This window comes from Ctenopharyngodon idella, chromosome 20 (genome assembly GCF_019924925.1).
Source record: "Ctenopharyngodon idella isolate HZGC_01 chromosome 20, HZGC01, whole genome shotgun sequence".
NCBI lineage: Eukaryota > Metazoa > Chordata > Actinopteri > Cypriniformes > Xenocyprididae > Ctenopharyngodon > Ctenopharyngodon idella.
The window spans coordinates 27,803,440-27,864,387 of NC_067239.1; the positions used below are offsets into that span (position 1 = coordinate 27,803,440).

At 36.4% G+C, this 60,948-nt stretch overlaps 2 protein-coding genes and 1 long non-coding RNA gene across 3 annotated transcripts; 2 read left to right on the forward strand and 1 right to left on the reverse strand.

The window, feature by feature from the left end:
- Positions 1–1,446: 1,446 nt before the first annotated feature.
- On the reverse strand, positions 1,447–27,057 carry LOC127502976 (uncharacterized). The gene is made up of 4 exons (XR_007926976.1): positions 27,013–27,057; positions 26,749–26,834; positions 2,207–2,333; positions 1,447–1,478 (listed from the first exon to the last, which is right to left on the reverse strand). It is a non-coding gene; the product is annotated as an uncharacterized LOC127502976 (long non-coding RNA).
- opn8a (opsin 8, group member a) lies at positions 25,924–32,291 on the forward strand. The gene is made up of 4 exons (XM_051876476.1): positions 25,924–25,991; positions 27,677–27,970; positions 28,953–29,284; positions 31,374–32,291. Exons 1-4 carry the CDS (start codon positions 25,976–25,978, stop codon positions 31,683–31,685), a joined length of 954 nt encoding a protein of 317 aa, XP_051732436.1. The 5' UTR covers positions 25,924–25,975; the 3' UTR covers positions 31,686–32,291.
- A 12,117-nt stretch (positions 32,292–44,408) lies between these two features.
- opn8b (opsin 8, group member b) lies at positions 44,409–60,100 on the forward strand. The gene is made up of 4 exons (XM_051875095.1): positions 44,409–45,073; positions 47,965–48,258; positions 52,054–52,379; positions 56,644–60,100. Exons 1-4 carry the CDS (start codon positions 45,004–45,006, stop codon positions 57,022–57,024), a joined length of 1,071 nt encoding a protein of 356 aa, XP_051731055.1. The 5' UTR covers positions 44,409–45,003; the 3' UTR covers positions 57,025–60,100.
- The last annotated feature ends 848 nt before the right edge of the window (positions 60,101–60,948 follow it).

The window sequence follows — 60,948 nt, forward strand, 5'->3', positions numbered from 1 at the left end:
CCTCGCTCGACTGTTCACTCTTTTCCTGTCTATCTTGGGCTGGGATGAAGTCTGTGTTTTTAGGAAAATTCCTCTGGCGCGACCCCGTAGGCCCAGCGTCTTCCCTGCGATCATTAGAAGCAGACCCCCGTCTTGTGTTTGTCCTATGCAAACAGCTCAGCTACCACTTCATCCATCTCGTTTAGCCTGCCCTGAAACTTCATGCTGCTCCTAAATGACGTTTTTTTCCTATTTTTCCGACACAATCGCATGGGTTTTCCTCCCTGTGGTCTCGGACCTGTCTGCTGCACCTCCTTTAGCTCCCACTGACTGCTGCCACTGCATCAAATATTTATCAAGGAGTTTCAAACATATCCGTAAATCAGCAGTGCATGTCCGTGTACCCTACGGCCGCACAAACGCGCAGACATCCTTCCTTGTCACATAATTCATCTCCAATGCTATTGAAACAGCGGGAAGAGTGAAGACAGGACATTTAAAAGAGGAAATATTGAGTAAGACGGTCGCACACGTGTATGTTTGTGCAATGTCGCCATCTTTTGGTGATTTATAGGGAAGCGTTTTGTTCTAAGTCTACTAAAGTTCTGGAGCCAAAACCAAATACACTAAAATAACTCAGATAGGAAAAGGGTTTAAAAAAAAAAATGTGGCATAACTGACTAGTGAATTCGCCTCTAATCTCTTTCTGGCATTCAAGACAAGTATTCACCTTATATAAATAGGCCTAAGAATAATTTCCTCTGACAGATGCAAATGTCAGCGTAATAGCACAGAAAGCATCACCATGTTCTCATCATTCTGCTCACACTTAGATGTTCCCAGAGGCCGTGTTAAGAGGTAATGATGATGAGGGCAATCAAATGAACTGGTCACCAGTGGGCCAGGCAGCTGAAATTTCATTATTGATGAAAAGACGCATAGAGCGTTGATGGCGACTGATTCAGAATGTAAAACACCATCTACTGAGCCGTCACATCAGACGCTCTCTATCCAGCACAAGACTGTTACACAAAAAGGGTGAAAGGAAAGGGACATGACAAATTCATATCTACAAAAATATAATACATGATATATTAAACTGATATAATTTAGTTTTTAAATATGTTTATCCAAAGAAATTATAATAATAATTAATTGTAATTAATATAATATTTTATATTTCTGGTATTTTATATATATATATATATATATATAAAAATAGGTTTAGATAGACACTGATAAATATCTAATGCAAGGCCCTATATACCTTTAGAGACATACAAATGTTTATGAATCCTAAGTAGAGGTTCATAATACTGAATAAATGCACTGATTTTAGTGCACTTATAATTAATGAGATTAATTAAATGTTTAATGCCAGTAACTTTATTAAAACATTTAACCTGACTGACACCTTAAAGCGATAGTTCACCCAAAAATTAAAATGTTATCATTTACTCACCCTCACATCGTTCCAAACCCGTAAGACTTTCGTTCATCTTTGAAACACAAATGAAGATATTTTCAATGAAATCTGAGATTTCTGTCCCTTCATTGACAGTCTACGGCAACTACCACTTTGACACTTAAAAAGGTCATAAAGATATCATAAAACTTATCCATATGAATCTAGAGGTTTAGTCCAAGTTTTCTCAAGTTACCCGATCGCTTTATATGATGAACAGATTGAATTTAGGCTTTTATTCGCATATAAACATTTATCAACGAACATGGTAAACAGAAGCTCAAGCATGCTTTCTTGATGTGCGAGAACCAATGAGGTTCATTCTCGTGTGTTACGCAGCACGTTTGAGCTTCCAGGAGAACCAATGAGGTTTGTTCTCACGTGTCAAGCAAGTACGGTTGAGCTTCTGTTTATGTTCTATGGGAGTTCAATATAAGTCTATGGGAGGTTTGCAAATCTGTTTTTCTGACTGTTGCTGGTGTCACCGGAAAGTCCCAGCTCTCCATTGAAGTGAATGAGATCATGTCACTTTGTAGCTGTAGTTGTGAACGGGGCTTTAGTATCTAAACATAAATGTACATGTATAAATACTACTAAGATAACATTCTGTAGGATAGGATAACAAGATACACACAAAATGTGTTTTGCCGTAACAGTTTGACCATAGATCTTAAACATTCCTTGCAAATGCATAAAACGTGGTAGATCGGTGCAAGGGAGAGCAGAGAAACGTGCAGCATTTGGATTCCATAACTCATTTACCTTTCACACCATCACACCTCAGTAGACGAGAGGAACTGGCAGCCTCAGCACTCTTGATATTGGCGACACAAGAGAGCTCTACCATCTCTCAGCTGCAGCCGATTTGGTTGCCTTGGAAGAACAGCGGCTAGAAAAAAAAATGAAAAGGAGAGGATTGGGTGCGTTAAATCAGTTCCACTCTCTTGTAAATTACAACCCTGCATTTTTAATTTCCTCTCCACATACAATGTTATTCACTGGCGTCCAAGGCAAACACGGGCCGGCAGCCTTTGCTGCGCGCGAGAACAAACCGTCCTCTTTTGCGCTGTCAAAAACATGATGAAATGCACACATTCCTTATGTCAAGCTGAAAAGTTTAGAGCCTGTAGATCAACAGTAAAACAAAAGGGGCTGTTGGAAATGAAAGTGACTGCGGGATGTGACTGACGGGGTCCTGCCTCAGAATCAACCTCATTCCTGCAAGAACAAAACTGTGTGAGGAGTTTCTTCTATTACACGCAGTGAGTTTCTTGTAGGTATATTGTATATACACTTATTTCATGCCAATGATGCAGCAATTAGAGACCAGTGTGTTCGTAATGTGCCTGAAGATATTGTCTTGGCAGTACAAACCACAAGATCAAATGCTGGGAAAAGCTGTCATAATATTGTGTTTTATATCGCAGGCTTTATCTTAATTCCATCTGAAAACCGTGAACCCTTCAATCATATAATCATTTAACGTGCTAGAGGAGACTCCTTCAGTTATTTAGGGGTTTTTTTCCCAAATGGTTGCCATTTATAGATTTTATGGATTACACACACACTGAAAAAAAATTGGTGTAGGATTTACTCATTACTCATTTAATAACTGCAAAGAAACAGCAAGTAACACATTAAATTAAATGAGAAAATTTGAAGTAGAAAGACTGAAATAGTATTTTCTAGTAAAACATACTCCAATATTTCTTGTTTTATCTTAAAATCAATTTACAGTGTACATTTTTATGACTATTATTTATTAAAAAAAAATATATTTTCAGTCAAATGGAAGCCGATATGCTGATTTGTAGCTACTAGCTGCCATCTGAACAGTTTCAATGAATGCAGAACAGATAGACACTTGGAGTCAAGAGTCACTTGGCTGTCCTCCCTTTGCCTTGTATAAATACATCACCACAGGTTGGCAAACCTTCACATCACACCAAGAGTGATCAAGCAGAAGTGCAATTGAGATTTGAGAGCTACTGTGGAGGGAAAGATTTCAATGAAACTACAGTGGAAAAACATCATACAACATGAGGGTGAATGAACAACGACATGGCAGGCCACAGTTGTACACAAGGAATTGTATCTGAGGTAAAGTCGTATTGCTGATGGACATGTTATGTTCTAGTATCATAAATAATCTTTCTTTATTTCCCTCATTTAAAGTTATATCTTTAAAAAAAAAAAAAAAAAAAAAAAAAAAAGTAAAAGCTAAAATCTAATAGAACGTAGCAGGTCTAGCACTAGAGATTTAAATGTTCTTGTCCTAAATGAGATGTTCCATTCCAAAATCTTTCCTTTGGATCACAGGGTACCAGTTTGACCTGGAAAAATCTGCTCTTACAGCGGCAAACTACAGCAGCTCAGTCATCACAATCAGCAACCACCATCTGAACATTATACACACTTTCCTGCAACACTTTATTCAATTAATTAGTTATGGGGAAAAATAACCCGTTAAAATTATTAATGCATTTAACGCACCCGCCCCACCCCAGACATATCACAAGTGTGATAATTGATTTTATACAACAGTTCGAAAAATAAGAAGTTAATATTGTGTTATATTTTAGACACAATATTGTCTGCTTTTGCTCAGTTTTGCCAAAGAAAATATTACCTGTAAAGCCAGAGCAGAACTGTGTTGTGCATCTCTGAACACACAACGTTTCGCTTCTGAATGAATCTGCGTTTTAAGCGAATCAATCGAGTGAACCAATGATTCAACGGCCCATTCATTAAAAGAGCCATTTACTTAATTCCTGAATGAATCAGCCGTTTGAACAAATCGAATGAATGAATGAATCGAATGAATGAACGACTCAATGAAATGACTTACTTATTTAGACATTTACCACCACCTACTGGCAGTTCCGGTTTCTTATCTAGAGCATCATATCATTAAAAAAAAAAAAAATGATTTCATATTTACACATGAATAAAAAACCCATGTTAAATCAAATAAAAAAAAAAAAATTCTAAAGCTTTTTTTGTAATGTCTATTTGATGCTTTTCTCATTTAACACAATAATGACTTTAAATTGTCTTTTGAGGGTACTTTCTCAGCCAAATTAGATGTGCGATTAATTTGTGATTAACTTATTGCCACTTCGTGTAATTAGATTACAAATTTTAATTGCTTCACAGCCCTATTTTCAAAATGTATTCCTGTAATGGCAAAACTAAAATTTTCTTCATCATTACTCCAGCCTTCAGTGTCACATGATGATTTGATTTGCTGCTCAAGAAACATTTCTTTTATCATTTATCAATTTTTTTATACATTGATAGATAGTTCAGAAGATTTATCTGAAATAGATTTTTTGTAACATTATAAAATATATCACTGTTGATCAATTAAATTAATCCTTGCTGAATAAAAGTATTTCTTTAAAAAAAAAAAAAAATAGTAGCTATATATATAAAACAGATACACATATAGCCTATATATGGCACATTAAACCATAATATAATGGACTCATTATGCAAAAATATGACCCTTGAGCCTGATTTTTGAATCTGATATGGCAATGAATACAAGTTAGCTGTGTTTTTCCTAGATCACATTGTAGATCTGAGGGGTACTGAGGGTCTGTGGCTGTGTGGATGAGGAGGTTGGCGGTAACCATAACTAAAATTCACTGTTCGGAAGGAAACCCAGACATTTAACAAACACATTTTATGGTTGGACTCCTTTCTGAGGCCCTCCATTGTCATTTTCACTTGGGACCAGCTCTTGTCAGAAGAAACCTCAATGCTTTGGATGTCTTAGCCGAGGCGGGAGAGCTCAAATGTCCCGTACTTTGTGTTTACACATTATTATGCTTTGGTTTGATTTCACGACAAGCCCAGTCTAAACCTGTGAATGAGAGGCGTAATAGTTCTGCTTATTTCATCCAATCGTGGACAGAAAAAAAGCACACAGCACAAGCGCTCCAGTACGGAGACCAGATGTTTTCACTTGGGCATGTGTTTTGTTTTGCTTTCACAATGTTAGCGCCACTGCACTGGCAGCTCCAAAACACTTCAGCTGCCCGAACCGCTGCTTCAGTCCAACATGCTAATCAGATCAATGGATCCGAATGTGCCAAAACATCCCAGTAAGAGCAATAAACTGCAACACATTAAACAACCGACTACCACGTTGCATATTTCAAACAGATTTTGATAGTGAATCTGAACATTTTACATATGAAAATATTATGAATGTCAATTACAATAACATTAATTTCGGTACTATTCTCAGTTACATGACCTCCTAAGTAAACCAACCTTAAAAGAATTAGCCGTTCATGCATATCACAGCGAGGTATGTAATTCCAGGCCTTACGATTATGTCTTGGCTACTTCGCAACCATCACAGTTTAGTCAGGTATGCACCATTGGACTCATAAATAATTTTGCCTTCCTCAGAAGAATGACAAGTGACGCCAGACAGGCGCGTTCGCTATAGCAGTCGGGCGAAAGAAACCCTTAATTATCCATTGGCTTGTGGGTCAAACAAAGTCTTAATGATTTGGAATGACAACAGAAGAATAAAAGTTTCCTCCAACCACTTCCGTCCCCCCATCGATAACCAGCAGACCTCAAGCTCTTGATGGCTTCTCCAGAAGGATACAAAGTCCATTCAACTGTGGTTGCTGTATGAAATAAAGTGACAACTTTTTATGAGCTCTGAAACCTCAGAAACTTTTAGCGTCATGCCAAAACTGATCCTGGCAGATCTCTTTCACGGCGGCCTCTTATAAAATAAGGGATGCCTAAACGGAAATAATTCCCTGTAATTGCTGCCATCATAGGCGACGGATGCTTCAGAGTAATGGTTCATTTAGCTAACTTAACAGAGCCTACGCTAATCTGGATTTCTCCCTTTCAATCAATTATATATGTATAAAAAAAACATTTAAATACTTTTTTTCTTAATATATAATCTTACCAATGATTGATTGACTAACATACAGTATATACACCAATCAGGCATAACATTATGACCACCTTCCTAATATTCCCCTGAAGGTGTGCTGTGGTATCTGGCACCAAGATGTTAGCAGCAGATCCTTTAAATCCTGTAAGTTGCGAGGTGGGGCCTCCATGGATCGGACTTGTTTGTTCAGCACATCCCACAGATGCTCGATTGGATTGAGATCTGGAGAATTTGGAGGCCAAGCCAACACCACAAACTCGTTGTTGTGCTCCTCAAACCATTCCTGAACTATTTTTGCTTTGTGGCAGGGCACATTATCCTGCTGAAAGAGGCCACAGCCACCAGGGAATACCGTTTCCATGAAAGGGTGTACATGGTCTACAACAATGCTTAGGTAGGTGGTATGTGTCAAAGTAACATCCACATGGATGGCAGGACCCAAGGTTTCCCAGCAGAACATTGCCCAAAGCATCACGCTACCTCCGCCAGCTTGCCTTCTTCCCATAGTGCATTCTGGTTCCACGTGTTCCCCAGGTAAGCGACGCACACGCACCCGGCCATCCACGTGATGTAAAAGAGAATGTGATTCATCAGACCAGGCCACCTTCTTCCATTGCTCCGTGGTCCAGTTCTGATGCTCACGTGCCCACTGTTGGCTCTTTCGGCAGTGGACAGGGGTCAGCATGGGCACCCTGACCTGTTTGCAGCTGTGCAGCCCCATACGCAACAAACTGCGATGCACTGTGTATTCTGACACCTTTCTATCAGAACCAGCATTAACTAGCAATTTGAGCTTCAGTAGCTTCATCTGTTGGATCGACCCACACAGGCCAGCCTTCGCTCCCCATGTGCATCATTGAGCCTTGGCCGCCCATGTCCCATATCACTTCGCCAAATGATTTCAGTTATTTCAAAAGGTCCTTACAGCAAAGTTACATTTTATTATGCACAGAAAGCATACTCTCTTTTTCCTGCTCTCTCCCACTCAAACACACACACACATACAGTACAGACACACACTGCTTCTCTGATGATTATATCAGTAAAATTGTTTAGCAACTTAAAAGCTACATGACATTTCTGTCTAGCGCGGTAATAATGGCACTGTTCTTGAAGCAGATAAACTTACAGTTTCGCTATCAGTAGAGACACTACTGACGAACACACACACTTCATCTCTCTCTCTCTCTCTCTCTAATAACTGCATTAATAACTTAAAATTAGGTTGGTTCAAGCCACCGTTACTAGCTCTAAAATGACATTTTGGAATTAGCAATGGAGGCGTGGGATGAGATGCGTAAGAAATTAGTCCTACAAACAAGAGCGTTTTAAGGACCTGACAAATGTCTTGAAATACAACATCTGAACAGTGTCTTGAGGTGTGGTAACCATAGTACTGTAAATATACACAGTGAAAATAATGATATGTCTATCACTTTAAGCTACAACTTCCCTCACCAACAATTACATGAGACATTATTATATATTAGATTATATATATTATTAAATTATTACATACAATCTTAATAGTCATTATTAAGTTTGATGTGGTTTTGAATTGGTAAAATGTGTTTAGAAAAAATATATGATCAGAAAATTAAAATTGACTAATTATCACTGAACATGCTTTTTTTGTTTTGTAAATTTTCTGAATATTTTAACAAATATTTCAGCCATTGAAAGAAAATGTGTTACACAGATTCCTCAGAATCTCCACTACGAGTTCTAGATGTTGATTTTGGGATGCCAGTTGAGTGACTCCTGAAGCCAGCATTTGCTGAAAACATGTTTAGAAATTGGGTGTAGGTTGACATTTTCTCCATTTTCTGTCACACTCGATGTCCAACTCTACTGGACTTTCCTCTGAATGGGGCGGAGAGAAGGAAATCTCTATTTGGTTTGTAAGTGTGTCAGGATTCAAAGGCAAACAGGAAATGCAATTACTGTTCATTTGGTCTTGCGACCAGGCCCAATTTCACAGCAATTTCTGCGAGACACCATCTAGTAAGTAGCCCTAATTAGGACTTTCATCTCTTGTACAGTGTAAAGCACCCATTTGTGGTTTCATTCCAATGGAATTCAATACTCCTAATTTTCTACAAGCTGTTTATACTGTACACTCTCAGTGTGGACACATACGAGGACCTGGAACAAGCCGAGGCCTGTGTTTGTGGAACGCCACCATTAATAAACGGCCAACAAGGATTCAGTTACTATTTGACATTTTTGGGGCCAAAGGTTTCCTATTAGTCCAGGCTGGAGCTAAAATATACACTATTTTCATAACCTGGGTGGCAAATTAAAGATTATGTGTAGCTGGTTATACATACAGTATAAATTCAACATGTCTAAGGTCCTTGCAGTGAAACACACAAGGTTATGTTGCAGCAAAGACACCAAATTTAAAAACAAGTCATGAAATGTAAATACTGTAATCTTAATAAAGCTGTTTTTAGGATTACAAATTTTAAACATTTTTTAAAAAAAGGTAACTGGCAATAAATATATCCTATATATTTTTTTCTTTCTTTTGCATTTGTGACTATTAAAAGGAATCTCACCTCAACTTTCTTCCATGGGACACAAAATATCCATGCTACTTTTCACACAACAAAGGACAAAAAAAGCATAAACGCATCAAACGCATCACTACAGTTTTATATATCACAATATGCTTTTATTCTATAGAAACGAGCAGCTCAGGGATTCTTAAAAACATCTTATTTTGTGTTCCACAGAAGGAAAGTCAAACCGGATTGGCGAAAGGATGACAGAATTTTGGGGTAAATTATTCCTTATCCAACTTTAAATCATCTATGACATGAAGCATGATATGACTGGAAATATATACATTAAACACACTAAATACATTTGGAAAAATAAGACCTCGTCAGCTTGTGATTTAAATTTTTCCTCCTGCTTTAAACTTTTTACCAGTCATGATTATCCCTGGCAAGAGCTTATAAAAAACATATCATCTGTAATTTAATTGCTGAAACACCCACAATTAGTGGGGTAAGTTGTATTACATAGTCGTGGAGAATGTTTTTGGTCATCCAAGCCCTTTGCTACCTGTGCCAAGACACTGAGCCCAGCGGCACTTTTGCTGGACCACCCAAACTCCATGGAGGAAAAACCAACAAGGGTTTCTGCCACAGACTTAGCATAATCTCAGCCTCCTCTTAAAAACCTTTGACAAAGGACTGTTCCCCCTTCATTAACTCACAGGCACATACTGATTGAAGGTTTCAGTTTTCCATGACTGGACAGTTTTGCAATAGGCTTCGTAAGTGAAGCAGGCTGCCCAGAGCTGCCACTAGACTGAGTAGTAGCCTTTGGCATTCACTTCAAACATGGACATGGTCTTCAGGAACATATTACTAAAACTAAATCCACTGTGCCAAAGAATGATGTTTTAAACCATTCATCCTCACAGAGAATCATTATATTATGTTTCATTCTGATATGTTTTAATCAGAATGACCAATCATTTTATTGGTCATTCTGGTTTATGTAGCCTTGAAGAAACTTGAATGCAGGGTTTTTGTAAAGTAGCTAAATCATGAAATCTTTCTCCATCTGGTTGTGCAATACTGCTCTCTCTTGGTAGAGACTTCAAAAGTAATTTGCCTTAGCCTGAAGCTGAAAAAAATATATGTAAAAAGTAAAAATCAAGTTAAACATCATTATATTTAACCAATTTTATTTCATATACATTTAATTTATATACACTACCGTTCAAAAGTTTGGGATTGGTAAGATTTTTTAATGTTTTTAAAAGAATCTCTTATGCTCACCAAGGCTGCACTTATTTGATTTAAAATTCAGTAAAACAGTAATACTGTGAAATATTATTATAATTTAAAATAACTGTTTTCTATTTCAATATATTTTAAAATGTAATTTATTTCTGTGATGCAAAGCTGAATTTTCAGCATCATCACCCCAGTCTTCAGTGTCACATGATGCTTCAGAGATCATTCTAATATACTGATTGGGTCCTCAAGAAACATTTCTGATTATTATCAATGTTGAAAATAGAAATAGAATAGAAAGGTCAAAAGAACAGCATAAAATTCAACATCTTCAGTGGTGCAGCAGTAGTGAGAAAGGCTTGTAGAACAAGCATTTAAAGTGATTGACGCAGGTTCGAATCAATCTTTTGCCAAGCTCGCTCTTCTCCATTTTCCCATCACATATCATCAGAAAGGCATTTTTTTTTTTTTTTTTATAAAAAGTGGAAATAAACTGCCTAACGAGTGTTTAACAGTATTAAAAGTGTTGACAGGGTTAGGGGTAGGTAGGGAGGGGTTTTATCCTCCCAATAATTCAATCCATTTAATAATTTTAACAAATATAATTATTTTACACTATGATATTATTGCATCCTGTTGTACAAAAATACTGAGGTGCAAATAGTATCTGCCAATACAAGTAGCCTACAGTCAGATAGCATCTAAATACTATTTTCACTTATTGCAAAGAACTGCTACTTCTACATGGTGTAAATAGAATCTATCGCTATTTTCACCTAGTGTAAATAGCATATTGCTAAGAAAAATAGCGTCTAATTGCAACTAGCATCTACAGCTATTTGCAATTAGTATAAACAGCATCTACAGTAATTGCTATTTACACAGTGTAAATAGCATCTATTGCCACTGCCTTTATAAAAAAAAAAAAAAAAAAAAGTTAAACAGAGGGCAGCCACTTACATAACAAGAATGCTGTCTGTCTTCAACATGTGATGTAGAGCTCTTGATTTAATATTGTGTTTGATAAAACACTTTAACGTAACCACATAACAAACACCGATGAAACACACACCACAGTAACATGAACAATAGATGCAGATGGAGAATTTCTCTTTTTAGTATATATTTAAAGAACTAATATTTACCTCAGTGGGAAAAAATACCTTGAAAAATAAATGCTAATAATTTGCACAAAATGCATTTGTTATTCAGGGCAAATCCCTGGCTTGAATATTAATCTTGTTGTGTAAGAGCATGACTGTGAATTGCTGCATTATTAACAGGAAGATTTTTATTAAATGAATAATGTTCTCCTTTAATGTTTCCTCCTGATTAAAACATGAACACAATTAAAAGCTTTCAAGCAAATTAAAAGTCCCCATTAAATATGCAGCAAAAGGAATGCTCTAATTGGAAAAAGAAGGCATAATTTATGAAACTGGTAAACTTTATACTATATTATAATGAAATTTTAGTGTAATATACAAGTTCAGACAAAAAAGAAAAAGATTGTGTAGTTACAGCTTCCACCAGCAGGGGCCATTCTAACCTTCCGAACCCTGACCCCATGTTCATTCACTACCATGGCAGTTGTTTGCTGTTGTTTAGCCACTAGGTGTTTACTCTATTTATTATAGGTGCTTGTACCCTAGCTAATCTGTTTGTGACTCTCTTTTGTCTTCTATCTCACCATCTCAGTGCATGTGAAGCTAACAGGAGACCTGTCTCCCCTGACAGCCTGTAAATCCTGTGCTCGATAGCGCAGCAATTGGACTGACAGCATAAGACTCTTACAGCTGCGCTCTGCCCGACCTCATTCATAATATGAAAGACATATAAAACACACAGACAGATCTGGCATATTAAAAAAAAAAAAAAAAAAAAAAATAGAAGCAGCAGCTTTTCAGGTTTCCCAGGTAAGCCACACAACTTGATGTCACTTTATACGCTGCTTCTGTGCAGTTTGTCTAAATGATTCTCAGCAGGCTGGATATGATGAGTCTAAGGTGCTCTTTTTGGGTCTTGTTAAATTAATTAGATGTTTTAGTTTAAAATTAATGTAGGCTGATTTGTTTATGGGACTGCAAGGAAAAGGTTTTAAATCATTTAAGAAACATCTGGGGAGCTTATGGTCTGAATTTAAAGAAAAACGGCGGAAAATATCCTTGAGGGATTCGATAGAGGGAGACTGCATTTCTGCAAGTCAACCTCCTCTATTTAATCATAAATACACTAAAAAGCTTAAAATAATTAAGATTTTTTAAATGTTTTTGAAAGAAGTCAAACATTCAGTAAAAACAGTAATATTGTGAAATATTATTATGATTTAAAATAACTATTTTCTATTTGAATGTATTTTAAAATGTAATTTTTTCCTGTTACCCAAAGCTGAATTTTCAGCATCAGCCTTCAGTGTCACATGATTCTTCAGAAATCATTCTAATAGGCTGATTTGCTGCTCAAGAACATTTATTATTATTATCAACGTTGAAAGTAAAAGCTGCTTAATATTTGTGAAAACTGTGATACACTATTATTCAAATTTTTAATATTTTTATTAAGCAAGGATGCATTACATTGATCAAAAGTAACAGTAAAGACATTTATAATGTTTCAAAATATTTACATTTCAAATAAATGCTGTTCTGAAGGATTATGTGACACTGAAATTTAAAATATATTCAAATAGAAAATAGTTCTTTTAAATTGTAATAATATTTCACAATATTACTGTTTTTACTGGATTTTTTATCAAATAAATGCAGCCTTGATGAACATAAGACTCATAAGAGAGAAATATATATTATATATATATATATATATATATATATATATATATATATATATATATATATATATATATATATTATTATTCAAATTAAAATGGTGCTTAAAGAAACTAAAGGTTGTAAGGTGACAGCAAGTTCCAAATGACCACAGCTGCCATTGATCCCTCTGTAATTACATACATTTCCTAGAATCTGTTTAGCATCGGTTAATTTATTTCAACACCGTGCTGGACTAAGTCACTAATGCATCTACAAATGAAGCCCAAAAGCCTCTGGAAAGTCCCGGCACTCATCTCTATTGATCACAGGCGATGGTTCAAAGACCACTCTCACAATCAATTGACTGGAACTATTGAGAAAAGACTTTATGCTGAAGAACAATAAAGGTAAATACTTGATTAACTGAGGTTTGTGCGTTTACAGTTGTGCATGCTGGTCAAGAGAAGGGTTTCTTGAGAACCACAAGAAACTGAAGACATGACTTTTGTTGCAGTTTGGCGGCGTGTGTCCCCTGAAACAGAGTGTTTTTTCATTCCTATGGAAGTTGAAAATGCTCGCTCTTCTCTGCTTGCTCCGTGCCAGTTTTTTTTTACCTGAGGGAGGGGTTCTAGCAGACCAATCACAGCATTTGCGGTCCGCGTAGAACTGACGTGTTGTTATATTTTTGAAGAGGTGCACGTCAGGCTACGCCGTAGGCTACTGTACTCTACCAACTAGGGGACTAAATGCTGCTAAGTGGAAAAAAACTGTAATTTGCACTGTTTAAAACAAATGAAAAGAAACCTAGCATTGGGGATTTGTTGCTTTTTCAGGTAACACTTTAGTTTAGGGTCCAGTTCTGACTATTAAGTAGTTGCTTATTAGTATGCGTATTAGAGCTGGGTAAAAAAAAATATATAATTGATTTCTCGATTTTAATCGATTCTCATTTTTACAAACCAATATCGATTCTTAAATCCCAAGAATCGATTAGTGTAGTCTGTTTTCAGTTGATGAATGAACAGAACATGTAGCGCCCCTCCCATCCAATAAATCGCAATAATCTTTGTGCTTTGTTATTTTTGATATGAAGCAAAGTCTCAGATTTCAAATGACGTCCATCTTACTATGAGATTCAAAAAATAAATACCGTTTTGGTGCTGTTTAATGTGGCGTGATAGACCGCTGTAGCGAGAAAAAGAGAAGCGGCAGAACGGAGCACATGTGAACATCCTCTCCTTCACTTTAATACCAGTTAAAGCATGAAATAAACATCTGAAGGTATGTTAAAAGATACAGTACAACTTACCGATATCTGTATCATGTCTCGTGTAATCACTCGATCAGTGTTTCAACCTCGAAAAGACGTCAATAAAACAGCTTGTAAACAATGTCATGTAATGTCACATTTACCTCAGAAAAACCATATTCAGTGACCATAAACTCATTAGTCAGCTAGAAAAATAAACTCTAGAGAGCAGCATTCTGATATATGCACCATTACATATTCATTATAATTTTTAATATTCTTCAATATTTAATGCATGTTTAAATAAATCAGTTATGACAGCAACGATTTAAATGTTTATATTTCAAAAAAACGAATTAGAGTAGAAATATGTAACGTAATTCTAAACTTTATTTATTATAAAAAACATCACTGAGTGTAATTTAAGTGTTTGTATATAAAGTTAATTATAACCTTTAATATTATAGTAATGTAGTAAAAAACTGACTCCCATGTGTAGTTCACAGCATTAGTTGAGAGATTTTTTTCCTCTAGAAGATTTGCCATGTAGTGTATCTGATATACTACATCCAAAATAATCAATATCGAATCAAATTGAATCGAAATCGAATCACAAGCGTGTGAATAGAAATTGAATCGAATCGTAAAAATTGTGTCAATACCCAGCCCTAATGTGTATTACTAGGATATTGGCTGTTTATTAGTCCTTATAAAACACAAATCAATTCCTTATTCTACATCCCTTAATCCAACCCAAAACCTAAACTTAACCTTACTAACTAATAAGCAGTTATTAGGGGTTTGAGGCAGAAGTTAATATAGTTAGTTAATAGTGAGAATTGGACCCTAAAACTAAAGTGTGACCATTTTTCCTATTGTACCGAAATCATACCAAACCGTGACCCCAAAACCGAGGTATGAAGCATGACTTCTGTGTACCGTTACACCCCTAATACACACACAAATATACCTTTTCAGCAACATAAATAACCTAATGTTAAATAACCTGATATAAACACTGTAGGTTTTGACCAACCAGGGCGTGACCTAGAAAGTAAAGTGTTACTCAGTCTTTATGTGGTGTAAAGGATCACATGCCTGTTCCCAATTTGTATCGTCACGTTGTTTGAGAAGAGTTTTCTAAATCACTAGTAGCCTAGCCAACCATTAATCAAAAGCAAACTGCAGTACATTTTACAACAGCTGCACTTTCATCCATTTTGACACACTGAAAGGACTTCCTGCAAGAAACGAACAATGAAAAAGCACAGTGAGGGCTGAAAACCTATATTCACTGGTTCAGTAATTTGCTTTCAATGCCAGTGCTAGATGACGCACGGTCTGACAGCCTCAGAATATTCAAGTTTGTCGGTAAAATGCACATAAAAGATAAAAAAATATATATATTTTTGCCACATTAGAACTCGAAAATTGCCAATGAACAAAACAAAGATTTCATCCCACTGACAGCTATCAGGAACCACATCCAAAAAGGACAAAATGTCCTTTGAAATTATGAACAGCAAATGATGACATGAATAATGGAAGCGAATGATAGTGAACAAACTTTATGAAAAATGTCTGAGCAAGCCACTCTTTTGAATCTTTTACATGAATGCATCTTTTGTGTGCATCAGTGGAATTATGATAAGAACTCGCATACATGAATATGAATCAGGCAGATTTGATTCCTGTTGGCTTAAAGGTCAGGTATGAAGCTAACTAAGTCCTTCAGTGAGAGCTGAAGAACTCTTGAGTTAAAATAGCAGTCGGTGGTGTTGACTGTGTTGAATACTGCATCAAAACCTCTAGAAATTACTGCTGGATAATGAAGAAAAGCAGTGACTTTTGCTTGGATTAGAGAATGTGAAAGATCAATGGTGAGGTAAAAAAAAAAAAAATGTAGGTGCTATAAAATTCAGTGTGTGATTCTTATGGCAGGGAGCAATAACCCATGAAATACTCATGCCTATAGCCCAATGACCCTACATTGTGAATATGTCATCTTCAAATAGTTTAGCTTAATACAGTCACACAAATGTTCTACCTCAGAGTGCTGCAGGAAATGAGTCCTTAAACCTGGAAACAAATTAGCAGAACTTACAGTCCCATCATCCCAAAGACAATGGTTTTTTTGAATGGGTTTTTGATTAAATGTCTGAAATAAGGTCTGTGGTTAACACAATCTCAAGATATTTGCATGTTTTATTCTATAACAAAAATACATCAGTAATACCCTACGAGTTATACGGTCTTATTGTCATTATTGATATTATTGTTATTTTTGTATGCTATTTCTGAAGCATTTACTGTTTCAGATTGAAGTCACTGAACAAAATGAAAACCTGGTACAAAGTAATTTATAAGAACAGGGAGATACACAAAACGATATGGTTACATTATGACATTATGCTCAGGATTTTATGTTTTTATGCATCTTGAAAAAGACACTTAATTGCTAAAAAGAGGTAAAATGGGACTAAATGGGAGAGGTTGTTGGGGACATTAAATGTCAATAACACTGAACAGGTAAACTAGTGTACTTACTAGTGTTCTTTTAAAGCCTTGTTGTGTTTATACTTGCACTCTTGCAAATTATTATAACTCAAATCTTGTAACTTGTAAATTTAATTAAAAAAGGTTTAGTTATTGGACGTCACACGGCCTAATTTTAGCTTTTTACTTCTGGCAAATATTTATTTAGGCTTCAAAATTCATAATAGTGTTTATTTGTGTGAAGATTATTTTGACGAGCAAAATGTATAAGAATCATAAACTTGTCAGTAGCTAACCCAACACTGCTTGTCAGTCACAAAGCTTATTTTCTGCAATAATCCAAAAGCCAATGAAAAAAATCATATTGATATCAAAAACCTAGCTTTTTTTTTTTAAACAGCTTATAGCTTTTAAAAAACAATATAGCTTTAAATACCAAGACAATGCTTCAAAAGAACAGTTCACAGAAAACTACAGGAGTCTGAAATAAAACTACTTGACTGTTGCGCGATCCATTGATGTTACTGTAGGTTTGTAGACTATTTCTGTCTTTAAAAATGAAATAATATCTTGCAGTAGCATATAAATTCACCATCTGATGTTAAATTTAAAGAGAAATTCTGGAATTTAATAATGCAAAATGCAAATGGTGGTGATTGAATATGAAATATGCACACCGAATATACAAAATTTCATCAAATAGACTGAGAGAACAGCTTTCTGTTAATACAAAATAGTATACTTTATTTTTGTCAAGCAGTAGCCAACATTTGCTTCTTAGCATCCTAATGCAATACTGTTTAATATACCCACATAACATTGAGTTTTATGCTCATCTTCTGCATATATAAAAGGGTGTGAACAGATGCCCCTTTGTGATAAGTTTGCAATATTGTGACATCCCTGAAATCGATCCTGACTCATTTTCTTGTCATTATTTTCCTACACTGAAGCTCCAGAAAGCAAGAGAATTTGTATAAAATGAGGTGGACGGTTTAGACGCTACGGACTGTCACGTTGTCACACCAGTGACAGTTGCAATCCTAATCAACAGGATGGGTCTCTATGATTCCTATGCAAGCTCACACGGGTGAATGAGTTATTGGAGGTTGTCTATGTACGAAGAGGGATTACTCTGAATGAAAAGGTGGGGGAAAAAATTATGTGCATGGTGATAATGATTATGATTACAGGATGTCAAATTGGAGTGTTTTTCCTTGCGAAGTAGAGGTGAAATTGAAAATCGCAGGATGATGTTCACAGACAATTCAGACTGAGAAGCTGGAATGGATCAATACACCTCTAAACTGTCTCCTGCTGTTGATTATGGTGCGGGGACGTTCTTGCTGGTGGTTGGTAAGCGCTGCTTTTTCATAATACTATTGAAATATAAGTGAGGTTTTACATTTTTAATATTAATGACAACCCTCTGAATTATACCTATGTATGTTTAATGTATGAAGAAAGTGAGTGACAAAAAGTCCAGGTTCTTTTTAAAATATTAATGATTGTCACTGGTTAAAAATATATTCTTGAGGTATCCGAATAATATGCATTTATTTTAAATGAGACTTGAATGAGAAATCATTCACACAAAGCATATGCATTTTATCCTTGCAGTTGTTTGATCTATAATATCTATAGTCAAACCAAAAATTATTCTGATATTTTTGATAGATTTTTACTAGTGGTTGCAGGACACTTTAGTTAATTTATGTAAATGAGGATAGCAAAATAAAGTAAACTGTGACATATTATACCCAAAAATTCTTCATACAGTGGACTACCAGTAAAATTGATTAAATTTGGAACCAAAAATTATTCAGACAGTTTGACCTGACCATGTTTTGCTAAAGTGTTATCTGACATAATTAAGATTATTTTTTTCTGACACAGTTTAACTCTGAGATCTTGTCATATTTTATTACTATTTTTTTTTTAAATAGTGAATAAACTGTATTAATGAATGAAATGTGTCTGAATAAATTTTGGTTTGACTGTATATACTTTTTTTTTTTTATCTTACATTAGACTGTGTACTGAATTTCTGTCTGGTATGGTGATTTTTATACGCAAGGAATTGGCACAAATATCACGTTTCATTTTTCTTTACCCCAGAGCCACAGTGTGATACCACTGTTATCACTAGAAACTAGTAATTTCCTTCTCCATGATTTAGTCACAACATTGAGGGCGCATGCCAGCAAATCACAGCCTACTGTATGACTGTCTGGCTTGAAATACAGCAATCATAACACAAATTTATTACAGCTCTTTAGTCTAAGATGGAACAAACATTGATCACCTCATGGCAACAAAATTTACTTTCATACCCGACACTGTGTGCTATGTAAAGGTCCTTGCACACAGTCCAAAATTTTCATATTCGTCATTCAAAAAATTTGTCACGCACAGAAACCTTGCACACTGAGTAAGATGCTTATTAATTAATCCGTTATACAAAACAATACAAAATGGAGTCTTCAAGCAGATGATTTTGTTGTCCTCTCTCTTCTTAAAAAGAGAAAAAGAAAGAGGAAATATTGGGTCAATCCAATCCTGGGATTGCATAAAGAGGAGGGAGAGTTCCACCTATTTATCAAGGAGCTGTGGGATTATCCCGTGCAATTAAAAGTTTACTTCAAGATGTCAGTGGCAGAGTTTGATGCTTTGCTAGCTCACTTTGTTTGTCATACAGTGCTTTGTGCTGCGAGACAAAGTGTGAATGTCAGACGCCATTCTGGATTTTGCCGTTCACTTGTACGGTGGCTCTGAATTGTTAAAACACCTCTCAAAATGCTTGCTACGGATGCGAAAATGACGGACGAAAGTTTCAGAGGCAGTGTGTAAATGTGCTCATATTTATCTTTTTAACATGCAAAAATGACGCCTCTGCCGTAGGTTGCATTCAGATAATTTTTTATTCGTTAAATCTAGATGGAGGTTGTGTCATTGGTATATTATGTCATTCACCATTATTATCAGCAATGTACAGAGAGAAATGTCAGAGAGCCATGGAAACCAAAGTCTATTTTTATAGATCCATGAATTATTGTGGACAAGTTACATAAATTCCCAGGCATTTAACTATATAGGCTAGGTGTTGAAAGCCACTATGCAACGGAGTTAATGAACCACTTCAGAGACGAACTCAGCAACCAGCACTCCTACTGCATGCAAATAGTCACAACGACATGCTCTAAAAGATGTGCTTCTCATCTTCAATTCGACATACGTTCACTGTCACTAGCTCAGTAACATAAGAGATATGAATAGGACCATTTTATGCCCTTTACAACATAAAATTCTCTGCAAGACTTCTCGTCACAACATACTAATAACTGTGAGAAAAATCACAAAAGATCTTTGTAATCTCAAATGTTTCTCCTACACCGCAATATTAAATGCTGACCCTTGCTTCTAAGATGTTTCTTCTGAGGAAAAAATCCCCAGTAATCTTCAGAAGAGATCTCAACAATTTCAACCAAAGTTTGAAATCAGAGATATCAGTATAAACTCATCAAATTCCTCCAAGTACGCCTACAATCCAACCGTATACCACTGTAATTTATGTCTATAATTTAAGGATTAACAGATTGTTTGCTGTGACAGTGGTATCATACCACTGATACATTATTTAAAATATTATTTATTACTCCAAAAGGTGGTGAAATGGGCAACAACACAATTTTTATTTGCACTGATTCCATGTTAACTGCAACAACCTCAAGGATTGTGTTGTAATGACTTTTCAACCATGTATAGCACAGCACAGCTAAAAAAGAATTACAAATATGCCTACTGAAAGCCATTACAGACCTGTATAAGTCTAGAAGTTCAACGCTCATTCTGTATATATGCTTTGATGTTTATCTGCAGTTTCATTTTCGTAGATTTATATTCTGAGAATCAATTCACGTATAATACCTGCAGATACACATACAACTCTGGGAAAAAACTGTACATGTTTTCATACCAGGATAAAATGAAAGTGAATTAGATCATATTGTGAAGCTGTAGAAATGCTCTTTCTATCTCATTTGAAGGTCAGAGGAATGAGGTCATTGAACACGTTTCTCCTACGCCCTCTGGGAAGGTTAGACGTACAGTACTTGCACACAAAATAACCTGGCTTCTGTAAACACAATATGAGCATTACAGTATATGTGCTCTCTGAATGTTCAAATGCAACAGCTTCAAATGTTTATATCTATAAGTAAGTGGCACTGCATTTACATGAGATCTCTAGCAGTCCACGCAATCATTGCAGATGCTTTGCATTTCTGATGGTGGTAAGAATGAGAGAACATGGTTGTGTCTGAAACTTATGATAGCTGCATCGCTTAACATCCAGTATTTGAGTAAAAAGGCACCGCTTAAGGTCTCAAACAGGTTTTAGCAGCACCTTAATGCCTTGTCTAATGATCTAGAACAAGCCTTTAAAAAGAAACACTTAGATATCCAAATGATCTCAGTACAAAAAATAAATAAAAAATAACTAATAATCTAACAAAGATTAGATAAAATCTAATGTTAGGGATGCATGATACGGCAGTACCTTATAAATTAGTGGCTGATATTAGTGTTTTTTATCATTATTCGTCAATATTGGATATTTATTTGTGCATGCTCATTCAAAACACTAATACTTTAATAACACTTGAATGTAGCAAATCTCAAAATTAATATGCATTTTTCCTGCTGTGCATGCTGCCTAAATTCACTTGAAGCATTTAAAACATTTTATTTTAGTTTTTAGTGTTTTATTTTTGATATATTTAGTCAAAATTGTACAGAATTTTTAATACTGGACACTTTTGGACTTGTCAGCTGTAGAATTAAAATTATTATCATCCCTTATTGAAACAGCTAGAAATGTCATGAATAATATACACAGATATCACTTTCATGGACATTTGTTTGAAAAGATCTAGAACAAATTCAATTTCAGTTTCAGTGACTGAATATTTCAAGAAATAAACTGAAAAAAAAAAAAAACATTTGCATTACATGTATTTATTTTTTCATTGTTACACTCCATATTTTATGGATGCTTGTTTCCATCACTAAATAAAAAAAAATTAAAAAGGTAATAGCGACTTTCTCACAATTCTGACATTTTTTCTCGCAATTGCGAGTGCATCACACAATTGACTTTTTTCCTCAGAAGTGCGAGATTTAAACTCACAATTGCGAGTTTTATATTCAGAATTGTGGGATATAAAGTCAGAATTGTGTGATAAAGTCAGAATTGCATGTTATAAAGTCAGAATTGTGAGATATAAAGTTTTCATCATGCAATTCTGACTTTATATCTCACAATTTTAATAATCTTTTCTCAGAATTGCAAGATATAAACTCATAATTGCAAGATGTGATATAAAGTCAGAATTGCAATTTACAAAGTCAGAATTGCGTGATATAAACTGGCAATTGCATCTTATAAAGTAAGAATTGCGAGATATAAAGTTATCATGCAATTCTGACTTTATATCTCACAATTCTGACTTTTTTCTCAGAATTGCAAGATATAAACTCATAATTGCAAGATGTGATATAAAGTCAGAATTGCGTGATATAAACTGGCAATTGCATCTTATAAAGTAAGAATTGCGAGATATAAACTCGCAATTCTGTTTTTTCTCAGAATTGCATGTATATATCTCGCAATTGGACATAACACACAATTGCCATTTTATATCTCACAATTCCGACTTTATAACTCACAATTCTGAATTTATATCACGCAATTCTGACTTTATAACTCGCAATTGCAAAAAAAAAAAAAAAATGTCAGAATTGTGAGAAAAAAAGTCGCAATTAACTTTTTTGTTTTTTATTTCATGGCGGAAACAAGCTTCCATACATATTCTTTCAAAAAAAAACAAGATTGTGGTACACTAAAAAAAATTGGTATAGGATTTACTTTCTCTCAGAAATTGCTAGTAAATAATTACAAAGAAACTGCAAGTAACACATTGAATTAAATGTGAAATTCTGAAGATAGTATTTTCTTATAAAATGTACTCCAATAATCTGCTGTTTTATTTAACTTTGAAAAAATTTTTTACAGTGTGCATCTAGGTAAAGATACTTAAAAACGGAACACACTAAGGCATTTTAATAGATAGGATGTGATATAAACACTAGACTTCAGCATGCATAAATCCCTCCTATTGATGGCAGCATTTTTCAGCTTTGGGACACAGTGCGTGCAGAGCGAAGGACAGACCAGCGCCCACCTGATGTGCTCAAGAGAATGTGACTTTGCGCTCCACTGAGCTGTAGAAAGGAAATCTGATGAACGTCTTTGTAACAGACAGCTCACTTGACTGTGTTTACAGCTTACACCAGATCCATGAAAATCCCTAAGAATGCACCAAGAAATATCTGACAGTGATTTATGAATTTGCTCCATTTCTGTCTGACATAGAGTTGCAGGAGCACAACAAAATGTTCAGCGCTTTAGAAGTAGCATTAAATCTTATCTTCAGAACCTAGTTATGTAAACAGTTTAACTGCTTAGTACACTATTAAACACCAATTTAATGCTTTTCTGCCAAAGACGCAATGCCACGTCAGATGCTTTGTTTGATTAGAGTGAGATTAAACAGAGGATAGGAGGCTATATTGTTCTTTTGCTTAATTACTTTTTGGCACCTCAATGGAGACTGAGCGTCTGAAAAATCAACATGCTGTAATTATTTTTCTAATTAGCAGTTGCCTCCGTTTTTTTAACTGCTATCAATCCAAGAGCATTGAAATGACATATTCATGTCAGAGTGCATCTGTTGTCATGCGACAGCTTCAAAGAAAACCTGTTAGGCTTTTCTGAGAATCCGTTTCAACCCTGTCATAAGGTTAATGTTCCTGTTTTGTATTTATACATCTATTTATGAACCTGACATGAACAGATGTTGACATAGGTAAATGTCAGTGATGGCAAGATACCCCAGGTGAATAGGGTAAAAAAAATGAACTAATAGATATCACCATACTTCCCCAGCTGACTGATTACATTAAGAATTGCAAACATTTTTTGTATTACAAGTTTTCTGAAATGTTATGTTTAAATATGCAAATGAGGCGTTATCTAATTAAATATGCACTAATTTGCATAGAACAAAAATCTGAATATTGGATGAAGTCAGGTTCAAAATTCTTGTTTCATTTATTTGACATATTAGAGTCAAAGGTTTTTGCTGAGGGGATTTTGGATATCTCTTTTTAATCACTCCATAAATTAAAAAATACTATCAACAGCCAGAAAAAAAGGAATAAAATGTTGTATAAAATCAGGCAAATTGCATATCAAGAAACACCCTTTGTAAAAAAAAACCCTTCAGAATATAGATAGGAATAAAGCTGTGAAGTTTGGTGTATGTAAGTTCTGTTGAAGTGAAGATTTCTGACTCAGAGCAGGAGAAAAAACTCATTTTGAGAAAACGGCCTTTAAAGGGCACCTATTATGCCTCTATTTACAAGATTTAATATAAGTCTATGGTGTCCCCAGAGTGTGTCTGTAAAGCTTCAGCTCAAAATACCCTACAGATCATTTATTATACCATGCTGAAAATGCCAATTTTCGAGTGAGCGAAAAACAAGATGTTTTTGTGTGTGTCTCTTTAAATGCAAATGAGCTGCTGCTCCCCATCCCAGAGGGCGGAGCCAATAGCTTGTGCATTCTCTACTAAAAACTAAAACATGATATCTGTTTGGGTTTAATGATCATCTCTACTGCGGACACGTTCACATCGTGACACTGCAATTCTTCATCATCATCATGAAAGTTTATCATCTGCATGCATTTTAAAGCCACATCAGTGTAAACTTCTGATATAAGTTCACTGAGTTTTTGAAATAACCTTGTGTGTATTTGACAGTTTAATCGCAATAACACATGAAAGACAACTTAGTTTAATACTCACGGAATGCCCCGTCTGACATCCAGCTCTCTGAGCGCATGCGTTGGGTGTAATATTGGACAAGCTATTAATTGGCGGCGTAAATTGAGGATGTGCTTCATTTGCATTACATAATGGGCTGCAACCAATAAAATCAATCGTGCATCTGCCTACATTTTTGCAAAACTTATGTACCTATACATACAATTAGCAGAATATCGACTTATTTTCACACGGTTCCTTGCAAAAATGACCTCAAAACACTTTTACCACAGTGTGACTTTTACCTCCTTTTTTTTTTCCTCGCATCAGGCACCATGACTGGAGCTGCTGGAAAACCGAATAACAAATTGAATGTTAGTAGGCCTACTGCTGATCTACAAGAGCAGATACCATCTCTCAAATGACAAGTTTTCTTAAGAACATTTCTAAGAACTCTGTTGTCCACACAAGAGCCCCGCTTTCTTACTGCCGTCGGCTAGATTGACATGAAATGCCTTGCTGTTCAACCCAGGGTCTGCGAAATTGATCTTTGGGTGAATTTTCATCCCAGCATAGATGATGTATGAGCACATCTTTTCAGTTGAAGAGTCACCATGATTGCTTAGTGACATTTAGATTTTTCAAATATAGGCTAGTGGTCTTCCATTTTTTTTTTTTTAAACAAAAAATAAATAAAAAAATGGCATGCATATACTGTAAACAGCCAGAGGTGAACTGGCCACACAGAGCTGAGACTGTACCACAATAGCTACAGGCCTACAACCTATTTGCAAATGACAAATAATTCAAGAGTCTGACCCTATAGTTAAGGGTTGAACCCCAACAAAGAAAGTCAAAATAAAAGGTTGGGATCTTTTACATCTTCAAAATATGTATTCACAAGTAGGCCAACTATATACATGTTTCAACAGCATCTTCAAACAACATTTCAGCAACTGGGTCAATGACGTGACGGGTCGTTTTTTTTGTCCAAAGGCCTTAATAATAATAATAATAATAATAATAAAAACAAAGATATGACATCCAAAGTATGTAAGGTAGTACAACTTGATCTCTTTTACTGAATCCAAAAGGTTTTAATTATATTTTGCTACATATAAAGGTATTTTAAAGATTTTGAAGTGTCAAAAGGTCATTCGGTTTAATCGTTTAAAGGCCAATACAGCCATTTCATTTGCGATTAAAATATCTTAAAATGTAATAAATGTGTATATTTTTTATTCTGGCATGATTTTATAACATCATATATCAACATAATGCAAAATGATATTAAAATTATGTGTAGAAGTTGTTGCTTTGTTATGAGAAAGAATGTCTGGAAAAATGAATTTCATGTCAATCGAAGTAACCAATATAAAGGGACCATTTTGGATCAAGTCATGTGACAGGATGTGACATCATTCAGACACCTGCAAATGACCACATGGTCATGAAGCAAAGTAACTAACTCTCTCCTAACCATTTGAAAATTTCATGTTTTCACTCGCTCATATGCATGTCCCGAAACAGGTCATTTGGTACAACCGCTATAAAACATGGAAAATGTTGTGAGATTTTAAAAACTTGTACTAACTTTAAAAGGTTTGAATGTCCTTTTGCTATCTACCTAGCAAGCTAACTAGCAAGATGTCAGCATGTTAGCATTGTTTGAAAATATCGTCAGTCGGTATAACCAAAAGTGTCATTCAGTAAAACTGAAATTTTGGTTCAACCGAATGACTTTTTTGGTGACAGATTTTGTCCATCTTGTAAAAAAAATGACAAAAGCAGTGTTAATTGATTATAAAAACCACATAATCTCATTGTTAACACTGAATAAAACTTCAAAATTAATTATATCTCCATTAGGCCTATATGTTTTTTTACACTTTTAAAAACCTTATTCGTCAGTGACCCAACTACAAAAGTTAGCTAGATCAGAATTGCACAAAAAAAGTAGCCAAGACAGGTGGCTAAAAAGTACATCGACAAGGCATACATACTGTGATTATTTATCAATTTATTACTGATTTGTTTTAGATTTAAAACGTTTACAAGACTTTGCCTGTAAAATAACTGTTTTAGGGCCGACAAAAGATGAACGGTTTCCGCGATACAGATGAGAATGAGTAAAATGGATCACATATCAGTACATAGCTCAGTCAAAAAACCCAAAGATTATAGGAAGCCGCTGATATGAGTGAATAAAAACCTTACCTTATGATGCTCTTGATGGAATGTAAACAAAAATCCGAAAATAATCCATAACCCAGTAAACTAGCTAATCCAAGGTGAAACGCGATCTGTCGAATATATGAAGTCTAATTACCATAAATGTATAAACATTGTCAAACCATGAGCAGTTGGCTTCAAAACCATGAAATGAACGAATTAAATGAGAATATACTTTTCTATGTACATATATTTTAAATAGATCATCTTGAAAAGATGATTTCTATGTTGTGATGATTTTACATTCACCTGTTCTGGCCTGCAGAATGCACGTGCCTCCTAACGTAACCACGCTGGCACTTAGTATGCGTGCGCGCGTGCTGAAATAATTAGCTTTTTTGTTTTCTGCTAATGTAACTAATATAATAATAATTAATAATAATTTGTTCAAAATTCAAATAATTTAAAATTCGATTATTTTGTTACTTACATTCTTTGGCATTGGTAGTGGATGAATGTAATGTTATATCATCGTAGAGTACAAGTCAGGATAATTCAGCCAGAAGGATAAACATAGACTTTAGGAATATCAAGATGGTGCTCTCATATTACAATGAATGAGAGAATTGCAACCCTGAAAAATGTTTTAACACTATTTGAGCAAGTAACAACATTTATGGGATGGTTTATATCAGTTTGTTGTTGCTGATTTGAAATATGCTTATGGAAATGTGAGTGTGGCAAGCATTTTTTAAGATTTCAGGATTTCCCACTTCAAATAGATAGGACTTGGTCTTGGATGTCCGAATAGCTGCCCTGAGGTGCTGCAAATATGGCCACCAAGTGAACAGATGTTCCTTAAAAGGGACTTTGTCATAAATCAAACACAATCTTGATGGTTAGTTGATTGATAAGTGAAATGTAATCATCTGGAATTTGATTTTTAATTTGTTTACCCCTAATTTTTCTCCAGCCTTCCTCTCCATCCTGGGTAATGCAGCCGTCCTGGTTGCAGCAGCTTGGCGTCACAGTGTTCTGAAAGCTCCTGAGCTCCTCACGGTCAATCTGGCCGTGACTGACATTGGTATGGCTCTCAGCATGTACCCACTCTCAATCGCCTCTGCCTTCAACCACACCTGGATTGGAGGTGACCTTTCCTGCCTGTACTATGGCCTGATGGGTATGATCTTCAGCGTGGCCAGCATCATGACTCTGGCCGCCATGGGGTTAGTGAGATACCTGGTGACTGGAAACCCTCCAAAATCAGGTACTGTGCTGATCACATTAGGTCCCAAGTGAGATTCAAACAGCATCTTAGAAAATTTTGAAACACTGATTGCTTTATTAATACAATATTTCATTTCATTTTGTTGCATCCAAGCACAAAAAGTCAATGTGTTTTTAATGAACTGTTGTTGTTTTATCCTGGGCAATAACAGTGGAAATGTTCAATAGCTTTTAGTAGCCAAGATTTTAAGATTTGAGAAATATTCACTGTAAAAAGTGTGACAACTAGCCCCAATCACAAATCCCAATCACAAGCCCCAATCATAAAACATCTGTGAAAAAAATCAATGCTGAAATGTCCTTCATTAGCATATTGGGCCCTGTTTTTAGTTCCAAGAAATATATGCTCTTGTAATAAATAGTAATTTTTAGTTTAATATATTCTTATTAACAACACTATGTAAACTTTCCAGAATTTTTTTTTGCTTGTCTGTGGAGGTTACTTGCATTTAATTCTGTCATTTTTAAGCTTTCGTGGATTTACAATACAGTACTAGACAAGCTCAGCCAATTGTGATCCATTTTTATATATGACTGTATGATTTATCATACAAAATGAGCTTTTAAAATGTTCTGTATGTACTATGTAGACTCTTAAATATGTGTACTTTTAATGGGGTCATTAATTTGTACCATAAACATGAAACACAAGCCCAGCAATTATCCTTGAAATCTTGAATAATGCATGAATAGGTCATTGGGGAATATAGTCAGGCATAATGACAGTTAATCTGTGATTTTCTAATTAGAGAGTTTCTGTTTCCTTTTCAAATTTACCAACCTAATTACCTTTAAATTTTCTCTGCATTTACAAAGAAACTCTAAATGAGGAAAAATAGATTATTGGCAATAGGATTTGCTACCTTGTTAAATCTTGACTTAATGCTTAAAAAAAAATCCTCTCAATTATCTTTCCTTTAGTGAAGAACAGCCTTAAATAATTTTTTGTCTATGTATTCCAGGAAGCAAGTTTCGGAGAAAAACTATAAGTATATTGATTGGTGTCATCTGGCTTTATTCACTGCTGTGGGCAGTGTTTCCTCTTCTGGGATGGGGCGGATACGGGCCGGAACCCTACGGTTTGGCCTGCTCTGTGGACTGGGCCGGGTACCAGCACTCCTTAAACGGCTCTTCGTTCATTATGTCTTTGGCCATCCTGTGCACCCTGATCCCATGTGGAGTCATACTGTTCTCCTACGCTGGCATCGCCTGGAAGCTCCACAAGGCTTATCAGTCCATCCAGAGCAATGATAACCTGCCCAACTCAGGGGCCGTTGAGAGAAAAGTAACTATGGTAAGGGGCCATAAAAGAGCCATTTACTTTGAAAGCTTGTCTTTTTGATTTGAAAAGGTGTTTGAACACCAATGTGTGTCCGCAGTGCATGTAAAGAACCAGCCTATGATGGTAAAAATCCACTCACTCGTTTTAATAATCCCCATAAATCATAAGAAGCAGAAACAAAAATGACATCATTGTAAAGAGAAGCCCCACCCACAGCCGGTGACGATCTGCCTTATTAGCATAGACACAGCCCTGAGTGAGAAGCCTCGCTGTAGCAGCTGGAGTTTTACAATGTCAGCACCAAAGTGGCATTACAATTGCTGTTTTGGGATGTACCAATGGACGTAAGAGTCTCCATAGACTCCTGCCATCTTGAGTCACTGAGGACATTGTGGTTAAATTTCATTTTTGAAGGAAATTTCCCAAAGAAAGTAGGTAAAGTCTTGTATGGTTGCAGCAATCATTTTAAACGAATAATGCTACCTATCAGATTGCGCTACCAACACTATATTTGCATTGTTTTAAGAATAGGTTTAGGGTAGGGGTAGGTATAGACATTAAAGTGTTAGTTCACTTTAATTTTCTGAAGAGAATCGATCGCTTGATATGATGACAGATTTAAAAGGTTAGTTCACCCAAAAATGAAATTTCTGTCATTAAGTACTCACCCTCATGTCGTTCCAAACCCGCAAGACCTTCGTTCATCTTCGGAACGCAAATTAAGATATTTTTGATGAAATCGAGAGGTTTTTATCTCCAGTAGAAAGCAATGAAATTACCACATTTAAGGTCCAGAGAAGCAGTAAAGACATCGTTAAAATAGTCGATGTGACTGCAGTGGTTCAACCTTAATGTTATGAAGTGACAAGAATACTTTTTGTGTGCAAAAACAAAACAAAAATAACGACTTTATTCAACAAAATTTCCTCTTCCCTGTCAGTCTCCTTCGCAGTTGACGCAGTGAATGCAGTGCAGAGCTTCCGTGTTTACATCCGAACTCCGGCTCAGTACGAACCCGAATAATGCACAAGAACAAACCTCTTCCGGAAGCTCAAACGTGCTGCGTAACCAATGAGGTTCATTCTCGTGTTTGAGCTTCCGGAAAAAGTTTGTTCTTGTGCGTTATTCAGGTTCAGTTGAGCTTCTGCTTATGTTCGCTGATCAATGTTTAAAATGTTCACAAGTGCATATGAAGTGTGCCTTTTGGGACAGGGCCTTATTTTACATCTTGTAAAAAGGGCCATAATAGGTCCCCTTTAAGCTTCCAGCAGATGTGTGAAGCTCCAGCGTTTGCACATACAGTGACCCTGCATGTTGTTAAACACTTGAAGGACAATGTTGCAGATTTTCAATCAGCTTTGTATTGTTACAGTGTTGGTAGTATATATAAATGAACAATGTGTACTCTTTCTCCATTGTAACAACAAAAAGCTGGTTGAAAACCAGCAAACTTGTCCTTTAAGTGTTTCACAACATCCAGGGTCACTGTATGTGCAAACCCTGGAGCATTCACACATCTGCTGGAAGCTTAACAGTTTTCCTGCAACAGTGACAGACACCGATTCACACCCCTGCTCCATCTTCTGCCACAACAAGCTGGTTTTTTATTTTTTTATTTTTATTTTTTTTTGCTCCACTGGTTTGAAATCTAAAATCATAAACCTAAAGGAAACATTTTTGCTGTTTGTCTCAAAAATCATAAAAGTGGGTAAAGGTCAAGCTCCAATCCCTCCTCAAAGGTCACTAATGGAAGTCAACAGATTCCAAGAAATAGCCCCATGTGTGCTTGTCATTTTCTAGGAACTTGCATTTAAAACTTAAAAGTGTTTTGTAAGTGTATTGTTAGGGCTGTCCCTCCTGGAGGTAAGGGCAAAATGGTAATCAGGTATTTCTGAAAACTTTTCCCTGAACCTGCCAGCTATGATATTTAAGCACAATTTTGTTCATAAACTTTAATTATTGAATGGTGCATGTGGAACCATCACTCTAAATTAATGCATTAGTGCCCTTTCCCCCAGACCACAACAGCGGTAGCCTGTCTAACATGAATCACTTTTAACTGCTTTCTGGTGTCAGTTCATGTTTCCCTACTGTGTTTCAGATGGGCATCCTGATCAGCACTGGCTTTACTGTGTCCTGGACGCCCTATGTGTTCATCAGTCTCTGGACCATGTTTCACTCCGAGGGCAAAGACAGCGTGGCGCCCATTGTCAGCTTGCTACCCTGCCTCTTCGCAAAATGCTCAACGGTGTACAACCCTTTTGTCTACTACGTTTTCCGCAAATCTTTCCGCAGAGAGCTACGGCAGATCCGGATGTGTTGTTACCAAGGCTGTTGTGATGCTGTGAGCAAAATGACAGGAGGAGAACGCTCAGAGGAAAATAGCGGGGCACAAAAGACAGCAGAAGAGTGAAAGCACAAAAGTAGAGGTCACCACTAAAAATATATAGAGAGGTGAGGAGAGGAGCTCCAATGAATAAAAAAAAAAAAAAAAGGTTGGAGAATTGCTTTGCAGCCTGTTCTTGATGTGCTAATGCATCTTCAAGAGCGTCAAGTCTGTGTCTACAGAAGAGCATTGCATGAATGTAGGACACACAAAGAAAAAATATTTTAAACTATTGGAAATATTTCATATGGCTCCATTCCTGTATACAGGCCAGATATTCTCAGGATATTTTCTGTCCAAAAGGCTGCCGGTGTGCAGATATTCCCTTGTGTTCTCTGTTCACTGACAATCCCATGTTTATTTGTTTGAGCAATGTCTTATTCTTTTGTCCTTTTATCTAATCTTTTATTGCTGTCAGACCTTTTCGCTTTCATCAGATTATTGTGTGATAAAAGCTATTGAAATCCTTTAAAAGATGAATGCTTTATGAAGAAGATAGAATGGTTGTTTGATTGATTTATCAATCATCATGAAGATTTTTTGCAAAACTTTCTTTCAATGATTTTATGTTTTAGAATGTTCCTTTCAGTTTTCCATTGAACCTGTTTTTCATTAAAACCATTTTTCACACTGTTTTGCTATACTTCCTCCTGTGTTCTTTGTTCTTCACTAACTGTTGTGAATCTTTCTTTATAAGTACCACATTGATGTATCCAAAGCTGCAATTACCAGTGAAAGGGGCTGATCATCGGGTGACAAAGACTGAAAGAAGGATCCTGTTGATGGATGCTTGCATGACTCCTTCAATACAAACACTCCATTGAGACTTGATTTTAAAAAGTCACGCTCACCATGACAAGCTACAAGGAACAGATAGTATCTTACTGTTTAATAGATTTGAAAACTATTCACAGGAATCGTATTACCAAGCAGAGTCGTCTGATGTGTGTCAGTTCCTTTTAAAGCTGAATTAGGTGTTTTCTTCAACTATGGTCACATCTGTCAACTTATTAAAACTTTTCATCTTGTATTTGTGGTACTTTGCAAATGCCTTTTATGTTTATGATTTTATTAGCCTTGTCCCAGACTTTCAATCTTAAAATCACAATCACAAATATTTTATATAATATAATATATAACTTGTAGGTAAGTTAATGATGATAAAAATCTTTTTGGTTCTTCCCCGACCATGGCTTTTTATGACACCAGCTTCACTGCAGAGAAACTCTCTGTGGGATTTCTGATTTGTCGGCAAGAGTGTCTTAATGAATCAGGGAGCAGATCAAAGTGAAGAGCGCTGACCAGGACACATGGGACACATGTCCCAGCAGCTTTCTATTCCCATCGTTATTTTACTAATATCAGAGAAGCACAAATGGATAAAACAAGTAGTTGGATGTAGGATAATGTTCATTATATACCTTAAAGTGCAGTGTCTTTATGTTACGTCAAAGCAATTCATTCATTCCAAAACACCATCATCACAAATTTATTTTTTATCAAAATATATTTATGTATTTTTATCAAAATAAATTTATTTTTGTTAATTAGTTATTTAAAATTGCAACAGCCTTGATGCAATAGGCATTCAAATGGACTGAAATAAAGTCAGAGGATTGGAAGGATTTGAGTGCATTTTCATTGTTCCTGGTCACTTGTCACAACGAAATGGAGGACAATGAATATATGGATAAGTTGGATAATCCTACCAACATGAGGATTATTATCTTAAAAGGGTCATATAATGCCACTTTTACAAGATATAAAATAAGTCTCTGATGTCCCCAGAGTGTGTATGTGAAGTTTTAGCTCAAAATACCCCACAGATCATTTTTATAGCATGTTAAATTTATCACTTTTTGAGGGTGAGCAAAAACGCTCCGTTTTTGTGTGTCCCTTTAAATGCAAATGAGCTGCTGCTCCCAAGAAGAGGGCGGAGTTTCAAGAGCTTGTGTTAGCAGCGCCGATTACCTCACGCTGACTCACTGAAAATGTCAGAAACTGTTCAGCCTTTTATGTTCAAACCGGAGTCGGACAATGATGGAGAGACTCAAGAAGAAGTGACAACATGTAGAATGCAACAGGATGTTTCTGAATGGTTAGTTGATGAATTTATGTAGCTGATGTGGAGTTAACTATCTTAAAGTCATTGATTAGCATATTCTGTCATGATAATCTATAAATCGCTCATGTGGAAACTGTTGTAAGATCCTACAGAGCCAGAGAATATATGCTGCATGAAGATACAACAGGTATAGTTTAGTTTAATTACGGTTATAAATTGTCATGTTGTCATCTTGCTTTTATGACATGATATTGCATGTGTGTTACATACTGTATTGCAATAACAGCCTCACCCCTTTGTTGCATGTTTTCGAGGGAAGGGTTTATGTAAATTTTAGGGTTAGTGATGTCACCAACCCAGGAAGAAGCTCATTGTAGTCCTTAAACAGAGAATTCTTTAAAAGAAAATATCTCACTTTGCTTTGAACTTTGAGCATCCTAACTTTGCAGATGTTGTTTAACTCTAACAGCAATATTACACACTAACTAAAGTTAAAAAAGTGAAATCATAATCAACCACCCCTTTAAAACTGCCCTACAAGTTGTGCGAAAGATGTAGAGCCCATGCTTATAAGTATGAGGAGCACAACAGGAGAAACAACCTTCTCATCAATAATGACATTCCAGAAAAGTATATTGCCTGGTTATGTGGGCTAAATCAAATGGCTGACTTCAGTGTGCCAAGATGTATAAAACCAGTTGACTTTGGAGTTTCAAATTCCACACAACTACATCACTTCTCAGACGCTAGCGAAGTGGGATATGGAGTTGTCTCATACCTCAGATTGTTAAACGCTAATGAACTTTCACATTGTGCCTTCATGATGGGGAAGTCTCGAGTAGCTCCATTGAAGCAGACCTCTATTCCACGTATGGAGCTGGTTGTTGCAGTTAACTCAGACAAAATGCTGAAAGATGAACTGGAACAAGAATTGCTTGAATCTGTTTTTTATCACTGTTTTGAGATATAATGACCATGAAGGTCTTCATTTCAAAACGTTTGTTGCCAACAGGATTGCCATTATAAGAGAGTCTACCAGACCACAGCAGTGAAGGTACGTCAATACCTTCATAAACCCGGCTGATTGTGCATCCAGGAGACTTACTTGTGAAAGGTTCATGAAAACCTTTCATGAAACGTGAGCTGGATCAATGGTCCTTTTCTTAAAGAACCAGAGAGCAGGTGGCCCCTTTTACTGGTAACTACAGCTTTGAAATCACAACCAATTGACAAAAGTGCATGACAGTGAGGTTAAACACTCAGCGTCAGTGAATCTTGTGTGTGCAGTGGATGGAGCAAATGCTGTGAACAAATTGATCAATTATCACTCCTATTGGTAAGAGAGCCATGGCATGAATCCTTCTTTTTAAGGACATGGTTATACAGTGCAGCAATAAAAGAAGAGCCAAAGACAGAAAAGTTCAGAGTTGTAAAACAAAATCCACAGTAGAAAACTGCAAAGCTCTAACAATGCAGGACTTAACAAATGAGATCATGAAGTTAATTCAAAGACAAAGATTCACAGAAGAAATTTCTCTGTTGCAAAAAGGTCAGAGTTGGAGGTCATCTTGGTACATCTGCAATGCCTGAGCATGTAAAGCATTCAATCATTATAAACAAAGACTCACATCACAACTTTAATCTTGAGAGACATTCATGAGAAAATTGGACATGTGGAAGGAACTATGCTTTCAAAGTTGCGGCAAAAATTGTGGCTCCCTTCTGCAAACTCTGTGATGAGTCTCTAGATGTGTGACCTGTAGAAAGTTCAGAGCAAAGGCTGTAGAACAGAAGACATCATAACTGCTACAGGACAGAATAATACCAGATCGACCACCCTTTACCAATGTCGAGGTAGACTATTTTGGACAGTCAGACAAGTTAGAAGTAATGTTAAAAAGATATGGTATATTGTTTACCTGCCTGACAACAAGAGCTGTGTATATTAAAGTTACACATACACTGGACACAGACTCATGTTTAAATGCCATCTGACGTTTTGTGTGCAGGAGAGGTCAGGTGTCAATCATGAGAAGTAACAAAGGTACTAAATTCACAGGTGCTGTGATTGAACTGCACAAAGCCAACAGTGGAATCAATCAAAAATTTAAATTACTCTCATGCAAAAAGGAATACAGTAGATTTTCAACCCAACTTCTGGATCTCATTTCGGTGCAGTGTGAGAAAGATAAGGTCCGAAAAAGGTCTGAAAAATCCTGAGATCTGTGCTGAAAGAACAAACACTTACTGAGGAGAGCTTGCATTCCTGTGTAAAGTGGAAGCAATAATAAACAACAGACCACTTACTGATCATCACTTACAGATGATTCCACAGATTTTAAACCCTTGACACCTAATCACTTGTTATTAATGGAAAAGCAACCAGCCTTATCTTCTGGACTTTTCAGAAAAGAAGACATATAGGCTATTCATGTCACAAATGGAGGCAACTTCAGTATCTTGCTGACCTTTGCTCCAGGAGCATAAAAATGGACTCAAGTCCAAAATCTTTCATTTGGAGATGTCGTCCTGATATTAGATGACTCTTCCCCAACAAATTCATGGGTCTTTGGAAGAATCATGAAAGTGTTTCCAGATAAAAAAGGACTGGTAAGACGTGTGTTTTATTAAACTAAGACCAATACCTTGGAAAGGCCCTGTTGACAAGTTGTGACTTATCTGTGAAATGGCCTGTTAACTACTCCTCAAATATCAAGGAGTGTCCTTCTGCCACAAAAAGAATATGGGCATTTCAGAAAATAGAACCTTAATGTCTCTGAAGTGATGCATAATGTAAATATTATACCAGTATGTCTCCATTGTTTTTGTTGAAAAGGAAATTGTCGGCCTGCCAGCCTGTCAATTAGGGGCCGGAAAAGTAAGAGCCATATTTCATACTTCAGAATTTATATTTTCATTATGTAAATTATGTAAATAAAAATAATTATTTTTGTTAATTAGTCATTTACTGTTGAATATATTTCTTTGGTTTATATTTGTTCATACTGCGCATGTTCAGTGACGTCACTGAAAAGATATCGATCCATATCAAGCATTCTGCGTTAGTTCAGGCAGGCCTCATAGTCAAGCTCCGCTATTAGCTGATTCGCAAATTCCAACCCCGCCCATTTCAGCTGATCTGATTTCTATGGACTCAATTGGCAACTCTCAAATAAGGCGCATTACTTAAACGCAGCTTCCATCTCTCTGCTTGCTTTGCTGCTTCCACTGTGTTTAACTTAATCAGTGTCATTCTGTTGTCATTGATGCATGCTCTGTTCTAAACAGGGGGATTGTGTGCTGCTCTCCCAGTTAAAAAATGGGAGGTTGTCCCCAGAAGCTGCTGCTGTTCCCAGTCTTAGCTTTCATGGAGCTCATAAAAAGGATGGGGAATTTAGAACAGAGCCATACTGCCAAATGTAACTCCAGCAAAATATGCAAATAAAAAATTGACTAAAAAGTTTGTCTCTGGTCATTTTTTGACTTAAGTGGTCCGGACTGAAATGCAATAAGTTCAGGCTTTTGACCATGTAGTAAGATAGCAGAAGTGGTTATTAAGTATAGTATCTCAACAAAAAAGTTGTTAAGAGAAGATGTTGTTGCACAAGAAGCTTATGATGTAAGAAGACTGAACGAAATGTGATTTTGTTGACCTGGAAAATAAATCATGACAAAGGAAATTATGGACTGCTAGTCAAGAATACAAGATGAGAAGATACACATCAAAACCTGTAGAATAACTAAGACAATTAAACGTTCCATACAGAGCGTTTCACACGTCCTTTGCCCTTTGTGAAGGGCTCAATCTTCTGCAGCTGCATCTTCTACAGATGAAGGTTCAAATAGAATAGAAAGACATTCCTCCTTCAGAAACCAGCATGGATGATAGGTAGCATCTAACAGACTTAAAAGTTAAAGGTGAAGTGTCATTTCTGTGACACTAGCGTCACCAAACAGAATTGCAGAAATAATAAATAAAAAAAAAAACCTTGACTTAGGTCTGCCATTGGTTGAGCCAGAAGATGACATTTTGGATAAACAGTACAAACATATTAAAACTGGAATAAGTATTTCATTTCACCTATAAATTTACCTTGAGTGAATCAATTACATTACATCAATTACACGCATTGTATGCATACAGTGTTTTTTTGATCAATTATTTTATTATTATCTCTTTGGATCAATGATGATCTGTTGAAACAATGACAAATCCCACCTACACAGACAATATTCACTTTAAATTGCTGTTCCCACTGAAGAATAGACTGGCTAGACTGCCACCTTTAATATTCTTAATATTAACTTTAGGCCTACATTTCATTTGATCCATTTTTATCCATTTAGTGGACACTTTTGTCCAGAGTGTTAAGAGAGAAGTGTGTAACAAAAGCAATTGATCATAAAGCACCCAATCACGTCAGAAGTGCTGTAATTCAGTGTTCCAAGGTTGCTCTGAACAGGCATGTCTTTGCAGAATATTAGTTACTTTTTACCCTTCCGACTCTGAAGGCTAAAATCTCATATTCTGCAAAGACATGCGTGCAAACAAAGGTATAACATCAACACAGAGTCATGAGCTGTCAGTGCTGCTCACCAGATTTCTATATTTATCACCATTATAGCTTATGCAACTAACCTTCTTTACATGAATCATACACATGAACATATGCTACATGATGGATTTTGAAAGCAAAAATGGTTTAGTTTTTAAACATTTTGTGTCATTTGATGAAGAGCAGCCATAAAGCTAGACAGAAAATAAAAATTTTCTTGTTCGTGATGAAACATAGGACCTACATTTCCCATCATTCTCTGGAGCAGCACAAATGCACAATTAAACATTGATTATCCATCCAACGTTTTGCTAACATTCCAATTAATTTTTAAAAACATTATTTCTGAATGTTCAAAATGTTCATTTTTTAAAATGTTTTGTTTCTTGGTTATATGAACGTTAAGGGAACATTCCATTTTATCATTTAACAAACATTATGGGAACATTACTTTTGAATGTTTTCTAAGTCTAAACATTTTTAAACAAATGTTTAAAAAAGTTAAATGAACATTTAACTAAAACATTGATGAACATTCCATGAACGTTGTAGAATTAAAGTTATAAAACGGATAGTTGCGGCCCTTGATTCTGATTGGTTGAGCTGCGTTCGAAGCTGTTGTAAAAATCCCGAAAACATACAGCTGACCACATTACATAAGTATAGCTGCGTCTGTCTTAGCAACGTAAACATATGTTTGTTCTCAATTTATTTTGTTCATTGAAGCTTGTGCTGCATTATGTAGAAGAGTATTGTGAGAGAGATATCGAGTGACTGACTGTATTACCTGCATTCAGATTTAGCATTTTCCTTCAGGTCAGTCCTATGTTCATAATAAAAAATCCGTTTGAATGTCCGCTGCGATCTTGTCCTTTTAACATTTAATGGGTTTCCCGTGCCCTGCTGACACTGACAGCGCTAGTCAAAGCATTTGTCATTTGCGTCTTGTTCCGTGTTCACAACAAGTTTCAATATAAAAGTCTTTGCGACTGAGTGACTCGCTCATAAAGACAATCTTTGCCGCCATCTAATGGCGTAATAAATGTAACTTCTGTTGCTGTTCACGGTCAGGGACTATTTTTTCCAGAGGAAGGAAGACTATTAGTGATTTTACTTTGCAACTTTAAGTTGCATTGATACATATTTTTTGCCTTTAATATTTGAATTGTGTGGTAACCGTTTTATAAAAGCAATAAGCCCAGTGAAGCCGTGGTTTACAGTGAATTTATAACAGCTAAGGGGGTTTTAGGCACTCTGCTCCACGTCATTCCTAACAACGCCGCTTAGCTGTTAGAAATTCACTGTAAACCACGGCTTCTTGGGGCTTTATTTTGTGCTAACATTTGTAGAACATTATTAAAGACCAGATAACTTTGAATAAACATTCTTTTCACGTTTCTGGAATAATGTTTGTTCATAACTTTGAAAGCTAGCCAAAGTCCTGAGAACGTTCCCTGTTAGCTGGGATTGCTCCCCATTTTTAATGACATATTGGATCCAGCATGTCCAAACTTATTTTGAATCATTTCAGGTTTTCTTAAGACTCATAATTAGTTTAGTGTTTTATGTCTTCATTAAAGAAATAAACAGCCCACACATAAATATATATTGTATACATACATAACACCACATGAAAGATGCTAAATCCTACTAATTAGTTACAAATTAATTCAAAGATAAGAGTTATGAATAATTCAGTGGTATTGACAACTCTAAATGAGCAATGCAAATGTGTTATTAGGAAGGAAAAACATCATAAGGACATGCAAAGGAGGATTTTTAAGTGTCCTTTGAGGTGGTAGTAACTGCATATATGAAGACACATGTGTTTCACACATATCTGAAAACACATGCTGATCTTGTCAAGAGATCCTACAACTCCTCTTGAACAGGAAGAGAAATATGAAATGTGGTTAATACCTCCCCAACAGTAAAAGAGGACCCCTCGAGGACCATCACGGATGAGTTTAGATAGTAACAGGTTGTTGAGTCCATGGCAAAAGAAGTTAATCAAAGCAAAGTCTGGGAGGTCAGTTATATTAGCACATGTCCAAAAAGTCTCTGATGTGGTCCTCGAGTGAGTGAGTTCCTTGCTGTTGTTGGACTAGGGTGACTGCTGGATCCATCTGTGGTCTGCTGTTCTGTTATGAGGCAGTTCCAAAATGACAGAGAGGAGGATCAAAATGCAGTGACTATTTTATTAAAACAAAACAACAAAATTAAATCCAGACAAAAAACAGGAGATACCAACCATGAGATAAACAGAACACACATAACATCCATGAAGGACAACACCAGATAAAGAACATGAGAAACACTGGGCTATGTATACACAAGGGGTGACTGGTAAACAAGACACACCTAGCAACAATCAGAGAACTAATTATCAAGAAAAACTACAAAGGAATAAAAACTTGGCACTTGGACAGGAAATACAACAAAAGTCCACGTAAGACAGGGGAACACAAGCTGGGATCATGATGATATATTTAATATAATGTTTTCTATATATTGTAAAATTTCCTGATAATTTACTCACCCCCATGTCATCCAAGATGTTCATGTCTTTCTTTCTTCAGTCGAAAAGAAATTAAGGTTTTTGATGAAAACATCCCAGGATTTTTCTCCACATAGTGGACTTCAGTGGGGTTCAACGGGTTGAAGGTCCAAATTGCAGTTTCAATGCAGCTTCAAAGGGCTCATTTAAAAAAAAATAATAATAATTTATATACTTTTTAACCACAAATCCTTGTCTTGCACTAGCTCTGCGAACGCGCCACGCATTGCGTTGAAAGGTAACGCATGACGTATGCTAAAGAACCGTGGTAGGGCGAAAAACTTAATCTAATTTTTTCCTCCAATTTCAAAATCGTCCGATATCATTTGTTTTACCCTTTTTTTTGTAAAGGGCATTTGGTTTAATCTTTGCACGTTCGCTTTGTAGACACTGGATCAGTACTTCCGCGTACATCACGCATGACCTTTGTAATGTGATTACGTCATGCATGCGGATCGCAGAGCTACATTTTTATTTTTTTTTAGAAAATGGCCAATCATTTTGCTAGATAAGACCCTTAATTCCTCGTCTGGGATCGTGTAGAGCCCTTTGAAGCTGCAACTTGAACCTTCCACTCAGTGAACCCCACTGAAGTCCACTATATGGAGAATGCAACTGTCAAAGATGCCAGATGCTCAACCCACCAGCATTCACGCTTTGTCTTTCCTACATCATCTTGTCTTAACCAAGGAGGTCTAAAATACCTGAAGAAAGCTATTTGCTAGCTCCATTACATCTATGCAGATGTTTTTATCCAAAGCAACTTGCAGTGCATTGAAGGTACAATTTATCAGTTCATGCATTCCATTGGAATTGAATCAGTTCTGGTATTCCCCTACATGCTAAACATCCTAAATAACATAGTTAGAACAGAATTAGTGTGTCCTGAATCAAAGTATGTTAAAAGTAGTGAGTCAAAGTTGCCAGGATGTTACTCCGTATTTTTGACATGTGCATGAACACACTCCAAAAGGTACATATTTCCATGCAAATAAGCATGTGAATTGGGACACAGCACAGTTCCTTCATTAACACCCACAGTTATCTACTGTAAAACAACCAGCTGAAGAAATCAACATGAGATTGCAGATGAAAATACAGCTTTAACTTTAAATTGTAAAACAAATTCCTCAGAGAATTGTGCTTTTATTGCATAATTTGCCTCATTTTTACTCTGCACACAAACCTTATGTGCTGAACTTCAGATATCTAAATCTCACAGCTTGACATTTCTTGATGGATTTAAATGTAACGTAAATGCAATTTTCATTCAGCGACATCAAAGAGAGCAGAACATAATAGTCTTAGTGCACTTTACTTTAAAAAGGCTCCCTTTTTGTTAATGCAGTAAAGTAAATTATTCATTTTTCACTTAGGGAGAAAGTCTCAGTTTGTTTCATTAAATTTAATTTAGGTTGGGGAATTCTACTGTTTAAAAAAATGGGCAGATAAAGCTTGATGATTTGATTTGATTTCCTCTATGTGTAAGAAGAATCAACTACATGTTTCTTTCATACAGTGTTTTCCTTGTTTCTGTAATCAAGTGTGTTTTTGTGGAGAGTACTTGATTGCAATTTAAGGCTATACAGTGACAAGAATGCTCTTTGTTGTCTGAGAGATGACCTTGAATCTCCAAAACAAACATATTTTACTGCTTAGAGAGTAACATAAATCTATCCAGGGCCACTGTTGGCCAAATGTGTGCCCTAAGCAGAATTGTATTGTTGTGTATAGCTAAAATGATCACAGAAGTACTGGAATAATAGTTTATAGTTATTAAACACTGATGTCTATTGTATACTGAGCCCCGCACATGACATGCAGGGGAAAAAAAGTCAATCGTGCGCACTATTTATAAATCGAGGGAACGACTTAGTAAAGCGTGCGCACAATTTAGCCTACTATTTCTTCCCTGCATGTCATGTGCGGGGCTCCATAACGGTAGCTATAAAAATGAGGAAATAAACCTTATGAAAGTAACGTGACCCTTCAAATAAATATTATATATTGATTACATCGTTACACCAGTAGGTGGCGACAAGTGTATTTGCCGTTGAATCATTAAATTCAAGAGATTCGTTCAAATATCTGATTCATCCAGTAGCCTAATAAAGTGAAGTTATGATTCTTTTTTTTTTTAATAATTCATTTAAATTAATTAGGCTAGATATTTTTAAATAGACTGAAGCAATTAACATGTTATTTTGTTTGGATGTCTGTTCAGAACACACCACACCATGGGTGTAAAAATATATATTTACCATATATTTACCACCAAAATCTTTACCATGGTTCAAACAGCATACAAAGCATATAAAAACAATTGAAGTTTTATGACTCCGCTACATTAGCCTAGTATCAAATCAGGCAAATGCGTTGAATAGCCTACGTTTAAATACGTTTAATTAATCTCACCCATTAACTTCAATGGCCAAAAATATAACTTTTCACAGGTTTGTGAGCATACCTGAAAGTGATGCACGAAATTCATCTCAATTTTTTTCATATTCGCTTCTCAGCAACAGACTGCTGTTTTCTCTTCCTGGCAACATGAGGTGGGGGCGGGGCGGATACATTAAAGGGTTAGTTCACCCAAAAATTAAAATAATGTCATTAATTACTCACCCTCATGTCGTTCCACACCCGTAAGGCCTTCATTCATCTTCGGAACACAAATTAAGATATTTTTTATTAAATCCGATGGCTCAGTGAGGTTTGCATTCAAAGCAAAGACATTTCCTCTCTCAAGATCCATAAAGGTACTAAAAACATATTTAAAACAGTTCATGTGACTGTGAGTTCAGTGGTTCTACCTTAATATTATAAAGTGACGAGAATACTTTTTGTGCGCCAAAACAACAATAACGATTTTCAACAATATAGTGATGGCCGAATTCAAAACACTGCTTAGGAGCTTTACGAATTGAATCAGTGACTCGGATATCCTATCAAACAGCTAAACTGCTGAAATCACGTGACTTTGGCGCTCCGAGTCACTGATTCGATTCGTAAAGCTCCGAAGCAGTGTTTTGAAATCGGCCCATCACTATATTGTTGAAAAGTCGTTATTTTGTTTTTTTAGCGCACAAAAAGTACTTGTTGCTTTATAATATTAAGGTAGAACCACTGAACTCACATGAACTGTTTTAAATATGTTTTTAGTACCTTTATGGATCTTGAGAGAGGAAATGTCATTGCTTTGAATGCAGGCCTCACTGAGCCATCGGATTTAATCAAAATATCTTAATTTGTGTTCCGAAGATGAATGAATGTCTTACGGGTGTAGAACGACATGAGGGTGAGTAATAAATTACATTATTTTCATTTTTGGGTGAACTAACCCTTTATGGCGTGCAGCGCAGTGTTGCCAAGTCCGCGGTTCTCCCGCGGAATTGAGCTACTTTTACACCGTTGCCGCGAGTCGTTTTTCATATCTGCGGATTGAAGCGACCCCACATAACATGATATTTAGCCTCTGGAATGCGAATTTACTACTGGAACCCCTCCAAAAACAAAAAATCGGATTTCCCCCGATAAAAATCCCACATGAAACGTGATTGGGCTAGTTTTGAGCAATTTGCGCGTTCACTGTAAAATGCATTTTTTAAATGTTTATGTTGATATTAATATAGAATAAAAGTGTTTTGTTTTTTTTAGCAACAGAGATTAGATGAGTCTGTCTGTCTATTTATTTATGTATATTAACCCTTCTTAAAAGTTTCAAAAACATCTATCTATCTAGGCTATCTGTCTATCTGGACTAAGTGTGGTCCAGTCATTATGAAGCCCCTCCCGTTGCCTGTTGAGGACTTGACTGAAGTGGACCCTTGTAGAGATGTGACGCGTTGCAGTTCAGACGCGCTGGATTGAGGGTTTCCACCGCGCACCAGTAACCGTTCATGGCGTGTTCTTCTGTTTTACAAGTTATTGAGCAAAGACAACTGCATCGCTTCATTCTCTCGGTCTGTTAGTGAGGTGGCGGCTTCATTTAATCTAAATCTTTATCCCTCTTGGACAATACATGTTTCTGACACATGATAGCAATGTGGATGCTGCGCGTATATTTTCTGTAACTTTTTCTAAATTGCACTCATCCATGTCGAGCGCGTTCATTTCTGGGAATTAACATAATCTCGTCCCGCTGAAGAGCACACCTCGCTTGTTCTCATGGATATCTATTCGTCTAAACTATCACCCGCAGTGGATTATGGAGTTGGTGCGTTCCTGCTGCTCATTGGTAAGATTGACTTTCTGGATCTCCAACTTTTTTAATAACCGATTCTGGTGCGAGTCCGCTTGTTTCCAAACGGATTACTGAAATTCACTGCTTACATAACTGACTCAAAATGGATTTGTTATTCTGAAAACGTAGTGTTTTATTGAGAAGATTATCAATCGATGCTTTGGTACTTTCATTCAGGAGAAACCGGGGTTAGTTGTCACACGCGAGTAGTTCTCATGAGAGTTAAATATATCTCAGCAACTACAATGTTTTTAAACAACTAGTTCAACTACACATTTGCCTTTTTTTTCTCTAGTATTGGCTTTGTTGTCAAACAGCATTATTAAAGTAGCATAATTTTTGTGAATTGTGTACTAAACCACCAAAATCACCACACTTGTTGGGTATACAAGTACAAATAATTAAAAATCACACTGTACATTTAGTCAAGAATCAACTATATTACAAAGGCAGATTTATTAGGGAGTTTTTACATGAATGTCAAATTAATGTTTATTTTAAGTACTAATCTAAATCTTATCCAAATGTATGCATTTTTAACTAATTATTTATTGTCCAAAACAATGGATATAGTGATATTTTTGTATGTTAAATTTACATTTTTTGCTCTTTTATATTTTCTTGTATAGGCTTGTGCAGGTTCCATTGTGACAACATGCCCCGATATATGGTGTGTTCAATGAACTTTCTTTTTCTCCCTCAGCAATAATGGTTGTTCAATAGCTCTTTTCTTGTGGCTGAGACTTCAAAGTATGTTTCTATGCAGAAATTGACTAAATATTTGCTATAAAAAGTGTAACTAGCCCCAGTCTCGCCTATTTGTGAACCGATAAATGCCTGCATCCTCTCCTTCTCTCCCATCTTTTGCCATCAACATCATTTAATTCACTCATTTAGTATTTACATAGAAAATCTGAGAGTCATGTCATGAATTTCGAGAGGCAAGAAAAAATTAATCAATTATGAAATTACTTCAATTTCAGCGGTAAAGCAGCTCTACAGAAGACTGTCATCAGCTCAATTTAATGTCGATTCAAATTAGTTTAGTAACAGTGTTATTGCTGCAAAGTTAATCAGTTATGACATCAATTCAGCTATAAAACAGCTCTGCAGGCAATAGTATCATTATTCATTATTCAATTTAGTTCAATGCTAATTTAATTCTCAATTACAAGATAGCAGATTTGACTGTCAGGTCTTCAAGGCAGATTAAATTTGCCTAACACTCAAGTCTTGAGTCTTTTAGTTTTCTATGCCTCAAAGTCCACACGCTTCAGAAAATTGCGTTGTAAATGTCATGATATATAGAAATCCAGGTGCTTTCACACTGATTGGGCTGCTTTGAGAAATGCCTGTGGATGTTGACGCAGTAGTTTTGCCTCATGTCATTTTAGGTCTTTGCAACTGGGGACATTTAATCTCCTCAAAACATGTCACAGCAAACTGCAGGTGTTTCGTAAATCCTTGATGCAACTGGCAGAGGAAGCATTGAACCTATTGACAAGCTGATGGCTTAATTTACCCATAAGGCTCTGTTGAAAGAAGGACCTCTGTTCTGTTCCCTGGACAGACTGTTTGTTCCCTGCACAGGAAGCTGTTGTTAATTTTGCTGGAGCAGATATAGATATTCTGTTTTTTCGCTGCAGGGAGATCTATTGTTTTATCCTAGAGTCTTGCGTGAAATTCTTTTAAAAGTATGACTACAGATGGCTCGTATTAAATGTAATCCACATACTCAGCGGTCAACCTGGATGTAGGATTTCACTAGCACAGCACAGATCAGACCTGATAATGCTAGTAAAATGTAACATTCAGTAACTTAAAATAGTGTATCTTTCATTTAGTCATGTAAGCTGATACAGTATGTGGGTTTCAGTGCAGCTTCAAAGGGCTCTACATGATTCCAGACGAGGAATAAGGGTCTTATCTAGTGAAACAATTGGTCATTTTCTTTAAAAAAAAAAAACATGATATACTTTTTAACCACAAATGCTCGACTTGCACTGTTCTGCGATGCGGCACGCATTACATAATCACGTTGGAAAGGTCACGTGTGATGTAGGCGGAAGTAGGTTACCGCGGTAGGGCGAAAAACTCTCATCTCAACATCTCATTTTCTCCTCCAACTTCAAAATTGTCAGACATCGTTGTTTTACCTTTTTTTTTGTAAAGGGCGTTTGACTTAGTCTTTGCACGTTCGCTTTGTAAATACTTCTGCCTACGTCACGCATGACCTTTCCAGCATGATTACGTAATGCGTGACGCATCACAGAACAATGCAAGATGAGCATTTGTGGTTAAAAAGTATATCATTTTTATTTATTTTTTTAGAAAATGGCCAATCATTTCACTAGATAAAGACGTCTGGGATCGTGTAGAGCCCTGCACTGAAACTGCAATTTGGACCTTCAAACCATTGGAAGCCGTTGAAGCCCATTATATGGAGAAAAATCCTGGAATGTTTTCCTCAAAAACCATAATTTCTTTTCGACTGAAGAAAGAAAGACATAATCATCTTGGATGACATGGGGGTGAGAAAATTATCAGGAAATTTTAATTCTGAAGTGAACTAATCCTTTAAGACTGCCTTGAATGCAATAAAAGTTGTTTTGTATAAAGTGTCTGTCAAATGCATAAAGTAAATCCCAGTGTGAAACTGTACATGGCTGAAGGGCAAAACAAGAAGGTTATCAAAGAGTCAAGATGACATACTGTTGGTTGCTGAGATTAAGGAGGCAGAGACACAAAGAAAGGACACAAGAGGCTGTTTGAAGATGGAGATACGTAAGACTGCAGAAGAATTCATCTGGGATTTGGATATCATGTTGCTATATATACACCTAATTCTTTTTTATGTATTTCTCCCTGTTATCTTTCACATGCAGCAATTCTTTCCATTGTGGGAAATTTGATGGTTCTTGTGATGGCGTATAAGCGGTCAAACCACATGAAGCCCCCGGAGCTTCTAAGCGTGAATCTTGCTGTGACAGATCTGGGAGCGGCCGTCACAATGTACCCGCTGGCTGTAGCCTCAGCTTGGAACCACCATTGGATAGGGGGAGACGTCACCTGCGTGTACTACGGCCTAATGGGATTTTTCTTTGGAGCAGCTAGCATGATGACCCTGACAATTATGGCTATTGTTCGCTTCATCGTGTCATTAACGCTCCAATCACCCAGTGAGTTCCTCAGGGGTCTATCCTTAGACCTATTTCTATTCTGACTTCAGCATGGATTCCTAATGAGTTGTACAACCTCAGGGATCCTTAGATGAAGTTAAATTGCCTTTTCTTACCATGTTAATGTTCTGCTCAGAATGACAATGATGCATGTTTCAGAATCGTAGTAGTTCACATTTTTCATATATGTTAATCTGAGCTATTAAAACTCAGCTACAGATATTATTGAAGCCATTTCCCTCTGTTTTTGCCACAAAGTAGTCATGCGCTTTTTTGAAATGTGACATATCCATTCTAGTAACTTCTGCTTGGGGTCAGTTTGATCCTTGCAAAAGCATATTGCAGATTAACACAATAAAAGAAATCAAAGAATCTTAGAATTGCAGGCCTCTATAAGACTCAATATATATCTAAAATTTTCATGGAAGATGATTGATGCATGTTATCTGCTGACATTTTGTTTATAATCTGTTCACATAAGATTATAAAAAAAAAAAAATCCTGTAAATATCTTTAAGTATTAAATGAATATTCCAAGTTCAGTTCAATTTAACAGCATTTGAGATGATTATTTTTGAGATTATTACAATTTCCAATTAAAATCTGCGTTTCAGAGCTTCACTTACACTGGAATATAAATGTTACAGTATAGACACAAGACAAACAATATGTGATTTTATTTCGAAACTTTACTTTTTACTTTTATATCTTTTTCTCTGTAGAGTTATGTACAATTTTACAACTTTGTTGCCATGAAAACTTAACACCATAAACTGTAAAACCCTAAATGACTGTAAAAATGATTTAAACAGCTTTACACCTCAAATAATCCACAATTTTTGTAGTTGTGAGCTTCACATTTCTGCTTTTAAATTCTCCAGGAATTAGCCCCATTCACTTCCTCTACATTTTTGCTTTTATTTTTAAAGAAAAGAAGAAAAGTTGTTAAAGAAATTAACATTATTCCACAAATGCTGTCGAATGAGCTTAACTTGTAACAAACCTGGAGTATTCATTTGACCATACTTTACATGCTTTAAGGTCTCTAAGACCCAAACAGAATTAAATATATAAATTATACATCAAATATATAGTCTTGAATAAAAAGAGGGAGGGAGATTTAGTAGTAACCTATACAAACTTAAAAAAAAAAAATAGATAAATTATGATAAGTCTCAAGCATATTTAAATAATGAATATTTATTTCAGTTTTGATAACTTGACAAACTTCCCTCCTACAGTTTCAACAGTCCAGCAAAGAAAGCAAACGAGATCACTACTAAAAGAGCGTTTTTTCATCAGTACGATATAAAATGATATCTCACATCTGACATCCTCCAAATAGGGTGTAAACAGCCAATCATTTCTGATTTATTCCTCTATAACAGCAAAACAAGGTTTTGATATCCAGGAATGGTTTGACAGATGGAGTGATTTGATTTCCTCTCTGTTAAGGGTCATGTTCGCGCTGAGAGCTGCTGGGGAGTTCTGTTACTGTAGATAGTTGTCATTTACACACAAACTCAGCATGACAGTTCAGAGAGCTAACTTAATAGAGTTTTTTTTTTTTTTTTTGCCTGTCTCATGCCAGGAAGCAAACACTGAATTATTGAAAAGAAACTTGGCATGGGAAAAACTGCTGTGTAGAGAAATAAATGGATCTCTTTTTTGTGCAGACAAATCCTGATAAAAGAGCTAAAAGAGCTGAAAGAGATACAACCCCAGAATGTTGAGTTAAGCAACCACCCAGAACACTTTAACATCACAATGGCTAGTGTTGCATGAACAAGCACTACTCATGCTTTCATTAAATTAAACAATTCTAGACTAATCTGTTTGTGTTAGTTTAGTGGCAGATGTCATATTCGGCTTATTTGTGTATTTGTAATCTGGAAAACCGCACATTCCCCAGTTTTCTGGGAAAAGACTCAGTATGCACAGCTCTGTGTCTGTCTTAAATGAAGCATACATGAAGTATCAAACCACTCTCTCAGCCACAGATTAAGTTCAGGCACATCTAGACTAGGGACACGGTTGCCCATATTTTTGTGGAATTAAGTGTGCATTAAGCTTAATATGAGGGCAGTTATCCAGGTGAGCTTGTACAATTCCCCTTATATTAGTGTTCTTGGTGATGCTTGTAGGCAAAAGAATTCTACCGTCTACAGTACAGTATGCGTAAAAAGGTATTATGTTTATTAAGCAAGCCTGTAACCACCTATATCATAGATGGAATAGACAATTTACAGCCAATTCAGGCAATATTTAGAATCATATGTCACATGCGCTCACCAAATTTACTGAAGTTCTGAGTTTTTGTTTAGGAATTACAGGATTTTGGGTGCATTTAGCCATGCCCATTGTTAAAATGACCCTTTATAGCTATCTGAATGCCAAAGTTCAACTCTTTTTTTGATAATTATTGACCTAGAGAGTCCAGAGAATTGTGCTGCGGTGGTTTTATCAAGGTTTAGTGAGAAACCTAGGACTAGTTCGCGAAGTAGGTTTTTCAAATAATTTCAAATATTTAACGAACGATCCGATTGACACCAGTGGTCCTAGAGGCAAAGATATTCAGAATGAGGAGTTCTATCATATGGTATGAATATTGTGTGTATGCATGGAAACCCTCCCACCCCTTTAGAATTTCTCACAGGCCATTAGGGTTGCTCAAACTTCATTGGGGTTGACAGCGGCCATGTTTTCCAAGATCCGCAAAAGACCTCATAGACAATCATGGCACCTTGGACCGAGACACCGCATGCCAGTTTTCAAATCAATCAGACTGACTGTTGCGTAGCTATAGCCATTTTCTTTTCCATTTTATAGCACTACCAAGTGGCCAGTCGCCGTGTCATTTTTCACACAACCACAGACTGAGCCCGTACATAGCTGGACCAAGTTTGATGAGCTTATCTCATTCCATTCAAGAGTGATAGATGTTTTAGTAAAAATGCCCACTACGAACATTTAGGCGTCTCTTCATGGATGTGAATCGAAATGTCGACTTTTTTTTCAATGCTTATTGACAATCAGACTCCAGAGAATCTTTCTTCACTGGATTGGTTCTGATCAGGCGAAAAACCTAGGACTAGTTCATAAAATTATGTTTTTCAAAAAAATCCAAAATTTGTCGGGTGATGATCGAATTCAAGACGTGCGTTTTGTTCGTCTTGAGCCAAGGATTCCAATGAAACACTTGAGTCTACGAATAATGGTTCAGGAGTTATGAGCGATTTCACACTTATGTTCGCTGTAGCACCTATATACTTATCCTAATAAGTACAACAAGCTATCAGCGCCATGCACTTGAACCCCTAATTAAAATAAAATAAAATAATAAGTGGGACATACTGAATCATAGAAAACAGGATTTTTTTGTTCTTTTAAAACAAATGAATTCAATGTGGATTATCTGGCAAAATGCATACATTTATTAAAAATATATATGCATGAGCACAAAAATTATTGTTAAATTATTATATTATTTGCAAAATAGAGGGATTTAAATAAAATTTGAAATATTATTTACATTGTATTATATTTATATTTACTGTACCTAACACTGTAGCCTTAACCAACCCATATAGGTTCATTCAATTGCTGAAGATACACAAAAACATGGCCACTTCACGAGCAAACTGGAAGTTCATTACAGGGGCAGGCAATTGCGACAGTGAAAAAGCAGCTTAAAAATCACAGGATGAAAATGGTCAAATAGAACTAAATGATACATAGAAGAAAAAAAAGGCTTTTTTCATTTAGATCCCCTTTTCTGTCTGTCTCTGTCCATAGAAGAGAAAATCAGCAAAAGGAACGCACAAATCCTTGTGGTAACCACATGGCTGTACGCGCTACTCTGGGCTATATTTCCTCTGATTGGATGGGGAAAATACGGCCCAGAGCCTTTCGGCCTGTCCTGTACTCTGGCCTGGAGGGACATGAAGGAACACAACCAGTCTTTTGTCATCACCATCTTCCTCATGAACCTCATCTTCCCAGCCATCATCATCATGTCGTGCTACTCTGGTATCGCTCTGAAACTATACGTCACCTACAAGTCTATGGATGACAACAACCACATACCCAACATGATAAAGATGCAGCGGCGGCTCATGGTGGTGAGTGTGATTTACAGCATGTATCAGCTGCTATTATGAAATATAAGATATGCAAATTAAGCTTTCATCTGAACGTGATATGAAACCCAAGAGCATCAGAGGCTTTCCTGCTGTTATCTGAATAACTTCAGGGCCGTTCACACAGGATGTGTACAAAACAGCAGACAAATGCAGACGCAATTTTCAAAGTTAATCTATTTTAACTAATGTAGTTTAGGTCACAGTAGTCAGATATCAATTGGACAGTTCATGTTATTTAAAGGGATAGTTCACCCAAAAATGAAAATTCTGTCATCACTTACTCACCCTCAGGTTGTTCCAAACCTGTACAAATTTCTATCTTCTGCTGAACACAAAGGAAGATATTTTGAAGAATGTGGGAAACTGAACAGTTTTGGGGCACCATTGACTTCCATAGTATTTTTTTTTTTTTACTATGGAAGTCAATGGTGCCCCAAAGCAGCCTAGTTACAAACTTTCTTCAAAATATCTTAATTTGTGTTCAACAGAACAAAGAAATTTATACAGGTTTGGAACAACTTGAGGGGGAGTAAATGATGACAGAATTTTCGAATTTTCATTTTTGGGTAAACTATCCCTTTAAGTCACAGTGGCCAGAAATCAATTGGACATTTCTCCAATTGACACACACACACACACACACACGCACGCACGCACATATATATATATATATATATATATATATATACACACAGGTGCTGGTCATATAATTAGAATATCATCAAAAAGTTGATTTATTTCACTAATTCCATTCAAAAAGTGAAACTTGTATATTATATTCATTCATTACACACAGACTGATATATTTCAAATGTTTATTTCTTTTCATTTTGATGATTATAACTGACAACTAAGGAAAATCCCAAATTCAGTATCTCAGAAAATTAGAATATTACTTAAGACCAATACAAAGAAAGGATTTTTAGAAATCTTGGCCAACTGAAAAGTATGAACATGAAAAGTATGAGCATGTACAGCACTCAATACTTAGTTATGGCTCCTTTTGCCTGAATTACTGCAGCAATGCGGCGCGGCATGGAGTCGATCAGTCTGTGGCACTGCTCAGGTGTTATAAGAGCCCAGGTTGCTCTGATAGTGGCCTTCAGCTCTTCTGCATTGTTGGGTCTGGCATATCGCATCTTCCTCTTCACAATACCCCATAGATTTTCTATGGGGTTAAGGTCAGGCGAGTTTGCTGGCCAATTAAGAACAGGGATACCATGGTCCTTAAACCAGGTACTGGTAGCTTTGGCACTGTGTGCAGGTGCCAAGTCCTGTTGGAAAATGAAATCTGCATCTCCATAAAGTTGGTCAGCAGCAGGAAGCATGAAGTGCTCTAAAACTTCCTGGTATACGGCTGCGTTGACCTTGGACCTCAGAAAACACAGTGGACCAACACCAGCAGATGACATGGCACCCCAAACCATCACTGACCGTGGAAACTTTACACTGGACTTCAAGCAACGTGGATTGTGTGCCTCTCCTCTCTTCCTCCAGACTCTGGGACCCTGATTTCCAAATGAAAATGCAAAATTTACTTTTATCAGAGAACATAACTTTGGACCACTCAGCAGCAGTCCAGTCCTTTTTGTCTTTAGCCCAGGCGAGACGCTTCTGACGCAGTCTGTTGTTCAAGAGTGTCTTGACACAAGGAATGAAACCCATGTCTTGCATACGTCTGTGCATAGTGGTTCTTGAAGCACTGACTCCAGCTGCAGTCCACTCTTTGTGAATCTCCCCCACATTTTTGAATGGGTTTTGTTTCACAATCCTCTCCAGGGTGTGGTTATCCCTATTGCTTGTACACTTTTTTCTACCACATCTTTTCCTTCCCTTCGCCTCTCTATTAATGCGCTTGGACACAGAGCTCTGTGAACAAACAGCCTCTTTTGCAATGACCTTTTGTGTCTTGCCCTCCTTGTGCAAGGTGTCAATGGTCGTCTTTTGGACAACTGTCAAGTCAGCAGTCTTCCCCATGATTGTGTAGCCTACAGAACTAGACTGAGAGACCATTTAAAGGCCTTTGCAGGTGTTTTGAGTTAATTAGCTGATTAGAGTGTGGCACCAGGTGTCTTCAATATTGAACCTTTTCACAATATTCTAATTTTCTGAGATACTGAATTTGGGATTTTCCTTAGTTGTCAGTTATAATCATCAAAATGAAAAGAAATAAACATTTGAAATATTTCAGTCTGTGTGTAATGAATGAATATAATATACAAGTTTCACTTTTTGAATGGAATTAGTGAAATAAATCAACTTTTTGATGATATTCTAATTATATGACCAGCACCTGTATATATATATATATACACACATACATATAACATTTTTATTACTTAAAATAAAATAAAATAAAATAAAATATAAATAAACATTTTATTTCAGCTAGTAAACAAGGCAACATTTCTCATTTTGGTTTAGTTTTAATACATTTTTGAAGTACTAAAATAAAATAAAAACTAAAAAACTAAAACCTTAATAAAAACTATATAGACATTTTAAAAAATAATAATAAAAATGACAAAAACTACAGAAAATTGCTAAAACTTAAACTAAAATTAAAATAAAATCTAATTCTAATATTTTAAAGACAAAATATTAACAAAAACTATAATAGTGATACTAAAATAAGACTGTTGTGCACACTGATGAGAGTTCCTGTGAACAGTGTAAAAAACAAATTTTAGTTTGTTCTGCTCTCAAAGCTGTCGTATGGCTTCAGAAGAGTTAGAATATAGGTGAATCAGTTGTATGGACTACTTTATAGCTTGACTGCTTCCCTTGTCTGTTGTCAGTGTATGGAAAAGGGAAGCCTTGATAAGCAGAAGAAAAATTAATACTGTATATGGGGTTCAAACAGGCAACCTTTCAGTTACCAATCCTTACATCACACAACTCTTGATTTACAGCAATGTCAACCTGAATAGAATGATGCTGAAGGATACATCTCCCTGTAGAATGAATTGGATTTTTCATAACAGATGAACATAACTCATTCAAAATTGAGCTCTATTCATCCCTAATGCCCTTGAGCTTTCGAAAGCAACAGTTTTTCCAAAAAACTGTAAATTATTAAATTATCACTGGCTTTCTTTTCCCATGTTCTTATTTGTGAATGTTCTTCCCACATGAGACCATGAAGATCATGACCATGACCTGAAGATTGTTTATAGACACATATAGCATTCATATTTTGCGCTGTAAAATGTAGTTCCATGTCGGCCCTATCTGAATTAGCCCCAATATGGACCCTAAATGGGATTGTCAATGGATTCCATGTCGGCCCTATCTGAATTAGCCCCAGTATGGACCCTAAATGGGATTGTCAATGGATTCCATGTCGGCCCTATCTGAATTAGCCCCAGTATGGACCCTGAATGGGCTTGTCAATGGGTTTCATGTCGGCCCTATCTGAATTAGCCCCAATATGGACCCTAAATGGGATTGTCAATGGGTTCCATGTCGGCCCTATCTGAATTAGCCCCAGTATGGACCCTGAATGGGCTTGTCAATGGGTTCCATGTCGGCCCTATCTGAATTAGCCCCAGTATGGACCCTAAATGGGATTGTCAATGGGTTCCATGTCGGCCCTATCTGAATTAGCCCCAGTATGGACCCTAAATGGGATTGTCAATGGGTTCCATGTCGGCCCTATCTGAATTAGCCCCAGTATGGACCCTAAATGGGATTGTCAATGGGTTCCATGTCGGCCCTATCTGAATTAGCCCCAGTATGGACCCTGAATGGGCTTGTCAATGGGTTCCATGTCGGCCCTATCTGAATTAGCCCCAGTATGGACCCTAAATGGGTTTGTCAATGGGTTCCATGTCGGCCCTATCTGAATTAGCCCCAGTATGGACCCTAAATGGGTTTGTCTATGGGTTCCATGTCGGCCCTATCTGAATTAGCCCCAGTATGGACCCTAAATGGGCTTGTCAATGGGTTCCATGTCGGCCCTATCTGAATTAGCCCCAGTATGGACCCTGAATGGGTTTGTCAATGGGTTCCATGTCGGCCCTATCTGAATTAGCCCCAGCATGGACCCTAAATGGGATTGTCAATGGGTTCTATGTCGGCCCTCTCCAAATTAGTCCATACTGGGTCAATATGGAACCCATGGACAAACCCATGTAGGGCCATATCTCGAGCCCATATCATGCCTACATTGGCCCCACCATGTAATGTTGGCCAGGAATAAACATCAAAACAGATCTCAATGTGTTATTCTTTGTTTTTACAGATCGCTGTGTTGATCAGCATTGGGTTTGTCGGCAGCTGGGCACCATATGGCATCGTTAGCCTGTGGTCCATCTACCGGCCTGATGATTCAATCCCCCCTGAGGTCAGCATGCTACCTTGTCTGTTCGCCAAGACGTCCACTGTATACAACCCGTTTATCTACTATATCTTCAGCAAGACCTTCAAACGAGAAGTCAACCAGTTGGGCCACCTCTGTGGAAGATCCAACATCTGCTGTACATCCGATGCCAAAAACAGCCCGGAGAATACTATCTACCTGGTGTGCGCTGCGAACAAGTCCAAACCTGAAGCAGTGGAGCAATCATTAGAGAAGTGCAGGGAGAATGAGACTCAACTGATGACGAATCAGCAAGATCTGTGATTTGCACTCTTATGAGTGAATCTGTACAAAACATTGGTTGGCGTAAATTTCTATCTATTATGCCTGGTTAAAATTACCATGAAATCAAAATGGACAATTCTTGTTTTTTTTGTTTTTTATGGAATATTGCAATATTTATTATAAATGATTTTTCTGTGCACATCATTATTGTATTTTTTTAATTCATGTGCTCTTGTAATCTTCAATCAAAATAACTTCTCCTCCCTCTTGCAGCGACATCTCTTCTCTGATGATGCATGTATCGGTGTGAGAACAGGACAAGCTGTGACTTGAGATCCACCAATAGCAAACCCCAGCCATCCAATCAATTCCCCATGCTGAAAATCAAGTCCTGCCCTAAATTCTCAGATATACTCAGATATACATTACATAGGGACATGGAGTGGTCCATGTACTTTTAAATGAACTTTTGTGTATTTTTTTTATTCCACAAGCTGCAATACCAATACATATCATCACTATGTATGGCATAGCGCATTACTGTGTGCAACCGTATTAGCAAGGGGTTTAGGTGTTATGTGATGGCTTTATAAAAAGGGCATTTTGTTGACATATCATATACAGTCTGTAGTTTCAGCATGCTAAGTACACTCAAGTAGATTTCAAGACAAATGATGTTTCATTCTAATAGTTCACCCAAAAATGAAAATCCAATCATTATTTACTCACCCTCATGCCGTTCCAGACCTGTTTGACTTTCTTCTGTGGATCAGTTTAAAGGATTTGTTCACTTCAGAATTAAAATTCCTGATAATTTACTCACCCCCATGTCATCCAAGATGTTCATGTCTTTCTTTCTTCAGTCAAAAAGAAATGAAGGTTTCTGAGGAAAACATTCCAGGATATTTCTCCATATAGTGGACTTCACTGGGGTACAACGGGTTGAAGGTCCAAATTGCAGTTTCAGTGCAGCTTCAAAGGGTTCTGCATGATGAAGAATAAGGGTCTTATCTAGTGAATCGATCGGTAATTTGCCAAACTCCATAAAGTACAAGAAAGCAAGTATCATAAAACTAGCTGAAATATGACCCATGTGCTATACTCCAAGTCTTCTATAGTAATACAGTAGTGTTGTATCAGGAACAGACTGAAATTTACATAATTTAAGACTTGCAAAATCTCATTTGCAGTCATGTTTTCGTCCACATGACATGAGAAAACCAATTAGTCAATGGTGTCAGGGTTTTAAACCTAGCGATAATAGAGTATTGCAGGGATGATGTATTTTTGTAGGCCAAAACCCGGAAACAAGTTAGCATTTTAGCACTCATGGTTCCATCTTCCTGAAATCAAAGGGTTTTTTGAATAGGTTTTTGGTTAATCGTCAAACTAATCCATATGTATTGAGCAGTTTAGTCCAATTTTTTTGAAGAGACACAACTGCTTTATTTGATGAACAGTTTGAATTTAGGCTTTTATTATAAACATTCATCAACACACATCAGTTGTGGTAAACAGATGCTCAAGCATTTTCACTTGACGTGCGAGAACCAATGAGGTTAATTCTCATGTGTTACGCAGCACGTTTGAGCTTCTAGAAGAGGTTTGTTCTTGTGTGTCAAGCAGGTTCCATTGAGCTTCTGTTCATGTTCGCTGATCAATGTTTATATGTAAATAAAAGCATAAGTCTCTTCAGAAAATTTGGACTAAGCCACTTAATTCATATGGGTTAGTTTTACAATCTCTTTATAAACTTTTTGAAGCATCAAAGTGGTAGTTGTGTAGCTGTCTATGGAGGGACAGAAAGCTCTTAGATTTGATCAAAAAGATCTTCATTTGTGTTCCGAAGATGAACGAAAGTCTTACGGGTCTGGAACGACATGAGGGTGAGTAATTAATGACAGAATTTTTAATTTTTTGGATGAGCTATCCCTTTAAAAGAACCATTGTTTTTTTCTTAGTGAAAATAATATTTTAATAGTCTCAAGAACCTTTTTCCACTCTAAAGAAACTTTTGTGCAATGGAAAGATTCCATGGATGTTAAATGTTCTTCATGGAACCACTGATGCCAATAAAAAAAACATTCTTTTTGAGAATGCTGGATCAACATCTTTGTTGATCCTGGAACAACATTCCAAGCAACCAATCAGATTTGAGGGACAAATTTAAAGTTTATGCTTATAATCAGGATTAGACGCTTCCACATCAGTGTTATTCACCTATCGTTTCCCTCTAATTTTAGGGAGACGTTATGGGTAGGTTTAGGTTTAGGGGTAGGGGTATAGTTAAGACTAAATTTTCAGACACAAATGTTGTTCCAGGATCAACAAAATATGTTGATCCAGGGACATGTCTTGGCAAAATCATATATTGGCCCATATTTATTTTCAGTGTTTCTGCATCATCCTCATTCTGTCATGTTAGATGAAAACGTGTTGAATTGTTATTTAAACCTGTTTGATTGATTTTGGTGGCAAGTTTTGAAAGCTGTTGAAACACAGCAACTAAACCGTCCTCAGGAAAGACCAAAAAACCCATCGAGTCAAAGAACATGTGGAGGCTTTGATTCTTTCACTTGAATAACTCCACTGTGGCCATAACTGGGTTGTTTGTATCTTGAGATGTCGTATGAGACTGCAGTCATTTATATCATCAGTGGGAAAGAACAGACACTTTGTTGTAGAATATGCAGGTTGTTTCCCACCATTGATAAGTGCCATTGATGAGGCAGGCTGAAGCACATGATATCCTGTTATCAAAAGATGTTTTCATTTAGTTAAACACTTGAGGAGGAACATAAAAATATTTTAAAAGAAAATATATTGAAAAAAAAAAATTGACAATGGGAAGAAACATAAAAATATTTATTAATTAAAATTTATATAAAGACCCCCTGTGGTGAAAATCAAGTTTTTAATGTTGTTTACATGTCTATGTGGTGTTTTTAATATGCTTTAAGGGGTTAGTTCACCCAAAAATGAAAATAATGTCATTCATTACTCACCCTAATGTCGTTCCACACCCGTAAGACCTTCGTTGATCTTCGGAACACTCAGTGAGGCCTGCATAGCCAGCAATGACAGCAATGACATTTCCTCTCTCAAGATCCATTAATGTACTAAAAACATATTTAAATCAGTTCACGTGAGTACAGTGGTTCAATATTAATATTATAAAGCGACAAGAATATTTTTGATGCGCCAAAAAAACCAAAATAACGACTTATTTAGTGATAGGCCGATTTCAAAACACTGCTTCATGAAGCTTCGGAGCGTTATGAATCAGTGTGTCGAATCATGATTCGGATCACGTATCAAACCGCCAAACTGCTGAAATCACGTGACTTTGGCACTCCGAACCGCTGATTCGACACACTGATTCATAACGCTCCGAAGTTTCCTGAAGCAGTGTTTTGAAATCGGCCATCACTATATAAGTCGTTATTTTGTTTTTTTGGCGCACCAAAAATATTCTCGTCGCTTTATAATATTAATATTGAACCACTGTACTCAGATGAACTGATTTAAATATGTTTTTAGTACATTAATGGATCTTGAGAGAGGAAATGTCATTGCTGGCTATGCAGGCCTCACGGAGCTATCGGATTTAAATATGTCATTTTGGTGATCAAAGATGAGTTTGAAGGCATCAAATTATTGACTACAGGGGGACTTTAATGAATTGATTAAGACATTAAGACTTACATTTCATGTTTTTCTTTAAAATATTGTATTTTAAAATAGTCAATCTTACAGTTTATTCACTGTAAAATAGTGAAATGCTTCTTAAACTGCAAATCAGCCTATTAGAATGATTTCTGAAGGATCATGTGACACTAAAGACTGGAGTAATGATGCTGAAAATTCAGCTTAGTCATCAGTGCAATAAATTACATTTTAAAATGTTTTCAAAGAGAAAACAGTTGTTTTAAATTGTAATAATATTTCACAATATGACTATTT

Bases quoted from the DNA above. Each gene is read 5' to 3' on its own strand.
- opn8a (XM_051876476.1), top strand. The intron at 27,971-28,952 runs GTACTGTGCTGA...TATGTATTCCAG, and splicing joins TGGAAACCCTCCAAAATCAG to GAAGCAAGTTTCGGAGAAAA. The intron at 29,285-31,373 runs GTAAGGGGCCAT...ACTGTGTTTCAG, and splicing joins TTGAGAGAAAAGTAACTATG to ATGGGCATCCTGATCAGCAC.
- opn8b (XM_051875095.1), top strand. From the start codon at position 45,004: ATGGATATCTATTCGTCTAAACTATCACCCGCAGTGGATTATGGAGTT. The intron at 45,074-47,964 runs GTAAGATTGACT...TTTCACATGCAG, and splicing joins TGCGTTCCTGCTGCTCATTG to CAATTCTTTCCATTGTGGGA. The intron at 48,259-52,053 runs GTGAGTTCCTCA...CTCTGTCCATAG, and splicing joins ATTAACGCTCCAATCACCCA to AAGAGAAAATCAGCAAAAGG.